At 38.8% G+C, this 72,089-nt stretch overlaps 2 protein-coding genes across 3 annotated transcripts; one reads left to right on the forward strand and one right to left on the reverse strand.

The window, feature by feature from the left end:
• Positions 1 to 897: 897 nt before the first annotated feature.
• Positions 898 to 37,543, reverse strand: xpo7 (exportin 7). Of its 2 annotated transcripts, none has more exons than XM_053644691.1 (28): positions 37,147 to 37,543; positions 27,599 to 27,745; positions 26,845 to 26,938; positions 25,242 to 25,408; positions 24,868 to 24,960; positions 23,885 to 23,989; positions 23,140 to 23,305; positions 22,263 to 22,336; positions 21,235 to 21,354; positions 20,936 to 21,082; positions 19,981 to 20,153; positions 18,447 to 18,637; positions 18,233 to 18,338; positions 17,962 to 18,097; positions 17,340 to 17,413; positions 15,851 to 15,931; positions 14,888 to 14,951; positions 14,630 to 14,738; positions 14,383 to 14,489; positions 13,875 to 13,963; positions 13,623 to 13,730; positions 13,393 to 13,475; positions 9,387 to 9,601; positions 8,940 to 9,078; positions 6,177 to 6,337; positions 4,675 to 4,773; positions 3,903 to 4,030; positions 898 to 3,067 (listed from the first exon to the last, which is right to left on the reverse strand). In XM_053644691.1, the coding sequence occupies exons 1-28, from the start codon at positions 37,162 to 37,164 to the stop codon at positions 2,974 to 2,976; spliced, it is 3,288 nt and encodes a 1,095-aa protein (XP_053500666.1). In that variant the 5' UTR covers positions 37,165 to 37,543; the 3' UTR covers positions 898 to 2,973. The 2 variants fall into 2 exon arrangements, with proteins under 2 accessions (XP_053500666.1, XP_053500667.1); XM_053644692.1 differs by having other exon boundaries at positions 24,895 to 24,960; positions 37,147 to 37,542.
• Positions 37,544 to 48,041: 10,498 nt separating this feature from the next.
• LOC128620666 (docking protein 2) lies at positions 48,042 to 60,311 on the forward strand. Its single transcript, XM_053645901.1, has 5 exons — positions 48,042 to 48,428; positions 50,311 to 50,601; positions 50,767 to 50,857; positions 57,324 to 57,496; positions 57,684 to 60,311. Exons 1-5 carry the CDS (start codon positions 48,366 to 48,368, stop codon positions 58,668 to 58,670), a joined length of 1,605 nt encoding a protein of 534 aa, XP_053501876.1. The 5' UTR covers positions 48,042 to 48,365; the 3' UTR covers positions 58,671 to 60,311.
• The last annotated feature ends 11,778 nt before the right edge of the window (positions 60,312 to 72,089 follow it).

Consider the following 72,089-nt stretch of genomic DNA (forward strand, 5'->3'; position numbering starts at 1 on the left):
AAATTGCTTTATTAAATATGATGTCATATTTAAGTAAATTGTGCATTATTCTGTCAGGAAGTGTTAGCACATCAACATGGAGGAACTAACAAATAAGTGACATTATACTTTTTATTTTAAAAAATAATCAATTTCTGAAGAGGAATTGAATTGGATTTAGTTATCAGTGTCCTGTAGAGTTAATCATAATCATGACTTTTTTTTTTCTTCAAGTTAGCCAAACTTTTGGCAGTCATTGGTTGTAGCTTCCATCTACCTTTCATTTAGTGAAAATATCTATAAAGGTTTTCAACAATTACAGAGCTGACGTTACGCAAAGACAGACTGTGCTGATATACAAAATGAATCCTTGGCAGAGTGGTGTGATACGTTACCACCTCTACATGCAACAGCAATGTATAAAGTGTGTTATCCTGCTTTTACCATAGCAATTTACTACTAAAATGTTTGACTTCTTAATGGATGACATATTGGGCTTTTTAACTTTTTGTATTTACATTAAATGTCATGGAACATTCTTGAGACAAGCCAGTTCCTGCTTATAACCAGTTGTTCCTTCACCAGCCTCTCCTGCATTCTCTCGAAGCGGATAAGACAAATTAAAAAATAAAAAAAAAAAACACAGTTTGCCATCTTACCAAGAAACTTCTCTGTCCTGAAGACTTTCTTGTGCAAGAAAATGGTCAGGTATCCATAAACTTTTGGCTATACAGTGCATGGAATACCGTGATACACAGTAAAACCAATTGGTGCAATAGTTGACTGTGTAGCGTGATAAAACGTTAAGCCATTTTTCACCAATTTAATATCGGCATGTGTCTAGTTGTGTGGATCCGATGTGATCAGACTGTTACAATGCGAACTCTCCATAATAACACACAAATATCTGCACGCTAGTACAAACCATTGACGTTTATTTTGCAGTCACAATGCTTACACTATATGTAGCAGACATCCAAACATTTCAACCAGCTACCTTATCACTCAAATGACTCCACACACACACACACACACATACACACACACACAGTTGTCAAACAGAGACACATTCACATCAGGGAACAAAAAAAAAAGAAAAAGAACGAAACTTAAATGAGTGTTGGACATTGTTAAAGAGATGAGCTAGTTCTTCACAAACAGTTAGCAGCAGCATGTTGAGAAGTAGCACAAGTTGCTAAAATATTCCATTCTGGTTCTGTTTTTGTAAATCTACCATATTTTTGACATTATCATTACCATTATCTCTTTGCCGCGTAAAAAAAACAACTGGAATTCTTCAGAGGGGGAAAAAATTTTAAAGAGGGGTGAGGGGCAAGCTAGAGGCAAACTGGCAAGTGTGATCAGCTCTTGCTTTATCAATGTTTAGTACCAAGTTGCGTTTTTTTTTTTTTTTTTAAGAAGACAGTTGCAACCTGTAAGAGGGCACCAGTCTGTGTTTATTATATATAAAAAAAAAATTAAATAAAAAAAAAAATTTAAAATGATTTTGTGAGAACACAAAGTGCAGGCTGATCTAATTCCTCTACAATCATGATTCATTTTGTATTTTACAGTCCTCAAAAGACCTTAGATAAAGAATCGGATGGCCAAATCTCGCCCTACGTCTCATTCTTGTTTTTAAGACGCCCTTGTTGACTTCCCCTGGGTTGAGTCCCGCTCCAACAGAAACAATAGCTTCTTAGATGGGGGATCAAATTTACTGGAGAGTTCAGAAGGAATTTCAATCTGACTGGATCCCTTTTTTAATAACTGAGTGATGAAATTGTTTATAAGCGTATACAGGAGTAATAAACATTTCAGAAATAATGCGAACATTTGATTGTCCATGTTCAAATTCATTTTTATTCCTCACACAATATCTGAAATTTACCCTGCTAGCTAATAAGGACAAGGATGACAAAGTGGGAATGAAATGGATATTTCTCTAATGGAATTCGGCTGCTCAAGTCAAGTACTGAAAAATATCAACAACACACTTCTGAGTCAGCAGGGGAACTCAACACGGGTGGCTAAAAGCAGTACGCAGACCTTAAATAAAGATGTCACAAACTCAATAGATTGTTTTAAGAACTGTTATTGAAATACATTGCCTTAGCGAACTGATTTGCCACACAAGTGCCCCCTTGTGGCCATGAACAGGCATTGCTGCACGTCAAAAATATTTATTTACAGTCTCCGGCGCGTTTTTGCTCCTTCTTCAGGTTCATTTTGAGGAAAATGTACACCATTTAAAACCTGTAAATCCCCTAATTCTCAACACAAAGACAGATCCAATCCTTCAGTCATTCTGTCTCTCCACACAGACAAGCCACACTTTCAGCACAGCTGCACTAACTACACTGTAAAAAGATCTGGTTTTTACCCAATCACACATTTTTGTATTTTATGTTTTTTGTCCTTAATTTTGTAATCATTATAAACATCATCAAAAATTGTTATGACAAAAAATGTACACTTTGTCTCCTCTTGCGTGTTTCTATACAAGGCAGGCAGAAGCAGAGCAGCTCGCCCCCTTCCCCCTCACTCACACACACACTCTCTCACACACCCCCACACGTTTTCCCACCCCACATAGCTGAAAACACCACACCACACACTCTAAACACGAGCTGATGCCAATCTACTCCATATCATAGCATTTAATACACTACTTTCTCTCTCTCTCTCTCTCTCAGACACACACACACACACACACACACACACACACACACACACCAACCCAACCCTGTTCCGATCCACACACACACACACACACACACACACACACACACCCCCCTCCACATCCCCGATACACACCGTTCCTCACGCTCATGGGTTCTGGAAACTGGCTTTAAAATATGTATATATTTATATGTGTATATATAAAAAGGGAGGAAGGAAGAGTGGAGTGTGTGGGGGGAAGAGAGGAAGGGGCCTGTGGGCTCCAGAGGTGGGGTCTAGTTGAGTGGGCGGAGCCTGCAGCAGAGTGGAATGTCAGCTCATCATGTCGTTGCTGTTGACACCATACGTGGAATTCTTCATGGAGTCGTTCACTTCTCTCCTAAAGACTGAAAGATTCTGCGTGAACCTGTGTGCACAGATACACGAAAACGTGTTAATAATATAATAGTAGCAATAATAATGAGGAGAAGAAGGAGATGAAGAAGGAGGAGAACAAGATGATGAAGGAGAAGATGAAGGAGAAGAAGGTGAAGATGATAAAGGAGAAGAAGAATAACAAGAAGGTGAAGAAGGAGAAGATGAAGAAAGATGACGGAGAAGAACAAAGATCAAGAAGGTGGAGGAGAAGATGAAAGAAGAAGAACGAGAACAAGAAGATGAACAACAAATAAAAAACTAATAATTACTACTACTAATTATTATTAAAAATAATTGAAACAATATTAAATTTTTGAAAAGTACTACTGAACAAAATGAATAAATAATGAATTGGAAAAAAACTAAATTCAACAAGAAACATTTTGCATATATTCACAGAAAGATAAAATTTGATCAATTAAAAAATAAAATGTGAACTCATACAAAATAAATGAAGAAAAGGTAAATCATAGAAGTAATAATAAAGACTATAATTGTCATTAGACTGAAACTGCCATGAATACCAAACAGCTTAACAGCTCATTGGCTAAAAGCAGGTTTTTAAAACATCTGGTAAGAGGGTCAGTGTAATGCTGCAGTTTGACCATTCAGCACTGTTCAGGATGTCAAGTGCTCTATCGCACCGGTTCTTTTTCCACAGAAAAGTAGTTGATCTAGAACAGAACCTAAAAAAGGTTCCTGGAACTGCAGCTTATAAACTATATTCACAACAGTTTCCATGTTTTTTTTTTTGTTGTTTTTTCCTGAATAAGTTCCTGCTTGTTCCATAGTACTGTAGTCCTATTCAGTGAGGGAAGGCTCACCTGTCACGGTTTTTAGTAAGTAAGTTGCGCTCGATACCCTCCATTAGATTTTCAAAGCATAAGTGCATGGCCTGCTGTTTCTCTGGAGGCTGACTGTTCACAATGCTGTTTCTTAAATCTGCAAAATACTAAAAGACACACACACACAAGTTTAGAAGAGATTTTTGTGCATCACAGTGTTTTATTACAGCTTTCCATTTTCAAAGTAGGCATTAAATGACACATTAATGCCATATAACAGTGCAGGGACAGTGTGAGGGTTCGGTTATTGGGTGAAGAAAACTATTAACTTTACGCAATGCAGCATATGGTATAACACGAATCGTGTATATGCTGAAATCTCAAATAGCTATACCTTTTACACATTTTTTTTTTTTTAACTATATGGAGGATCTGCCAAGTTGTTACTATATCCAAACGATAGTATTAGAACCAGCACTGAAAACCAACTTCCTGTATTGTTTCTTGTTTCCAGATGAATGCAAAAGTTGGCTGCCACACACATTATATCTATATTATATCTATATATATATATATCTATATATATATATATATCTATATATATATATATATCTATATATCTATCTATATCTATATCTATATCTATATATATATCTATATATCTATATCTATATATATATATCTATATATATATATATATATATATATATATATATATATATATATATATATATATATATATATGAGACTGATGTATTCACACTTGTATGATCACTTGCAAGTGTCTTAAAACTCCATTTGTTATTCTCACCTTCTCGTTTAGTAAGATGAGACCGAGCAGAGGCCGGGACATGGACCACTGATTCCTGCAGTCTTCAAAAATGATGATATTCAGTACAGTGGAGAGCATCTGCAGAAGACAGAGAGGAAGAAATATTCAAAAACAGGCATTTTAAGCTAAATGTTTGCCAAATTTAAATTAATTCAAGGCATTTAAAAAAAAAAGAACTCTGCCAATGGAGAGTCAATGGGGATACCTCCGCCACCAAGTCTTGTCCTTCTTATTACTAATTTGTATGCCAGGAATACCCAAAAAAATATACTTTAAACATATAGGAAGCTATTGAAGAAAAACAATTTCAGATAATTAACCCTGCTGTGGTTTGACCCTGTTTGGCTCACATAAATTCATCTGCTGGTTACAATGATCATTCCATATAAATCCTACGAACATTCAACCACTCGTTCTTTACATATCACACTAACAAGAACACACAGCTGGACCAATGGCAAAAATCGCAACTAGCCAAAAAAAAAAGGGTCTCGAGTTCCTGAACATGAACGTATAAAGTAGAATCTGTGTATGACAAACAGGAAGGAAGCTACTGAAGGCATTTAACCTTGCAGTGACCTTGAACCCGTTTGGGTCAATTTCAAAATCGAATTCTCACACTACTGAGAATCTCGGACTGATGGACAACCTGAAAAAACATAATGCTTCCAACACTTAGTGGTGGAGGCATAAAAACGGTATTTTCTTCCCCATGATGAAAACTGTCTTGACTTTACTGAGATTAAACTGCTGCTGCTTACGCAGGCATACCTCCTCAGTATTAGAATACAGGGGACGTGACACTATTTTGAATTGCCCTTGTGTGTGCTGAATATTGCACTATGTTGCATTACTGATTTTACAGTTACATTTATATAGCTCTTTTCTAGACACTCATAGCACTTTACATTGAGGGAACTCTCCTCAACCACCACTAGTGAGTAGCATTCACCTGGATGACGTGACGGCAGCCATAGTGTGCCAGAACGCCCACCGCACACCAGCTATTAGTGGAGAGGAGAGAGCGATGTAACCAATTCAGAGATGGGGATTATTAGGGGGCCGTGATAGAGAAGGGCCAATGGGGGAATTTCACCAGGACACTAGGTTATACCCCTACTCTAGAGTCAGGACCTCAGTTTAACGTCTCATCCGAAAGACGGTGCTGTTTATACAACATAACTGTCCCCGTCATAACATACAACACAACTGTCCCCGTCACTATACTGGGGCATTAGGCCCCCAGACAGACCACAGGGTGAGTGCCTCTTGTTGGCCTCACTAATACCACTTCCATCAGCAACTTTAGTTTTCCCCATGAGGTCTCCCATCCAAGTACAGACCAGGCTTAACCCTGCTTAGCTTTAGTGGGAAACCAGGTGAGAACTAGCACATTTCTCATCTAGGACACGTGAGTGAGTCAATAAATAATACATAGAGTAACCAATATTAATAAACAGGATAAAAGGCAGTGCGCTGACCTGCTGGATCATCTCTGGGTGCTGCTGCATGATGTGGAAGAAGCGGTCGCTCTCCTGAGTCATGGGAGCCGCTCTCTTTTTGGTGCTGCGCGACAGCTGCTTGAACAAATACGTCACTATGTGATCGAGACTCGAACAGCAGCCTGTACACACCATTGTATCTGCCAGAGAGTTGAGGAAAAGAAGTTAAAGTCTGATTTAAAAAGAAAAAAAAAAAAACTTCATACAGATCATACTGAGCTCATCTTAATCATAGTGTAGTTTTATAATTTTACTACAGGAGCATCTCATGAATATGTATAACAGAAGACAAAGAACTTAAAATTATTAAAATAGTTCAGCAGGATCAATATGACGTCCTAGGACTACGTCGCTCCAGATTAAACATGTTTCCTTGCACACTATAATATCTGCTTAAACTTTTCTTACTGTTTTTTTTTTTCCATTAGCACAATGTTATATTTTACAAACCGCACTCACTAGGAAGGGAGACCTGTGATTACAGATTTACATTTCGCACCTTATAACAATTTTGATTGGTCAGCATATGTTGAGCACTTTTCTATAAGAGCAGCTCTATACAGATTACAGGTTTATATTAAGGTGCCCGTTATCACTGTTATAGTAACAACTCATACAGGGACTTGTATGGCAAATGCTCAACATAAACATCTTTAAAAATGTGTGCAATCGTTGATGAAGTGATGTTTTCTATGGGATGTTTAGCATTTTTGTAAGGAGTCTCCAGTGTCAGCACTTTGTAACACTGTAACAGATAAAGCTGTAACTTCCGGATAGAGGGCTATGCAGTTTTTCCTCCAACAGGACAAGCTGCATTTTCGTTTTAACTCAGAGAGAGAGAGAGAGAGAGAGAGAGAGAGAGAGAGAGAAGGGAGGAGAAGAGAAGCTGGTGAGGAGAAGAGTGTAGCTGCTATAATGTAAGAGAGAACAGCAACTAACTTTCACAGACATTCCACAAAACTCAATGTAACTATAAATAGATATGAAAAATAAAAACACTTTGGGACCTGTCGTTATGGGAAAATAATGAACTTTGGGGAGGTATCAGTAGCTTCATGCCAGGCCTCATTTCATCATCCTGTTGTTGATTACTTTCCTACAACAGCATGTCCCCAAGTGTTTTATTCCTTACATACCACATAAGTGATTTTCAGCAAATGCCCAAGAATCAGGCCATGTTAAATGTGCTACCTATATCTAAGCAAACAAAAGATTTCTGCTCATACAGACATTTTGATAAACAGTAAAGTACACATTACATAAGAAACAATGGGACTATATAGGAAAGGAAAAAGTAAAATACAGTGCTGTGAAAAGGTATTTGCCCCATCTTGATTTCTTCTGTTTTTGTCTCTCATACACTAAATAGCTTTAGATCTTCAAATGAAATACAACATAAAACAAATGCAAGCTGAGTAAACACATAACCGTTTTTATTTACTTATTGCATTGAAGCAAAAAAAAAAACAAAAAAAAAAAAAACAAAGTTATCCATCACCAATGTCAAAAACTAATTGCCCCCTTAAACTTAAAATCTGGTTGTGCCACCTTTAGCAGCAATAACTGCAAACAAACAATTCCAATAACTGGGGATCAATCTTTCAGGATCAGGATTAGGATTTACTCCTATGCTTTGGATCATTATCTTGCTGCATAATCCAGATGCACTTGAGTTTCAACTTATGGACTGAAGACCAGACATTCCCCTTTAGTATTTTCTGGTAGAGAGCAGAATTAATGTTTCCCTCAATTACTGCACGTTGCCCAGGTCCTGAAGCAGCAAAGCATCCCCACACCATCACACTTCCACCACCATGCTTGACTATGGGTATGATGTTCTTTTTGTGGAATTCAGTGTGTGTTTGTTTTTTATGGCAGATGTAACAGAACCTTTGTCTTCCAAACAGCTCCACTTTCAACTCAGCAATCCACAGAACATTCTCCCAAAAGGTTTAAGCATCATCAAGGTGTGTTTTCAAGGTGTACAGTCTTCCACATATGCCACTTTTGATTTCCACTTTCTGATAGTGGAGTCATGACCAGTGACCTTTATTGATGCAAGAGAGGCCTGTAGTTGCTTTGATGTTGTCCTTGGCTCTTTTCTGACTTCCTGGATGAGTTGTTGCTGTGCTCTTGGAGGAATTTTGGAAGGTCGGCCACTTCTGGGAAGGTACACTACTGTGCTGAGTTTTTCCATTTGGAGATAACGGCTCTCACTGTGGTTCTTTGGTGTCCCAGAGCCTTTGAAATAGGTTTGTAACCCTTTCCAGACTGATGCATTTCATTCACCTTCTTCCTCATCATTTCTGGAATTTCTTTCAATTTTGGTATAGTGCGTTACTGAGTAGGACCTTTTAACCAACTTCATGCTGTTGAAAAAGTTCTATTTAAAGTATTGATTTGATTGAACAGGGTTTGCAGTAATCAGGCCTGGTTGCGTCTAGTCCAGCTGAACCCCATTATAAATGCAGTTTCATAGATTTGAGGAATTAGTACCTATGGGTGCAAATACATTTTCACACAGGCCTAGCTGGTACTGGATAACTTTTTTTTTGCTTCAATAAATAACATTATCATTTAAAAACTGTATTGTGTCTTTACTCAAGTTGCCTTTGTTTTAGCTTAGATTTTGTTTTCATTTCTGAAACAATTTATTATGAGAAATACACAAAAACAGAAGAAATCAGGATGGTGCAAAGACTTTTTCACAGCACTGTATATACAGTATGTTTTTCCTCTCACCAAGAGCTGTGAGTCCTTCTGAAATGGATGACAGAATGTACAGGACAACGTGAGGTTCGAGGCTGGCGATAAAGTTCATATGATCCTGTGTCAGCACCTCCAGCAGAGAGTAATATGACTGACTGAGCTTTGGATAGTCCTGCAAAAATATATGAATACAAAATGCTAGCAAGAAAAACAAGCGCAAAGAAGATCAGGTAAAAACAGCAAACAACTCCAATAGTTTAACTTGATCACCACAGATCAGCTTTGATCTCACTGTTACATTAAATCATAAAATTAAAAGTTCTCAAATGGCAGCAATCTTGCGAAAAATTCATTCTGGAAATGTTACATCACAATAAAGCGAGTGTGTAAAAGACACGCCTCATAATTATTTCAGTTGATTCCCTTCCCATTTTTTGTGCTGACTTTAATACAGCCGTGATTGCCATCAGTAGTTCTCACCAGTAGGTCGCTGTGTGGGATGGACAGCAGCAGTTTAATGAAGGTTTGGAGTGCGTTATCGAGTGCATCGTCGCCGTAGAGACGGAAAACGCCAAAGTTGACGTAGTTTCCACTGAGTACGGCTTTCAGCATGGAGAAGCAGATGGAAATTCCTTTCAGCTTCAGCGCATACACCTGTTCCTTCGGCACTTCACCTAGAGTCAGTATACGGTTGCCTACACACAAGAGAAGAAACATTTATATTTTATTATTCATCAAACTTGTATTCAGTGAATATTAATTATTCAATCATTTTATTCAGACATAACACATGTACACTGCTAACGACGTGATCGTTATGGCGGTTTCTTAACGACCAACACTTGATACTCTTCTGATACAAGCACTTCTGTGTGATCATCAGTAGTGCTTTCAGTTATTAAGAACACAGAATTACAGTAAAGATTAGTTAGAGAGACAGGGAGGGAGGGAGAGAGAGAGAGAGACTTGAGATTCTTTTGATTTTTTAAATTAGAAATGATGAAATAAGTGTAAGTTTGTGTAATTCAGTCACTTGGTCCAAAATGATCTTTCCATCATGTGCAACACAGATGGTTTTGAGATTTTTAATATAAAAAGCCTTTCATCTCTCATTTTGTTTCTTTAACTTAATTTGGTCTCTTTCCACATTGTGCTGCGATCCATCCATCTACTCATCCCACTCATCTCCCCAGCCACCCATCAACTCATCTCCCCATCCATCCATCTACTCATCCCACTCATCTCCCCATCCACCCATCAGCTCATCTCCCCATCCATCCATCTACTCATCCCACTCATCTCCCCATCCACCCATCAACTCATCTCCCCATCCACCCATCAACTCATCTCCCCATCCATCCACTCATCCCCACACATCCATCCACCCATCCCAGTCACTCCCCATCCATCCATCTACTCATCCCACTCATCTCCCCATCCACCCATCAACTCATCTCCCCATCCATCCATCTACTCATCCCACTCATCTCCCCACACATCCATCCATCCATCCCAGTCACTCCCCATCCATCCATCCATCCATCCGTCACTCCCCATCCATCCATCTACTCATCCCACTCATCTCCCCATCCACCCATCAACTCATCTCCCCATCCATCCATCTACTCATCCCACTCATCTCCCCACACATCCATCCATTCATCCCAGTCACTCCCCATCCATCCATCCCAGTCACTCCCCATCCATCCCACTCATCTCCCCACCCATCCATTTATCCCACTCATCTCCCCACACATCCATCCATCCATCCCAGTCACTCCCCATCCATCCATCCATCCATCCGTCACTCCCCATCCATCCATCTACTCATCCCACTCATCTCCCCATCCACCCATCAACTCATCTCCCCATCCATCCATCTACTCATCCCACTCATCTCCCCACACATCCATCCATTCATCCCAGTCACTCCCCATCCATCCATCCCAGTCACTCCCCATCCATCCCACTCATCTCCCCACCCATCCATTTATCCCACTCATCTCCCCATCCATCCATCTACTCATCCCACTCATCTCCCCACACATCCATCCATCCATCCCAGTCACTCCCCATCCATCCATCCATCCGTCACTCCCCATCCATCCATCTACTCATCCCACTCATCTCCCCATCTACTCATCCCACTCATCTCCCCATCCATCCATCTACTCATCCCACTCATCTCCCCACACATCCATCCATTCATCCCAGTCACTCCCCATCCATCCATCCATCCATCCCAGTCACTCCCCATCCATCCCACTCATCTCCCCACTAATCCATTTATCCCACTCATCTCTCCATCCATCTATTCATCCCATTCATCTCCCCATCCATCCATCCATCCATCCCAGTCACTCCCCATCCATCCCACTCATCTCCCCACCCATCCATTTATCCCACTCATCTCCCCATCCATCCATCTACTCATCCCACTCATCTCCCCACACATCCATCCATTCATCCCAGTCACTCCCCATCCATCCATCCATCCATCCGTCACTCCCCATCCATCCCACTCATCTCCCCACTAATCCATTTATCCCACTCATCTCTCCATCCATCTATTCATCCCATTCATCTCCCCATCCATCCATCCATCCATCCCAGTCACTCCCCATCCATCCCACTCATCTCCCCACCCATCCATTTATCCCAGTCACTCCCCATCCATCCATCCATCACTCCCCATCCATCCATCTACTCATCCCACTCATCTCCCCATCCACCCATCAACTCATCTCCCCATCCATCCATCTACTCATCCCACTCATCTCCCCACACATCCATCCATTCATCCCAGTCACTCCCCATCCATCCATCCATCCATCCCAGTCACTCCCCATCCATCCCACTCATCTCCCCACCCATCCATTTATCCCACTCATCTCTCCATCCATCTATTCATCCCATTCATCTCCCCATCCCTCCATTCATCTCCCCATCCATCCATTCATCCCAGTCACTCCCATCCATCCCACTCATCTCCCCATCCCTCTATTCATCCCATTCATCTCCCCATCCATCCATCTGCCCATCCATCCATTCATCCCAGTCACTCCCCATCCATCTCACTCATCTCCCCATCCATCTATTCATCCCATTTATCTCCCCATCCATCCATCTATTCATCCCAGTCACTCCCCATCCATTCCACTCATCTCCCCATCCATTCCACTCATCCCAGTCACTCCCCATCCATCTCACTCATCTCCCCATCCATCTATTCATCCCATTTATCTCCCCATCCATCCATCTATTCATCCCAGTCACTCCCATCCATTCCACTCATCTCCCCATCCATTCCACTCATCTCCCCATCCCTCTATTCATCCCATTCATCTCCCCATCCATCCCACTCCCCATCCCTCCATTCATCTCCCCATCCATCCATTCATCCCAGTCACTCCCATCCATCCCACTCATCTCCCCATCCCTCTATTCATCCCATTCATCTCCCCATCCATCCATTCATCTGCCCATCCATCCATTCATCCCAGTCACTCCCCATCCATCTCACTCATCTCCCCATCCATCTATTCATCCCATTTATCTCCCCATCCACCCATCTATTCATCCCAGTCACTCCCCATCCATTCCACTCATCTCCCCATCCATTCCACTCATCCCAGTCACTCCCCATCCATCTCACTCATCTCCCCATCCATCTATTCATCCCATTTATCTCCCCATCCATCCATCTATTCATCCCAGTCACTCCCCATCCATTCCACTCATCTCCCCATCCATTCCACTCATCTCCCCATCCCTCTATTCATCCCATTCATCTCCCCATCCATCCCACTCATATCCCCATCCATCCATCTATAGGTTTCTCCACATCCATTCATCTCACTCATCCCCCTATCCATCCATAAATTTATCCCACTCATCTCCCCATCATCCATCTACTCCTGCCACTCATCTCCCTATCCATCCATCTATTCATTACGCTCATCTCTCATCCATCCAACTGATCTAGACATCCATTCATCTCACATCTCCCCTTCTATTTATCCATCCATTCTACTCATCTCCCCATCTATAAGCCACACTTATTTCCAATCCATTCATCCAATTCATCCCACTCATCTCCACATCCATTCCACACATCTACCCATCCATCTATCCCCCTCATCCCCCCATATATCCATCCATCCCACTCATATCACCATCCATCCTTCCAACTTGTCCCACCGATCTCCTTATCCATTTAATAATTCCCACATATCTCCGTTTCCATCTATCCAGCCAACTCATCTTCCCATCCATCACCATCAGGTATCCATCCACCTACCTCTTCATCCATCTTTGTGACCTTAATTTGTCACCCTTACCCACCCAATGGATATCACCCATTCATCTTTCCATCCATTTTCAATTAACCCCCTCTTCTGAATATTGAAAAGTGCTCCAGTTGGAAAGCTTCTCAGAGCCTGAGCTCCTACAGACTTAAGCTCTGCTCATGCTCATCCAAACTTACCGTATGTCGTGATCATCTTGCTCGTTTCTCGGAACAGCAGGATGCCATTTGGCGAGGACACGTCGAACTGTAACCTCTGAGACCTGGCAAGAAAATAAGCTCAAAAGATTTTTTTTACGTATACTTAAAGAACATTACAGACATACATCTTTGCCGAATCAAAGAGAAGAAAGAAAGTGACAGAAACAGGATGATCAAATTTCACTTGTAATTCAGAAACACAGCGTTACCTGTTATGTACGAGCTCAGCCATGAGTTTGAGCACAGGTGTTGTGCAGGCTGGAACGTGATACCACAGCTCTATAGCTCGCTGTAGGATTGGGATATACGATGGGTAGCTGTTCCATTTCAGTTAAGAACACAAAAACTTTACTAAACAACAAAGTGAGTAGTGCAGTTTGATTAATCCTGGTGGTGGGGGAAGGGGGGGGGGTCAAAAAAAAAAAACCTCAGGGGGTAAATGAATCAGCCCGAAAGGATACATCCAGTCAAAGAGCATCATAAAGCTGGTTTTGGCATTAAAGGCAAAGGCGATGCCTCTCAAATCCCTCACCAAACCCACCAATGTTCTCTAGAAAGAAAACAAAAACAAACATCTCTCCTTTTATAAAACATTCTTCATCAGTTGATTCACAAAATGCTTCTTAGGACAAAATGAGTTTCTAAGTACAGAAAGATCATTCCTAAGTGCAGGTTCAATACTTGCATTTACTGCTTTTATTTATATGTACCAAGTGTGTAACAAAGACATCATCTGTATCAGTAATCAGAGTTAAGGTTAAAGTGGGCGTGGCCTAAACCTACACAGGTTTAGGTGTTTTTCCTGACTGTTACATTAATGATTATGGGCATTAAAAAAAACCAATGTGACTTTTTTCTTGAAGCACACCTATAGTTTCATCCAGATGAGTACTGTTGTGATAGGTGCCACATGATAAATCAATCATGTGATGCCTTCACAAGCCTTGCGCGTATTTGCCTCCAGCTCACCTTGGCTTCCTGCTCGTTGAAAGTGTTTGTGCTGAACATCTGTGCGACGGCTTCAAACGCGCCAGTCAGAGGAAGCATAAACTGCTCGAACTGGTCCTCATCCTCACCTGCACACATACACACACAAGCAGAGGACACAATACAGAAAGACAGATACGATTAAAAAAAATAATAAATCTGATTCTGAAAGTCAAATATTATTTAAGATTTTTATCTTGGTAACTAATACAGAGAAAGAGAACCATACCTAGATCGACCATGAGCAGGCGTCCTAATGCTGTGTAAAATGTGGTCCTGCATCTCATATCACTCAGATTGGACTGATTGTTCACACCCAGGAAGGAGAAGTGTTCACTCTGTCCAAAAAACACATCTCCACTACATCAACACGTATAAAAAAAAAAACAAAAAAAAAAATACAAACTACGTATCATACAATACATAACAGCATGTGCACTTGCTTTCCAGGGTATCTCTTATTCATTTACAAATCAAAACAACGTACCGTGTGGTTGTTGAGCATGAACTGGACGGCGCTGAGCTTCACCAGTTTCCTCACACTGCTATACGTGCACCACAGAGGTTAAGGAAACTCACAACAACACAAAAACTGAGGGGTTTATGCAACTGGCTGCGAAAGCAAGAACGCTTAACTGACATTTCATTTAGATAATCCTCATAGTTAAAGAATTCACGAAACACAAATCACAAGTCCATAATTTAGCTGGTGTGAAGCAGCAGACAAACAGCAATACACTCACACTCCTACCTCATTCATAGGGACTTGTATGGAGGATGCTCAACCTAATCTAAGCCTAATAATAAACAGACTAAATGAGCATGAATGACAAATGGAGAACAATTTTTGTTAAAAGTTTTCTGTAAGCTGTTTAGCAAGTTAGGAAGGAGTCTCCAGCATCAGTGCTTTGTAACTAGACACGGAAAAGGCATTTATGTATTTATTTATTTATTTATATTATTACCTTCAAGTGAAAGTAATGGAACGACTGTTTATAGCTGCTGTAACATGAGTGATAACACAAACATATTGCTCAGGTGTTCTGCATCTTTAAATGCAACTATAAACTGATAAATTGTGTGTTATTCTGTAATTAATAAATAATTACAACACGTGGCAAACGGGGTACGGTATAAGACAGATAAAACAGTTCAGAACATGCTGATATAGGAAAATAATCAACCTTTTTCCCAGCATTATGAAAAAAGCTTTAGTGTATTTAAAACTGTAAAGTTTGCAAATTTACTGGGTAAACTTTTAATTTAAAAAAAAAAAAAAATCCATTTCTAGCACAAGTAAATGATTAGCAGTGATTTTTTTTTCTCTCTTTTTGAAGTTGTGCTCGACCAAGCGATCAGCCCTTTACTACCTGCGTAGGTGTGTTCAGAGGCGGACTTTAAAAATGCGTGTAAAAACGTGAAAGCCATGAAGCGTGTACAGGAAGGATATCCGATGGAGAGATCGTTGAGAAGCTGTAGTGTTTTGGATGTGATTGGTTCGCACTGTCCCCAGTACTTCAGATTAGTGATTCTAAAACACATTTAAAACAAAAACATCCAAATATAACTTCATACTAGCTGCAGATTCAGTGTTTAATGTCACGGCAGTTAATCAGTAATAAGTGTCTGATCTTAAACATTAGAACATTAGTTCATGTTAGAACATCATGGCTTTCCCTACCATAGAAAGGCTTAGGCGCAGGACCCAAATGTCTTTGGGCGTGCCTTAAGCTGAATGAAATTTAAAAAATAAATAAATAAAATAAATAAAAAAAGGCATTTAGGCGACATATCAGAATGAATGTAAAAACAACGGTGAGAGTTCTATGCACGGACAAAAAAAAATGGAAAAAAAATGGAGAGATGGCTTGATCTCAAAGAGAAAGGTAAACTGGCAAGAGGAATGAGCAATCGGAGTTTGGACGAACGTTTGTGTGATTGGTGTGTGACAGATGCTTGCACAGCTGATTGGATATTTCTCTGCACCGTCAGCTTGGGATGGACTCAGATAAGAAAGTTGCAAACCATCGATAAGTCTCTACAAAGAATAAATGAAGTATAAATGTTTCTTTTTGTTAGGGAGTAATTTTTGTGGATGCGATAGCAACATCACACTAGCGATAGCCAGAGATAGCATAGCAAAAATATACAGCTAAATGTTATAATGATAAACATCTATGGAAATTGCTAACCTAGCTAACTTGCATATATATTCATGTACTGAATTAAGTTACGTTAGCCAGCCTTGCTAGTTAGTTGATGTTAGATAAAGATACCTCAGCTGAACTAACGTTAGTATCTAACGTGGTTTGGTAGCTAATCAAAGTTAAGCAGTGTTCACTCGTAAAGTCTTTTTCATAAACTCGTAAAGTTACATGTGAACACATCTTAGGTAGCTTCTTCACCAAACACTTGCGGGTCGTGCGGCTTTTCCTACGACCGTCCCCGACACAAAGAGTTTTCTCCCCCCCGTTCCTGCAGTGTAGTTTGAGAACCAGTCACACACAGTGATGCAAGTCCTCATCTCATCAGTCATGTAGTGCGACTTGCCTTGTATATGCATCATTTCAAGGTGATGCATATCGTAATGGGTCCACATATACTTTCATTAAATCTCAAACATAGAATGAATATTGTTGCCAGCTTTCCTTCACAAATATGGTAAGGATAATTGTCGAAAACAACATGAAAAAAAAAAAAAAAAAAAAAAAACAACACAAACTTAATTTCCTTTTAATAATTTCAAACCCCCCCCCCCCCCGGAACCTAGACAGCACCCAAGTCCTCTAAAAACCTACGGGAAAACCCCGGAACATCAGACTTTTGGCATATCCATCGCAAATCATTTTTCTGCTGGTCATTACTGAAAAATAGCTGAGTGACTAATGTTTATATTCATTGTGCTGTAACGTCTGTCTTGTGAACATTGTCTCACTCACATTTTGCCGATAAACACACTGAGCACCATCGTCTCATCGTTGAGTCCCAGCACCTCTGAAAGCCGCCGGTACAGCTAAAGAACACACACACACACACACACACGTTAGTCCATGGAGTTGAATGATACATTTCAGGTACTATTATTCCAGTGAATTTTTTTTATTTATAAATTATTTTAGAAAATATTCATTCTTTAACCTCTGGAGGAGTAGGTAGTGTCTCCTGCCTACTTTTAACGTTTGAATATAATTTCCACTAAAACTAAACATCTATCCTGTCAGATGTAACATGTAAGCGTCATTACCACGACCACCTCAATAAGAGCATGTCCTGAATGGATTTATTCCTCTTATACAAAAGTAATTCAGTGTATTAGTAACAATTACGCTTTATATATTTATTAAAGAGCGACACATTGTGCTTGCATCCATTTGTAGATACGTTAAAAGTGGTGCAACAGCTGCAAAAACACCGACACTGGAGACTTCTGGAAACGTTAAACAAAGTAAAGGTGAACGTTCTTAAAACAAGTGACCAATCAGAATAGAGAATTCAGCATCACGGTGGCGTAAAACCAGTCATCGAAGGCAAGTGGTATAAACGCCATTCTGTTGTAATTACCTTGGAGGATTTTTGCACCTGGTCTCCAATGTAAATTTTGCGGAATTGTTCGAAAAAGCTGAGCATGGCGAGCTCCAGTTTCTCATTCCCAGCCTGCGCGAGCCGAGAATCTGTCAGGTTCATCAGCTGCAAAACGCTAAAATCCAGTACAAAAGAACGCGAATAATTAGAGCGTCAACATTTAAAAAAAAAAACTAAAACTAATCACCACCACTGAGCATGTATATGTAACAATAAAGACATATGAAGAAACATATCAGTAAATTCTCACCGGCACACAAGTTCTCCGTCCATGGCGTCCTGCTCGTCTGTGCTGGCGAAGGAAACTCTGCCCCCGATAACGGCTCCGATAATGTACACCAACCACGTTAAACGACCTGAACACACAACAGTAACACGTTTCTTCCGACTACTTCCGATATTCATAGTTTAAGATCACAGCCAGCAGGTGTATGAAGTGTAACATGGGCATCTCCAGGGCTCACCTTCCTGCACGGCAGCGTCAATGGTGCTGGAGTTTGATTGGAGGAGCTCTTGGTAGGACTGAGCTGATTGGTCGAAAAGTTGGACGAGCAGGGCACAAGTTTTCTCGTACTCGCAGCGGCCAATGGTGGAGAGCTGATCCAGCTGCTGCTGCACCAAACCGGCGTCATCCAGAGGGTCCTCCATCCCATCCCTCAACACACACACACACACTTAAACACCGCAACATAGCTGAAGAGATCTTCAACATCACAGAATTAACACTTTCCACCACTCATTAAAGCTATTTACATTAGGTTTTTGTTTTAATTTTACACATCAATATTTATTTAGTGTTTACATGAAAGATTTATTTATTGACAATACATACGGCACTTTTAATCATTTGTCTAGAAAATCTGGTCTTCCATATAACCGTTTCTTTAGATATCTTCAAGACTTTCTTTAACCCTCTGTTAAAACCCTTCATTTTCCTACCTTTCCCACTTTCCCAGGTGCGACAACCCGGGAAGAGCTCAGCCTCATATTTGTTAATAAAGGTCTGATCTCAGTGCTACACTCTCATGTCATATCTTCAAGTCATCATGATGTAAAGAAAAATAAAGTCTAATGGGATGGGAAACTGGGTATTAAATTTAAACAAGAAGATTATTGTACAAGAGAAAGTACTAGAAACTAGGACTTACTCAGTTTAAAGTGTTATACATCGTGTTCATTTAAGCAAAGCCAGGCTTGCGGGCATGTCTCCTAGCGCAGATGCTAGCTGTGAAAGATGGACCGTTCCTCCAGAAAATTTAACACTTGATCTTAGGTCTTGTCAACATCCTGACAATTACTGGACAATGGTTGTTAAAAACTATTCCAGAGGTACATTCCAAAGGCCATGCCTCTAAATTGCAATATAAAATGAATCTTTAATTTTAAATGCTAATCAGTTTGACACTATTACCACCATGCCACCCATAGGATAATTTTGTTGTGCCACTCCACTGTCTGCAGGAGCAGAGTTTAGCTTTCCTTGAGGGGACCTGCGTAAAACATGGCAACCCATCTTGCCATACTTCACAAGCTTTAAAGAACTACCTATCTGAATTATTTCAGTTTTACTGACTGCCTCAGAGGATTGAGATGGTCAGTGTTAATGTTATAGGTATCATTCACTTGTTTTAGATGTGTGGGTCTGTGTGTACAGCATTCATGGTAATAACGACGCTTTTATTCCAAGAATATTTATGGATGTATAATAAAATAGTATGAAATTAACTGTGATGTGTTAAAGAAGGGTGGTTTTTGCTTTCTAAAGGACTGGAGGTGATTGGGTAAGGGATTAAGTTTATATAATAAACCTATTTTATTGTGTAATGTGAGTTTCTGCGATTTGTGTGTGTGTGCGTAAATAAATATAAATATAAATATAAATATATATATATATATATATATATATATATATATATATATATATATATATATATATATATATATAAAATATGTCACCGTTTAAAAAAATTCAAAATGACATTTAATGCATGTTTTTACCTCAGGATGATGTGCACGGACTCCAGACGGGATGTGATGTAAGCTTTGGTCACTTCGGGTGTGAACGTCTCGAGCATGTGAGGCTCTGTGGCTTTAACGTAGGGCACGGACGCGGCTAAACGCTGCCACAGACTCAACAGGTAGTGAACACTGTTGGGCGCAAACTCCCAGTGCTACAAACAGAAACACACACGCACACACACACAAATCAAAAATCAGTCTACACACAGGCAACATACAGCAGTTATGATACCATGATGAGAAAATCTGAAATAGTCACGTATCGCTGAAGTTCCTTAAAGTGATTTCTAAACAGATATATCTGTCTAATCTAAGTTTATCCGAGTTCATGAATGATCATATCAGTAAATATCCATTTAACTAAAACCAATGTTGTAAATTCCAGAGGTGGGCGATATGACAAGAATATCACGGACGGTATTTGAAGACATTTCTACAGACACAAGATCACAATCCCAATAAATAGGAACCAACAAATAGTCAGCAAGTGTTGCATTTAAAAGAATAAACATTATTTTTGACGAATTATGAGTTATGAATTTTAGTATCTACCATCTACAAAAATAAACACATTATAATAATGTTGATCCAATTGGATTTGCATATCTGATTTATGAATTATTCTGTTATTTTATGAAAATGTACAAATAACTGAGTGAGTAACTAAGCTGAGTCAGTGTGTGTGTGTGTGATTATTTAGGAGAGCAATTTCCCCAAATGATGGACTAATCGAAATGTAAAACTACATTCAAATGATACTGGTTACATTTTTAGTAACTTAAACATAGTGTCCATTTTGTTAATATGATCAACATTCAAACTTCTGTTCACGCTATCCTCACGTGACTGGTTTTACTTTTGTCTTGCACTGTTGCATTGTATGTATGTGAGCGTGTGTGTGGCTTCAGATGGCCTCCACCTCTGTGTGTCTCACCTGCAAGCTGGTGACAGTGAAGTTCGCAATAAGTCTGATAACTTCTGGATAATTCTCCACTTTCACCAACTCGCCGAGCTGATAGTTACTCTTCAGTCGGGCCAGCAAGCGGCAAAACTCATGGTAATTATTTGGGTCCGATAAACTCTATCATAACGCACACAAACATGTAAATGTTATAACGAGAAAGAAAGAACAACAAAAAAAAGACATGGAAAGTCGGGAAAACACACACACACACACACACACACACACACACACACATCTGTTATTCCAATTATTCTGTTTCACACACAGACCTGTGGGTTCTCCAATATCCTCTTAACGCCATCGACTAGATGAGAAAGGAATTTTGCTCGCTCAGCGTTGTTGAACAGTGAACGCCGGACCGACGCGATCTGAACTAAGCACGATAAAACCTGAGAAAGACAGAGATGGAGTTAGTTCAGGACAGTGTAGTTAATATCACTGACTGTGTTTACAGTTTATCAGGTCCAACTACAGAACTCACTTTCCAGACGTGCGAGTTTACAGTTACTGACTGCGGCAGGATTGGAGTCGGGAAGTCGATTTGAAACGAAATGGGATATTTAAGTTAAGTTTACACAGAATGGTGCAAAAAACAAAAGACGGGCAGATGAGCCTTGGTGACGAGAGAGGGCTCAGAGGTGAACGGCAAGACTGGTTTGAGCTGACGAGAAGTCTCTGTGACTACAAAAATAACCACTCTTTACAACCGTGGTGAGCAGAAAAGCATGTTAGAACACACAACACAGCAAATCTTTAAGGAGGATTGGCTAGAATATCAGAAGACTACGTTGGATTTCACTCCTATGATTGGATTTCACTCAGAAATCGGATGCGAGAGTGGGCGCAGATTCTCCCAGACTGGAGCGTTGAAGACTGGAAAAATGTCGCACTTGCTGATTTTGTTGCACGGCATCAATACAAAGGCATGCAACAAAAGCAGACGCCACAGATTCCTCCAGTTGATATGAAGGACTGCCCCCTAGTGGTTTCTGTGTTCAATACAGTTCAATACGATACTAAGGTGGAGCCGTGTTAATAAACTGTACAGTGTTTAAACTGCATCATGTCTGTGCCACTGTTATATTGAGGATGCTCCACCACCCAAATAATATCTAGTCAGAGATATGATTGTTCCTTTCCACTGACGGACCCAACAATAAAAAATACAAAGGAGAAACTCTACAGATGAGCTACAGCCACTAACTACAGTGTACGTGTATGTCTACTGTATAAAGTGACCTATATAGATGGTTGGTGGACCTGAAACAGGGAGCTGTGTGTTCTGTCTTTCACTTACCAGGGGAGAGAGGGATGGAGGGATGGAATGGTAGAGATCGAAAAACAGCTGCAGCGTCGACGAGTCCAGAAAGGCTGCAAAATAAATAAATAAATAAATAAGTGTTAAACATATACATTCACAGTGAAATTCTTTTCTTCACATACCCCAGCATGTTAGGAGGTTGGGGTCAGAGTGCAGGGTCAGCCATGATACAGCGCCCCTGGAGCAGAGAGGGTTAAGGGCCTTGCTCAAGGGCCCAACGGTGGCAGCTTGGCAGTGCTGGGGCTTGAACCCCCGACCTTCTGATCAGTAACCCAGAGCCACTGCCCCTTTATATGTTATATATATAAAGAACGATGCAGTGTCTTCTTATCCATTTACAGTTCATTTAACCGTCATTATGGAACATCCGTAAAACAAATTCACCTGCGTCATTTCCATCAGGCGTTTATTTAAAAAAAAAATGAACCTGAAAGTGATATTAATCTTTAACAACACTATCAAACTGGATAGCAGATAACAACTGCAGTACAACATAGTCCAACGTCTTGTTTGTTTTGAACTGAATGGGTCACCTGACTAAAAATACGGCACCGTTTTTAAAAACGTCCATAAACAGCTACAATTACTACAGAAACGATAACATATCAGAGCAAGCGTATTAATATAATCCCGTGATTCGTCTTTGAGCCGGATCCACTGTCAGAGCTGCTGTTATGAAAAACGAATCAACACCTTCTAAACCCATACATCAGAACGGAGAATTCAGTTAAATAGATTTTTTTTTAAAAAAAACTATTAAATCAGACCTCTAATAGGATGCTATTAATTCCAGTATTCTGAAAGACAAAAACTCCTCGATGACGGATAAATATGGAGACGTGGTGGCGGTCACCTGATCTCCAGCTGGTGGGAATCTGGACGGTGCACAGGTCGTCTGAGGACTCGTCTGTGGACGTGCCGATGAAATCGAAGTTGAGGCAGTTGTGCGCAAGCTTCAGGAGCTGCATTAGCAAACCGTGCTGGCCTTCATCGTTCAGGTTCAAGTTCTTTCCTGACGCCTGCAATCACACACGTGTAGGTTTACCACATTTAAACATTATCTGATGGCAGTGAAAACATCAAAACCCCAAAGACAAATATGAAAACCGGGAAAAATAAATTATTCTGATTTGGAAGCACGATAATACAACAACAAAATGAACAATAATAGCAGGACTAAATTATAATTATTTAATAACCTATAATTAAACAACAATTTAACTGACTTAACACAGTGCTGAATCATCCAGTAGTTTTCATTTGTTTGTAAATTGTCCTTGTGTGTAAGAAAGAAGGAATACATTTAGAAAGAAATATTATTTAATTATTATAATTCAGAGATGCTGCCGCAACGTAAAACCTGAAAAACTAGGAATAAATCGCTAACTAAATTCAAAGCAGCTGTATAAACTACAACAACAAACTGATCACATTTATCTTGTTTACTTCCGAGTATAATAAACAAGCCTCATGTCCCATTCTGGAGTACATACGGAACACATCCACACGTTTTTGGATCATTTCTGCAGGAGCGTCATACGGTACAAGTCGTCTTTCGAGCATTGTAAAGCCGTATTTCTGAAATCGTGGATCTTCACCTGTTTGAGGAGATTACAGGAGAGTGTGAAGATGTCAAACAGAGAAGAGTCTCTGAACGATGACGCAATCTTCCTGTGTTTTGTAAGCGGATGCGTCGTATCGGCCTGGATACAAGAAAAGACGGAACGGTGAGAGTAACAACAGCGAGTTTCACACATGAAACATTCTCAATACACAATTAAAGACAAAAAATATATATATACACACATTATTATTTTTTTTTAATATAGGAAGAGTAGCTGGGGTTGTGAGTTTGCATAGCTGCCATATTAAAGGCAAAGCTCAAACATTTTAAACTGGAAATGATTGTTTACTCTGTAGTTTTTGAAATATTATTAATAATGTTAATGTTAATTTTAGTCATTATTGTTTTGTATTGTTTTCTTAATGTTCGAAAATATTGTTATAATTTTAGAACTGTATTTCATATTTGATAAGAAGTTCTTTATTTATGATATATTTTCACTGTTACTTTTCTTATTTAAATGAACATTTAAATGTTTGTGTTTATAAGTCACTGACATTTCATGGTCTACGTTTCTGGTATTATACATCACACACAGAGAGATATATATATATAAAAAAAACACAGTGGATCTTTATGCTAAAATACATTTTATTGTATTAAATGAATAAAGTGAGGCACATCAGAAAGTCCTTGTTATATATTTTAAAAAAAAAGTTAATAAAACACTTTGATAATATTAGAAACTGTAACTAAACGTGGCTGATGTAAACCTTTCATGTCAGTACATACCTAGCAGCTACTAGACCAGTAGTTTAAGATAGGAGACAGGTAATGAGCGATTTGCTATGATGTGTACAAAACTTATCATTTCTTAAAAGTTATTTAAAAACATAAAAAATTTCCCCTTGATTGAAAAGGAATTTGAAAAGCTATGAGAGTCTTACCAGCAAAGCACAGCATAGTTAATGTAGCAGTGCTCACACACAAAAATAGAGATAAAAATAAAACACTTACATCATGGAAGATGGCGGAGGAACTTACTTGGTTAATCTCATTGGTTAACTGGGAAAGAATCGTGACTCCGATGATGCAGTGTTCAACACTGTCCTGAAACCACAAGAAAGAAAAAACACCAACCCAATTAGCTACACAAATATAAAAAGGTGGAAATGGTAAATACGGAAATGTAAAATCACAGCCTTTCTACTGTGTGTGTATTATGTATGAACTAAAATACCAAGGGGCCCAGTCTGGAAGAGAAGACGACGTACAGCAGATTTACTAATCACTACTTTGAGCACCTGAGAACGGGATTAGTATGGACAAATCCTCGGTCATGTCATTTCATCAGCTCTCCAATCCGGCTAACTCGGGGGTCGGATTTATACCTGCAGGAATCTTGTGACGTCCACGATGACATTCCTGAAGACGTAATCCTCCTTCTGACAGTCGAACCAGCCGAGTTTAGTGATTCGGGCGTAGAGCTGAATCAGAGCCTGAGTGACAAACGCGGCGAGCTTCGGCCGCGTCGCCAGGTAGTTCAGCACGTAATTACCTGATGAAAAAACCACAGGGAACCTCGGTCAGAGAGAGAGCTCTTTGGTGTATACCATGTGTTTAAATATAAATATACTACGCATGTGCACATCTGTGTGTTCGCTGTCTGAAGACTTCGGTTCAGAAAATCTTCAATTTGCGTGTCGTCAGAGACGGACATACAGAAAGAGATGCAGGCAGAAAGAAGGCGAGAGAGACAGAGACAGAGACAGACAGTAAGACAGAGTGAAACATACAGAGACTGAGACATGGACAGAGAGAGAAAGGAGAGACTGAGGCAAGTGGAGATAGAAACAGAGACCGTCTTAGCCTGTTTCTTTCTTTGTTTTCTTTATTCTTAGAGTTTACTTTATTCTTAGTGTTTCTGTCTGACTGGATTGTTGAATGCACGTACATTTGCTTCTACTTATTTATTTTGTCTGTACCCAAGCTTTGGCAATACAAATGTTAATATTGGTCATGCCAATAAAGCAACCTTTTGACAGAGCGAGAGTGAGAGAGAGAGAGAGGGCAAAGGCAAGACAGAGAGAGACAGAGAGAGAAAGAGAGAGGCAGACAAAGGGAGAGAGAGATTGAGAGAGAGAGAAAGAAAGAGGGGGGCAAAGGCAAGACAGAGAGAGACACACCGAGAGAAAGAGAGAGGCAGACAAAGAGAGAGAGAGATTGAGAGAGAGAGAGAGAGAGAAAGACGGGGGCAAAGGCAAGACAGAGAGACAGACAGAGAGAAAGAGAGAGGCAGACAAAAAGAGAGAGATTGAGAGAGAGAGACAGACAGGCAGAGATATTGTCAGAGAGAGACAGACAGAGAGAAAGAGAGGCAGACAGAGAGACAGAGATTGAGAGAGAGAGATTGAGAGCGCGCACGAGAGAGACAGGCAGAGATATTGTCAGAGAGAGACAGACAGAAAGAGAGAGGCAGACAGATATTGTCAGAGAGAGACAGACAAAGGGAGAGAGATTCAGGGAGAGAGAGAGAGAGAGAGAGAGAGAGAGAGAGAGAGAGAGAGAGAGAGACACAGACAGATATTGTCAGAGACAGACAGAGAGAAGGAGAGAGGCGGACAAAGAGAGAGAGAGAGAGATAGAGAGAGAGCGTGCACGAGAGAGACAGGCAGAGATATTGTCAGAGAGAGACAGACAGAGAGACGGACAAAAAAAGGAGAGAAAGACAGATACAGACAGAGACAAAGGAGAGGGTGAAGCAGAGAGAGAGAAAGAGAGGAGATACAGGCAGAGAGAGTGAGAGAAAAACAGAGAGGAAAAAAAGATCAAGAGAGTGAAACAGACAGAGGCAGTGCGAGAGAGAGACAAAAAAAGGAGAGACAGACAGAGACCAAGGAGAGGGTGAAGCAGAGACAGAGAGAGAAAGGTGGGAGTAAAGCCAAGACAGAGAGAGACAGAGAGAGAGACAGAGAGAGAATGTGTGTGTCTTACGGATGTCGATTCGCTGTTCCAGTGGCAGAGGGTTGCTTGTGCGAGACACCAACTTGGAGAGGCACGTGGCTGCGAGCAGCTGAGAATAAGACGACTGCAGACGCCCAAACACACAGACATATGCGCACACACACACACACACACACACACGAGAGGAGTGTTAAACACAACAGAAACACAAACCTCTCACTCTTTTCTGAATACAAGCTCATGTGTAGCGTACAGAACTGGAACATACTCCTAAAGGAAATTACCATGCAGCGATAAACCTTAAATAAACCGCATTAACACTCTACATAAAGGAATCAGCGACTCAACAACATACGTACTCACGTTTTAACCTAGAAATAGATCAGGGTGGGTGGGAAAAATAACACACACTCATGTAAAGTTTTTTTTTTCTTTTCACACCTAACTAAGATAGTGATCAGGGTCCCGGCCAAACAATACCGCAACTTCACACAAACTACAAATCCCAACGAATTGCATTGGCTAGCAATTTTTTTTTTAGCCAACTCAGGTTTCCAGGGCACTGGGAAGCACACTTGAGCTTTCACATGCCCCTTGGTCTTGATAATAGATTTACCATTTGTCCACCGTTTGAGACAGAGCCTGTCTGAGGTGTGTTTTAAAGAAACAACAATTAACACCGTGGTAAGAGTGTTCAGTGGATGATGTCTACATTAAAAATAAGATACTATGGAAGCAGTAATCAGAAAGGAATGTGTGTGTGTGTGGGATGGTGAACACTCACGCTGCCTCTCTCCAGCAGCAGCTGGCATTTGCTCAGACACTCTGGACTGTTGGTGAACTCCACGAGCGCTTTCTCGGCCTGCAGTCGCGTGCTCGTGTCCGTCGTCTCGTACAGCTGCTTACACAGGATCTCTAGCTGGGCTAGGCTCTGAAACACACATGATGAATCTCCTTAGATGGACCACTCTTCAAGATAATCAAGTCACACAGATACTCTACTGCTAGAAACACACACACACACACACACACACACACACACACACACACACACACACACAATTATACACAATCAGCATCAGTAAACATCAGGCATCAGGCTGAATTCTCAAATCTGACTGGTTGGCCGATTATTTGTACATAACAGTGTAGTCCATGAACAGTATGTTTTGGTTGCTAAGCAACATAACGGACAATGATTAGGGTATCATATGGACAGAACAATGGGTGAAGTTTTATTTGTTTCCAACCTGGTGTGTTTAGGCAGACTTAAAATTTACGCGTAATATAATGTGATCAAAAGTGTGCGTATGTAGAGGATTTTTACTAGAGGTCCAACGATTGATTGGTTTTGCTGGAACTATCAGCAGAAATCCACACCGATAGTTTCTCCCGCTTGCGTCTGTCGCGGGAGCGGCTGAGAAGGGTCCGCTGTCATTATACAGTACGAGAGCGGCCTCTAGAGGCAAAAAAAAAAAAACATCACCGACAAATTTTGTTCTGTTATTTGAAGTGTTTATTTTTATTTTTAATCGATTTTGGACGTCTCTGTTTTTATTTGCTTTTTGGAGTGTTACTTTTCAGTTCAGGTTGGATGTATAGCGTCTATTTACATAAATATTTATTAATAGTTAATATATATTCATTTCATTTAAAAAAAAAGTACAGTACATTTTCATGGTACAGTCAGTACTGTTCATTTTTGTAATAAAAGTTCAGCAATGTTTTACCCCTCCCCCACTTCATTTTTTCCCTTTATCCTTTTTAAAAATTAATCGGTTGATTAATCGGTAAAATCCACTATCGGTCGACCTCTAGACGTGGCTACGTGGCTAAGCCAAATCTATGCGTTTCATGTAGTATATTTTTGACATTTCATTAATTATATGAATTTTAAACAAATCAAATGTGAAATTAAAATTTCATTATTACTACCATGATCATTATAACCTTAATATATAACTTCCATGTCAATTAAAAGAAAAATTAAAACAAGTCCTCTTTTTAAGTCATTATTCATTAGGGTTTTTTTTTTCCATTCATTAGTGTTAATTTTTTGTTCGGCTCAACCCAATATAACCCGTTTTACTCTTTATATGTGCTGTTATTTGACTATACAAGCAGCGAGATAATTTGATTTAAATATGCCTCACTGTGCACTGTAATAGATGACTCAGCATACTCACTTGCCATTAGCCTACTGGGCATTTCTTTAGAAGAGTTTGTGGTTAGTATCAATTGATTTCAAATCAGCGTTAGTGTAGGCTTTAAAAACGCAGACCAAGCACAAATCCAAATATTGAAAAAAAACATGATACTGTGATACTCATCTTATCTCTAATTTCAGGGGGAATTATATTACCGAATTATGTTCTGCTAGTGTTACGGGACACTCTGTAAATCTCACAAATACTCCTCACATTCTTGTGTATTTTGAAAATTATGTGGACATCATTTAATTAATTTAAATGTTTAAGAGCTGAAAACACAAACCACAGGTTATTATGGCTTAATGATTAGTCATGATTAATGATTGGACAGTTACTTCATAGTTCATTCCCTTTTTTCAAAATACAGATTAAAATGCTTTTCACCCTTTTAGCTTATAATGACAATATAATAAATAGGAAAAAAACAAAACTGTGGAGTTGAAAAGCCTGAGACCGCAAGGAAAAATCTGTTTTTTTTTAGAAGTTTTTTTTTTTTTTTTAGAATTTTTAAATATTTAAAACAGAGAAATTAAAACTTCAATATCTTGACTAGGGCTGCAACTAACGACTATTTTCATAATCGATTAGTCGGCCGATTATTTTTTCGATTAATCGGATGGGGCGGGGCAAACTTTCAGTGCCTTTCTTTTTGTTGTTTATTTAAAATAAAGTCCACAAACTGAGTGTTACAAATATAAACGTCAGACTAAAACTTTACACAACTGTTTGTCCAAAACAGAAAAGAACCCAATACACACACACACACAAACCAGAATATATATTTTTAATTTAGGACTGTAGTTTAATTCAGTGCTTTTTGTGCATCCATAAAAAAATAATGCATAAGTACTTATATATAATATAAACTAACTAAATAATCGTTACTAACACATCACTTCCGTTATAATAAACAGCAGAATTTACACTGCAAGCATGCAAATACAGCATATAATGACAATAAACTGGAATTAAACTAAACCTTTTAAGCAAATCGCACCAGTTTCCGCTGCCCCTTACACACAGTGGAGCAATTTGGATATAAACATGTTTGTGCTCGTGCAGCACTGTTTGATCTCCGCGGTGTTTAATATAAAATGCTCCCTTGCTTTAGAGGACTTTCTTCCTCAGTCACTTGATTTCGCCTCCGTCTGATGGAGACTGAGGTCATGTTGGGAATAAAAGATAACGCTGACAGAAAGTAAACTGAAGAAAGCCAGTCTGTGACTCGGGTGTCTGCTAATGCTAACGTGCGTATGACGTCATGCGCCGTCAACTAGGAAGTGGCTTATACTTCTGGTTAGTAAAAAAAAACAAAAAACGCTAATGTTATATTTGAGATAATATTACCTTTATAAAATCCACACACTTGACACTGGTGCATACTGTAAGTGTACAGTACTTCATTTGGGACACAACTTTAGTATTTGCTCTCCGAAGCGTGTTTTCTGAACAGAAGTGACGTGAGGAGTAAATCTCCCCCGTGCCGCGTGCAGACCGACTAATATTAAAGATTCTGTACAGTTTCTAGGTCTCTATTTAAATGTAAGCAACCACATGATATTGTCCATGATAACAGCTTTGTACAAAAGGTCAGATTTTCCTCATGCCTAGTCTCTTCTATCGAACAATTCGATGGATTTGATCTAAAATTGCACCATACGCTTTTGCACAAACTTCTGGAGTCCATGCCAGCTCAAGTTCACACGGTCATTAAAGCAAAAAGGTGACGTACGAAATACTATGAAACTCTGTAATTCACGTAAATATTTCTAAGATTCTACTTTTCACTCAGGGTGTCGTCAATAATATAACAACTGTTGTGTTAAATAAGAAAATAATGCAAAATAAAAGCATTTTCACTAGTCACTCTCAGACTTTCGGGGTCATGCGGATTCCGCTATAAGTACTGTAAATGTTGGTTAAATGACACCTTTTAGCTGTACTCACATGCAACGCAAGTGAATCAAGAACGGCTTTAACTGAATGCGTGTTGTGATGTCACGTGACATGTCTTGGCCCAAATCAGCAGATAATCTGCTGTAATTTGTAAAAATATTGCGAAGTTTGCTTGATTTTGTGTTACTTCTGCAATCGCCTCATGCTGGAGGGAATGTAAGAGAGCGTTTTGTTTTTTTTCCCGGGGGGGGGGGGGGGGGGGGGGGGGTTAGACACTCTGAAAAGCTCTCGCTCCCATCATAAACCCAAACAAAAACAACCACGTATTGACCGAGTTTAAACACAGAGCAATAAGGTACTTGTTCGTAGGAAATATAAACCGAGGTCCTAGCACAGGTACAGGCATTTGTTTAATTTTTTTTTGGAATTATTACCTACAACATATACTTGATATGTTCACGCTTACGCACTACGCATTTTCGCCGCCGCTGCATCATATATTTTTGCAGATTTTGCTCAACGTATTCGGATCAACATTGGCTTAACATATTCCTTGTATTTATTACTTGTATACACACACACACACAAAGATGTGCAACAAAGATTTCATGAGAAAAATATTTCCTTTAACTTAAATGGTCATTTAAAGGTGCATTAGGTAAGATTAATGGTTAAGTAGGTGGGTATCTACAGCGGCCCAGAGAGTAAACGGTCGATCAACTGCCTGCCAGGGGGCCCATCTAAACGTGAACAAGAAAGTCAGTTTTCAAAATGGGTTTCTCAGCCATTTGTGCTGTTGCCACTGCTTACACGGTTACTGTTCTAAATCCTGTTCTACATTTTTTCCAAGTTATTTGTACATGTAAGAAATGAAAAAGTAAGAAAAAAAAAAAAAAAAAAAAAAAAAGGAGGATTGCTGCTTTAATATCCTGATATTGTGATATTTTTAGACTACGAAGCAATGAACACCCCTAACACACACTCACAGGGTGTGTCCTTCAATACAAGTATAGCTCATTCCCTAAAAAGCTTCTTCATTCTTGCTGCTTAATATTAGTTTTCGATCCGTTTACGGGAACTTGCACACGTTCTAACACACTTAACCAATACAGTGACTTCATATGTGGCTGATGCAAGGGTGTGATATAAAAGCATTTAAGGAAGACCCTCGAATATAGATGTGATGTGTGACGTAGAAGATAAACGCACACACACAGCTGTGTGCACAAGATAAGAGATGCCTGTGTGAATTTAGCACACTTTCAGGGTGTTACACCAAAACTGACACGGATGAACCTGACTTTCATAAACTTGTAATATTCAGCAAAGCGTTAGAACTATCCTGCACCTGTGTTCGGATGCTAACCTACTGCAATGCATCGTGGGATTTCATGACGGTCATGCTGTTAGACTGCAACGTCCCAGAAAGAGAGCTCTATGCAGTGAAAAGGGTGTGGAATAAAGTCTACAGTACAAACTTGAGGTTAAAATGCTGTATACCACAGCGCTGTTGAATTCTTGAATCTGATTGGTCAGAAGGTGTGGATTAACGTTCAACAGCAGCTCTCACAGTTTCTATAGTAACAGCTTATTTATATGGACTTGTACAACCGATGCTCCACATAACCTAAGACTAATAAAAGTAATTAAACATGTTATTATTGAACAATAATAACACCGTTATTTTTAAACTTCTTTAAGAATAACCGGTGCTTCCTTCCTCCCAGCCAATCGCATCTTTGCAAACTGCTGCATCACGTGGAGGGGTAACACCCTCAGAAAAAACGCTACCCACCCTTTTTCAAAAACATGACCTCACAGATGTCCCTGAATTATTAGTGTCACGGTGACTGACAGGGGAATGAGAGCATTACCCCTCCAAACCAGAGAGCACGACTAATTTTGCTGCTTGGCCTAATGGCCACAAATGGCTGTGGCAGTGTAAGGATTCGAACTCGTAATCTACAGACAACAGAGCGAAAGCTTTTCTGTTTACGCCACTCATTAGCCAAATTAAAAAAACTTCAATACCTTTATAACATGACTTAATCATGTGTACAAGTGAATAAAATGAGCTGCTACACTATCTAAGTATCATGCTTTCAGCAAGCAACCAAGCTACAGTAAGAAATTGTGTCAAAATTTCCAGTGTGACCACTGCTTAATTAAATAAACAGCCTCTTTATTGTTTTTTAAAATCAATTTAAGACAGTCCCTCCAGAAGAAATTAATTAGCTTGCAATTTTTCACAATTACCTCAGATTTTCCGCAGATGTGGTCAAAGACGCATCATGTGTCGTCGTCACACTGCGCATTCGGCCGAAGAACTCTCCAATTCACGAGCGTCGAACATGAGTACAGCGAAACGGGCTCGTTTACCAACAAACATCACTGTGAAAGAGCGTGTGAAACTATTTCGTGCGATTGCGATTTCGCCAATTCAAATACTAAAGTTGCATAGCAAATTTTAGTAAAATAAAAAAAGTATCAAACTCAAGCATTTTTGGCCACGACAATCACAAAAAAAAAAAAAAAAAAAAAAAAAAAAAACCTGTGCGAAATCCTGTACGGACTGATAACGGCTCACGGTCCCACGTTCTTACCTTCTATTGCCTCACGAGACTGAGGCTCATGAATTCACAGGTCAAAGTTCAGCTACATGACGTCAGCACAAAGTGAAAGTAATTGCTACGAAAAGGGACATTTCACATGTGCTTTGTGCAGGAAGTTTTTGTAAAGGGTCAAAAATCATGAACGTTAATGAATAATTAATAAATAAACCTAATATATCGATTAGGACACCAAAGGAAAAGAGAAGAAGCAAAATACACAAGACAATATGAAAAGCCAGAATGCAAAAACTTTTAAAAGTAAGAAATTTTTTTTTTATCCATTTCTCAGTGATGATAAAAAACAAAAACTTCCCTATTAGCAGATTTTATTTCTCCATACCTTGTATCTAATATTTCCTTCAGAGAATCTTCTCAGACATTAAATTTTTGGCACCCTATCACACTGTGAACTACAGAAGAGGTTAAAAAGTATAAAAATGCATCCGGGAGACTAGAAATAACTAGAAACGTTGAAGTGTTTCCTATCATTAAATGTTACACGTGGAGCTTGTTATACTGTACTAGATCTATACTAACTCAGAGTGAATAAGCACACGATGAGACGCTCAGGTGTGCGTGGTGAACTCGAACATGCCCGAGTGTGTTGCAGAGACAGTAATGAATAATCCATTACTGCAAAAGGAATATGTCCTCATCTCTCTCACACACACGGGGAGTAACAGGAAACACCACTGTAGCATTAGTTTACTAGACACAGCTTGACTTTTTATTCATTATAGTGCTTAGTTCTGGGAGATACAAGATCATGAACGTTGTGATAAATTGCATCATGCAATAACTTTTCACTGACAGGATTCACATGCCTGGATTGATTCACCGACAATTCAGTGAGTCAGTAAGGCGAATGAATCAGTATGGGTCACTGCCACGCACCGTGTCACTTCTTTCATTCAGTTGTTGATATTCAGCTTCTTGATTATCAAAAAGATTTTAAGTTATATGCTTATCTCTAAGAATTACGTGTTCGGAAATACACTGATGCAAAGGTGCATTTCCAACTGTGTCCTTGAGTCGGTGAATCATTTCTGACATGAACAAGATTCGTTCATCTCTCATTCAACACTCGTCAGTGTGCGAGTTAGTGAATCCTCTAGCCATTACTTTTTCTTTCAATCTGAGAGAGTTTTTTTTGAAACATCTATCAGTTGTGTAAATCAAATTTACAGCTGTGTGTACGCCATGCCTGATCCGTGCCTTGAGTCAGCGAATCATTCCGGTCATGACCGAGATTCGTTCGCCTCTCATTCAGCAGATCAGGTGAACCACTGAGTTGAGCGATTCATTCAGCCAGAGCTGGAGATTTCACAGTATATTCTATGAAAAATATATACCCTCAACAATAGAAACCCTCATCGAATTTGTAATGGTTTTAATGGGAATTGTATTGGTTTTAATGGAAACTGTAACAATCCCTGCGGGTCTCTAATGGTAATTTGTTGTCTTCTCTATGTGGCATGTTTTGTCTAAAGACCAATAATGGTAATGGTTAGCTGATGGATTGTAATGATATTTGTAGTGGAAACCATTAGAATTTCTGTCATCATTTCTATAGTTTTTTTTTCCAGCAGGGCAGTTGAATAATAGAGCAAACTGAATGAATTGGCGAATGAGTCTGAACGAATTATTTAACAGAACGTCCATCAGTATACAACTTTAACACAATATTGTGCTTTTTTTTTTCCCCCAGAACAGAAACATTTTAGAAAAATTACTGTGAGGAAAAACAGACTTCACACACAGACAAACTGTGTTGATTCCCAATGACAAAATTCGGCACATTACAATTACTGTGTTTTTTTTATTTTATTTATTATTATTTATGTATTTATTTACTTGGCATAATTACTTCTTTTTTTTTATTAAAGCCAGTTAACAATAACACTTATTAAAATAAATAAATAGATACATAAGAGGATAAAAGGATAAGAGATATATAACAGGATTACAGATGATAAAGTTTCAGTACTGGCTAGCTAAAAAAAAAAAATTTTAAAAATACTCAGAGCATACTGATACTGTGGAGGAAACGTTTAAATTTCGTTTTAACTTTATAGATCAGCTCTAATAAAAAAAATAATAATAATAATAATTAAACGCTTTAGTAGTTTTTGTGAAATTGGACTACTTTGGAACAGTCTCTGATCACCCACTTGTTAATATTGGCAGAAGTAATGCTAATCATGCTAAAATCCATTTGACAATACAGTCCATGGAAGCAAGCTAGCAAGCTAAACCCTTACATTGACAGAAAAGAAATACGAGCCAAATTAAAGTACTTTACATGTTTTATCTTAATATTATAAGCGCACTCTGTGGACATATGAATAAAGCCAGGTTAGCTAGCTGCTAAGCTATTTAATAAGTACCAAGATAGCAAGCTAGCTAACCGGTTTCGTTTTGTTTTCAAAGGGATAATACAGTTTAATTGAACGTAATGAATTGCCGCGACGAATACACGCGTGTCATATGATCTCTTCACAAAAAAAACCTTGTGTTAAAATTCCAGTTTAAATTTTATTTAATTCGCAGGTGTGTTATTTTGTAGGTTCACAAAGTCGCGCGGGAGAATTTGGCTACACAGCTAATGCTAACTACACAGCTAATGCTAACTACACTACAATGCTAAGCATAAAGCTAAAAGCTACCTAGCATTAAGGTGAAGTTTGCTAGCAATGCATGCAAGATGTACACAGACTGAAGCAGCTGATATTAGAGAAATAAAATATATTTGTTTTCTTTTTTAAAAAAAATTGCTAAAAAAAAAATAATAATCAGGAATATATCATGGAAAATTAGACGTTTATGCAAATGCAGGGCGTTCCCTTAAACGCGTTATATTAAATAACGTTGCCTGAATTAAAAACATCTATACATCTTTAACCAAAGATAATAAATTATTTAAAAAATGCACATATTTTTAACTGAAATATTAATCTGGAAAATATACACAACGTTTAATGTGCATATTATCACATTACACTATTGCAATGTATTTCATAGTGGCTTGTTTACAGTGAGTCAGACAGCAAAAAAGATCCCATCTAATAAATAAACAACCAATTAATTTCAACTTTAAGAAGTCAATTATGTTATACAATAATAATAGTATCTCTACATGCAAAGGTTTAATTCTGCGAGTGCTAAACGTCCAATAATTGTCCATCTAATCTGAATATTTTGAGAAAAGTTGTCGTATACAGAGGTTAATGATGTGCTAAAATTATTGCATTGCATGCAGGATGCCAATAACAAACGCTATTAGAGTCTCACAAAGCGTATTGTAAATAAAAACTGTTTTTATACTTTTTAAAATAAATAAAGCAAGCGTTGCATTTCTTAAGATCTAGGAACACACACACACACAGAGGCAAATCAACATGATGACAGGCCACAAGTCAACAACACACTGATAATCGCATCCAACAAACCACGCCGCTCTGTCCGCCATCGTTTTACGTAACCTTCTTAAATCGCCCATTTAAAAACATATCATAAACGCAAGGCCGGAACAAAGCCGTACATATCCCCTGATCATGCTCAGCAAAGATTAAATTCCCTGCTTCCACAATAACAAAATATAAAGCTTTGCTTACCTGCACATGATCCGCCATTTTGCTCCATTCATGCTCCTCTCACTCCCCCTGTGTGCATATGGCTACGTACAACACGACACGTACGCTCCTGGCGTAGAGCATGGAGAATCTGGGGGAGCGTCCCGGCCTGCGTAATTATAGCGCGTAACTCCTGCGCAGACTCCTTTGATTCTACCAGAATCGGCAACGTCGCCGCCATCTTGGAGAGGGCAACAATCCATCCATCCATCCATTCATCCATCCATCCATTCATTCATCCATCCATCCATTCATCCATCCATCCATCTTCTATACCGCTTATCCTTTGTTGTGGAAACTTTCCAGTCTAAAATCTTTCCAGTCTAAGTTAAAAAACTTCATACACAAAGGGTTTGTAGATGTAAAAAAAAAAAAAAAAATCAAACTTTATTGAAACAAAAAAGTGAGACAGTCTGCAGAAAGTCTGAATTTTACTCACACACACACACACACACACACACACACACACACACACACACACCTTTATATACTTTTCTGAAACAGTAAACTTATCTGTAGGTGCTCTCAGTTGGACTTTTTTTTTAAAGGTTTTATCAGGTCACAGTTTTTATCTGCCCCAAAATTCACCCTTATACCTTAATGATTTTCTGGCTTTAGTTCCTGCCTGATTCTCTTCTTCTGGAAGTCTTCTCTGTTATTTTGACACTGGTTTGCAAGCTTAAAGGGCTTTGATTGGAAACACAGTTTTGGTGAATGTGTAATTGCTAATTTATTGCCGTAGAGTAAAGCTGCTGTAGGCAAAATACAAGGTTCTTAACTCAGTTTACACAGGAAATGCAGAGATACAGAAAAACACCTGCTGGCCAGTAAAACATAGAAGTCTTCTAGCTCTTAACACACTTAAAATATAACTTGATTAAAAAGTGTTCTACGTTTTTAGATTATGCTTCTTAATATTGATTATACATATAGATTATGCTTGTTAACACATATAGAGTGTCAGATTATACTTTTAAATTATGCTTCTAAGTAAGTAAGTAAGTCAGTTCTACATATTGATTATACTTTATTAACATATTCAAATGTGAGTTACAAATATTGATTACACTTTATCAATATATTGTATACCTTCAGGGTCACGGGGAACCTGGAGCCTATCCCAGGGAGCATCGGGCACAAGGCGGTGTACACCCTGGACAGGGGACCAATCCATTGCAGGGCACAATCACATACACCTTCACACACCCATTCATACACTACGGACACTTTGGACATGGGCAACAATCCGAGTTCATTTAGTCATCCATGTTCAATCAGCACTTCATCCTGGTCAGCAGGAGTGGTCCCACTACTCCAAAAGTGGTGGGACAAATTTTTGGTCTGAGAGAAGGGGTACATCTGTCATGTGTCTATAAAAACATACAGACTAATTGTGTATCTTGCTTCTTTTAGCATTATATGGAGCCAGGGTCTGACTTCTGAGCTGTAGTCACTTACTGCTTTTATCACAGGAGAAACAACACCACAGCTCTGTTTATATAAAACACCCAACTGAACACTGTGCTTCCATATTTAGATAAAGTCTATTCACGCATTCCAACTGTACACCTGTACCAACATGATAGATCAGGCTGGTTCTTCAAATCTGGCCCTCGAGGTCCACTGTCCCACAGAGTTTACTTCAAACCTCAAATTCACAATTTTTACACTGGAACGCTACTATAGAGGACTAATTTCTGTCAAAATTTCAGTTTTGTATCTTGTCCCCAACCAGAGCTATTCAACCCGAAACTGAGGGAAATTTCTAGAAAATTCACTTTCTCACCCATTAAAAAAGGTAGGAGAAATCTCAAACCTGAAATGTTCTGCATGCACACTATACTTGCCTAGGTACCCCTTAAAAAAATTAACTCAAACCCTTCCCATTATAAATTGACCCTAAAAGTGGAACTGTGAGCAATCTTGAGCATTACATTTGGACTTAAGTTCTAAGTCAAAGGAACGAGAATGCAAAAGAGAATGCAAAAAGGTTATATGTGTACCTTGTAATGTGCTCTAGAGATCAGTTTTTGTTCCAAGGAGCTAGGTCCATCCCAAGCCGAGATATTGAGGTTTGTGTAAACAGCTGTTTAACCAAAATTTGTTGTGTCATGACACAGAGATGGCTGTTGTAGTTAAACAAAGTGAAGAAGAAAAAAAACAAAAAACTGATGGTTTTGCAATGACATTACGTAGAGGTAATCACTCAAAAAAATTTTTTTAAGTGGTCAAGCAACCAACATTGCAATTATTGGACCACTTGAGATGGAAAGACCCGTAACTGTTTTGCTAAACATTTTTCCAACAAGCCTTGCTTACTTTATATGAAGAAGGTCATTTGAGGAATGTTCCTATAATCAATTCAGATTACAGAATATGTGCATATGTCACTTGAAATACTGAAACGTTAGTGATACTGATTTAACATACGATTATTAGCCAGTTATCTCTCATAGGAGATCGCTTTTAGGAGAAATGTCCCACCCCCCAGATGAACTGGAAGTTTTGATTGGTTTTTCAACCGAGTCAGACCTGTCTGTTATTGCCTGAAGTGTTGGGTCACTGCCTCAGTAGTTTGAAAAGTGCAAGATCAAATGCCAGCTCGCCCTCGTTGCTCTGGCAGTCCTACTGGTCAGGGTCATGGTGGGTTCTGGGAAAACTGGGCGTGAGGCTGGTATAGAGACAGTGGTGTGTCAATAGTGACTCAAAGGTTCTGGGTTACTGATCAGAAGGTTGGGGGTTCAATCTGCCTCAAGCTGTTGGCCCTTGAGCAAGGCCCTTAATCCTGTATCATGGCTGACCTTCTGCTCTGGCCCCAACGTCCTAACAATGCAAATAAAGAATTTTTGTGAAGAAAGAATTTATCTGTACTATAATGTACTGTATATGTGACAGATAAAGATACACAAAAAAGAAAAGGTAGCATCAAGTAGGTCACCCTAATAACAAGGTAAAAAGGCTTCTTCCTGGTGTAGTGAAATTAGTGGTTTAACAGTTTAGAACATCTATATTTTCTCTAATCAGAAGTATGTATTCATTTTCAGCTTCAGTAAGCACTTAATCCTGGTGCTCTGAGGTCAGTTGAGAACCAATCAACACTGCTGTCTTGGAAAGCAATTTTTATCTGCGTAGTAGACTTCATTCATCCACGACATTATCAGCTTATCACTGTTTCCATATTGAATTTGGCAACTGGCACCATGAGAAGTAAAAAAACAACAACCTCAAATTCTTCAGAAACTAGTGAGGGCTGGACCTCGGTGCCTCATAGCTAGTTACTTCTGGGATGTCTCTATCAACTTTGCACATCTGGATCCTGATGTTTTAGCCCATTCGTTTTGGCAGCGGTGCTCAAGCTCAAGTTGGATAGAGACAGTTGGTAAACATACATTTTTAAGTCTTGCCACAGATTCACAAATCAGATCGAGGGCTTTGACTGGACCATTCTAACATCTTCAGGTTCTTGGATCACTCAAGTGTAGCTTTGGCAGTACTCCTATAATCATTGTCCTTGTTGGATGGTGAACCTCTGCACCAGTCTCAAGTCTGTTGCAGACTTGAGCAGGTTTTCTGCTAGGATTTCCCTGTACCACTGTCCTAGTCCCTGTTCAAAAAGCATTCCCCACAACATGATGCTTCCACCACCATGCCTCTTGGCAAACTCATAAGGCTTTTTTTTTTGTCTTCTCACCAATCTCTGAGCTCTCTTTGTTTTGTGAAGAACTTCTCTCTTCTGAAGTGTGGATCTTATGGCTCTTACAGAATTACACTTGGCTGATTGGTTCCATCCATCCATCCATCCATCCATCCATCCATCTTCTACCACTTATTCCTTTTCAGGGTCACGGGGAACCTGGAGCCTATCCCAGGAAGCATCGGCAGGGTAGACCCTGGACAGGGTGCCAATCCATAGCAGGGCGCGATCACACTCACACACCCATTCATACACTACAGACACTTTAGACACGCCAATCAGCCTACCATGCATGTCTTTGGACTGGGGGAGGAAACCGGAGTACCCGGAGGAAACCCCCGCAGCACGGGGAGAACATGCAAACTCCGCACACACATGGCCCCGGCGGGACTCGAACCCCGGACCCTGGAGGTATGAGGCGAACGTGCTAACCACTAATTGGTTCCTTCTCTGACTAATGTCCTCTGTACCTGCTTACTGACTTTTTATAGCATTACAATTGTTTCCTATTCCTTGCATTTTATTTTTCAGTAATGGACTTAACGCTGTACTGCATGATGTTCAATTGGAATATTTTTTATAAAAAAAACAAACCCTAATTGATACTTTTCCAAAATATCGTCCTGGTTTTTATTTATTTATTTATTAATGTATTTATTTATATAGCGCTTTAGTCTTCATGCTGCTGTTTGTTTAAGTATGTGAGCTAACAAAGTCTGGGTTCTTCCAGGAACAGGTGTATTTATATTGAGATCACAAGCACTTTTTTTTTTTTTTTTCGCTTTTTTTGCTTTTAATTTATTTATTCATTTTCATATGATTCATTTTCATGTGATTCATTTTCATGTGATTCATTTACATGTGATTCGTTAACATGTGATTCATTTACAAGCACTTTAACAGTTTAACTGCACACAGGTCTACTCCTTTCAACTATTCATGTGACTTTCGATGCGAACTGGTTGCACCAGAACAAATTTAGGGGTTCTTAGCAACATGGCTGAATACTTATGTATGTAAGCACAACTTTTTTGTTTTTCATTTGAAACTAAATCACAAACTTTATAGCTTTTTCCCCTACTTCAATATTATGGGCTAATCCATCCATCCATCCTTCATTCCTTTCTTCTATCCTTCCTTTCACTAGACATCATTAATCCAGTTGAAGATGTATCCAGGCTAACTGAGGCATTACATTTTGTACACTAGATTTCTCTCTCAGCTCTGTAATGCCTCCATCAGACACAGGAGAGCGGTGTTTCTCCACGGCTGAACAGTAATTTCAGAGCTGCATGATTTATTTAATCACCCACACAGAGCACCGTTTCCTCGGAGATTATTTCTCAGAGCTCTCTGATCAATTTGCATGCAATTTTCACCGCGCGAATTCCCTAAAGCACCAGTAATCTAACAGCACCATTTCCAATTAGAGACCCAATCTGTTTTATTTTGCTGTATTTTATTTCATTTTCCTGCTATATATGTACATTTCATTTCTCTTTGTGCTTCTCTCGCTTACATTTTAATATCTGTCTCCATTTTTGTGACTATGGCACATTATAATGAAAACCTAATCTCGATGTGTTTTGTGAGATTGAACTAAATGAAATGGAATATACAACTAATTTTCAAAAACAGACCGCTGGGGTCTTTAACTATGTTTCTTGTTGCCTCAGTATACTGAATATTCACATTCAACCATAAAGGTCCTATATTTTTAAGAGTGTAGCTCAATTTTTTTTTCCATCACACCAAATACCTGCAGTAGAGTCATGTGTAAAAAAATAATTACACCCCATTTGGACAAGCAGACGTTTGATATTCTTTGAAACAGTGCCTTTGATGTCTATCAAATGACATATAAAATTGACATTTTGTAGTAATTTTCACAATTTAAATGAACAAAAAAACAGATCAGTCACATGGACATCTTACATTTATCACAGCGTAAAATCCATAAAATTCTAATCAGGTGGTGAAGATTGGGTGCCAGTGATTAAAACCTGTTTAGGGAGTGCAGGTAGAACCTGTCTTATTTATACCCCTCTCATATCTAGTGTCTGAGTTCCCTTTGTTATTGAGGTGTGTGGTGTCATCATGCCGAGATCTACAGAGTTCTGTGAGGCTTTCAGAAAAAAGGTTGTGGATGCCTAGGAGTCTGGCAAGAGATTTAAAAAGATCTCCAAATTATCTGAAATACATTATTTCACTGTAAGGAAAATGTGCTAAAATGGCGCAAATTCCAAACGACTGGCCTGACCATCCCAGCAAATTCAGCCCAAGAGCCAACCGTCTGAGGCCAAAAGAAGTCTCCAAGAACCCCAAAATTTCATCATAGTATCTGCTAGTAAGTCTTGCAACTGTTGGTGTTAAAGTGCATGATTATACAATCTGACCTGCATGGGAGGCATGCCAGGAAAAAGCCTTTGCTGTCTCAAAAGAACATTAGAGCAAGACTACAGTTTGCCAATGATCATATAGGCAAAGACCAGGCCTTTTGGAATAATGTCCTCCAGATGGATGAATCAAAGATAGAGTTGTTTGGCCACAGCAACAGCAGACATGTTTGGCACTGACCAAAGACAGCTTTTCAAGAGAAGCAAAGTGCACGGTGGTGGAAATGTTATGGTTTGGGGTTGCTTCGCTGCCTCAGGGACTGGACAGCTTGCATTCATTGATTTAACTATGAATTCTGCATCATATCAAAGAGTGCTTGAAGATAATGTGAGGCCATCTGTCCGAAAGTTGAAGTTGAACCAAAAGTGGACCTTTCAACAGGATAATGATCCTAAGCACTCTAGCAAATCCACCAAGGAATGGCTCAAAAAGAATAAATGGAGGGTTATGGAATGACCTAGTCAAAACCTAGGTTTGAATCCCATTGAAATGTTGTGGGGGGGATTTGAAACGGGCAGTACATGCAAGAAAACCCTCAAACATCTTGCAACTGAAAGAATATTTCATGGAAGAGTGGTCAAAAACTGCAGCAAGCCGATGTCAGAGACTGGTGGACAATTATGCAAAACATCCACAAGAAGTTATTTCTGCTAAAGGGGGCAATACTAGCTTCTGAGGCCAAGGATGTACTTACTTTTTCCACAGAAGAATATAACTTTTATTGATATTTCTGTTGAATACATGATTGAGAAAGCTATTTTTCTTTGTGGTTTTGTTCAAGTATATCAACTTTATTAATAGGCACTGTTTCAAAGATGATCATATGTTTGCTTGTCTTATATATATATATATAAGCCAACAGTTGCCATGGGGTTTACTTATTTTATCACAATACTGTAACTCCTAAAGGTCTATAAGGAACCTGGAAAAGACAAAAAATATTTGTCTTTTCCAGGTCAATAGACTGCCATAAAAGCTATGTACATACCATTTTTCAGCTGAAAGAGTACTAAAAGAAAGTGAAAGATAACATAAAACCTTTAAGGTCCATGGAAAGATACATGAACCTTTGTCTTTGTGAGGAGAATACCACTGCATGTCAAAACATCTACTTTGAAAGTAGATGTCTCATTTTTCCATCATGAGTTTGGTTATTCTCACACCTTCTTTCGTCAAGTCATAGGCAAGGAAATTCTGGTATTAAATTTGTGCCAAAATATTGAATGCAACATTTCAAGAAATATACAATGAGAACAAAAATATACAATGAGAAAGAAGAAAAACACTGAAACTAAAAACAGTGACCTCAGCGGCAAAAATGTAACCTGGTCTTCAAATAAACAGCATTCTTTGTTACAGAAAAAGCCTCATTTTCACTAATCATAGTTTATGAATGCGCTGCCAGAGTTTCCGTTTTCACTTTTAAACTTTTCATTTATGCTCCGCAAGTTTACGTTCGCCATTCTGGCACAAACCTCTCTTGTGGGCGGGGCTTATCAGAGATTTACTTTCACTGGCTAGTGAGATTTGTATCAACAGCTCGAGTGTCCAGCTGAGGAGGAGGAGGAGGAGGAGGAGCAGGATGATGATGCTCCTGAGAGCTCATCTAAAAATAAATAAATAAATAAATAGTCGTATGAGACTGTCCAAACCTCAAATACTACTTACGAACTAATATACTGACTGACTAAGCAAGTAATTTCCACTACAAAGTACAAACACTATAACTATACAGAGAACCGCATCCAGAACGCTCTCCAAAATCTGTCTCTACTTCCTGGTCAGGGAGCTGTCCATCCAAATCTCGTAACGTAAACTACAGTGGAGTTTAAAATAAAAGTTTGAGAGCGCTAATGAAAACTCTGGCAGTGTATTCATAAACCATGAGTAGCAAAAATGAAGCTTAGAAACAAAGAACGCTGTTTATTCGAAGACCAGGTCAAATGTTTGCCACTGAGTTCAGTGTTTTTAGTTTCAGAGTGTTTTTCTTCTTTTTCATTGTAGATTTCTGTTTGTTTTTTTTGTTTTGTTTTTTGTTTTTGAAAAGTTACGTTCAATACTTCTGGCACAAATTTAATTCCATAGAAAATGAGCAAATCTAACTTGCTGTATAGTTGATAAAGCATGCCGTATGTCCTTAAACATATTTACTGAGGTGCTGTTTGAACGTAATCCGCATCAATAATGCCTAATTGAGACTTCATTACCTCAGAAAACTAAATGTAAAAAGCACCCACTGGATATCATCTAAAGCATGCAGTTTGCTCAGCACTGAACTGGAGGCTATATGCTTCTTTTCCTTGTGCAAAATTAAAGAATGTCTTGGTTGAGTGACTGCATTTGAGCTACAGGGGGAATTGTGTGCATTATATTTTAGTTCCTTTAAATGTGCTAGCCTGTAGAAATTAGGTCTGAGTCTTGTCAAAGGCTCTCGCAAAAAGTGTAAGGTTCTCAGCGAATACACAAGGCTGTGGTTTTTATTTCTATCTATAAGCCAAAGGAAAAGGAAGCTGTGCACTGAAAATAAGCCCTATTGTAGCAAGCAAATCAGTCACAGATCATGTTAAACCACAGATCTGCAAGCATGTGACAGATAATGATCACTAAAAGTCTTTAAAACCGTTCATCAAGCTAAAAAAAAATAAAAAAATAAGCCCAGCTACTTTAGCTATGCCACATGTACAGATATAAATAAGCGAACATTTGGAAGTCAGGCAAGAGGGGGGTGATGGTGGTGGGGGAATATGAAGTTAAAAAAAAGGGGACAATTTGATATATGACGTTAGATTCATAATAAATAAAGCAGATTTATTTATTTATTTATTTATTTATTTATTTATTTAAAATTGCAGCCCAGGATCCTGAAAGAGCTCTTTGCTGTAAGGCCTTTGCCAGTATACGCAAATTAAACCAGACTGTAAACTTTAAACAGAATGTCTAATTCATTATTGCACACATACAGTAAAAACATCATGCATTATTTAAAATGTATTCATGCGTATTGGATTTTAAAGGGATTTTTCTTCACGTTTGAACAGATTTGAAAGCTAATTAAAATTTTAGGTTTTTTTTTTCCTTCCCAATTTGGTATTTGGCCCGTTCCTTCCTAATGTGTAGTGCTTACCAGATGACAGCTACCAACCAGGGGTGAAGGTAAACATGTGCTCTCTCCAAGATGAAACCAACCACCACATGTTTTCAAACTGCTTCTGATCACACTTGATGGAAAGTGCCATCTGCCCTCTTCGGCATATATGAGCTCACAGATGCCCATAATTGGTTAGTGTCAGTCTGATTGAGAGAGTAATGCCATCCCTCACAACCAGAGAGAGCACAGTGAATTCTGTTCTCTTTGACTCCATGTCACCTATTGGATGTAGGGATTGTAACTCGCGTTCTCCCAACAATATCATGAATGATTTTGAGTTTGCTTATCAACTGCGTGATTTGCTTAAAACAATTCTGTTACTTTTCTCTATTGAGTTTAGGTATTTATTTCCTGTTGTGGCTTTGCGGTGCTGTTTTAACTTTTGCGCACATATGTTGCACTTCAGATCAAGATCAGACTACACTTTATTGAAACCAAGGGTGAATTAGTCATCTTTTCTGAATTGTCTTCAAAAGAGGTTTGCTTCTCCAACATATTTATGTGTAAATAACACGAGTACTTTAAAAAATGGCGCAATGAGATAACAATACAGCTTCATGTCTTCAAAAAAACCTCTCACTGAGTCCTTTATAGCTTCAGGACATCTCAAAATGTGTCACATGTCTTTTTCTGTGACGTATCGGCTTCTAATCGCATGTGAGTTTCCTCAGAAGTTCGCCAAATCAGTTGACCTGAGTTTTCAAACTTAAAGGATTAAAATCCACCCTGAATGACTCGAAATTATTAACAATATCAATCATTAAAATTAAAACGTGATCTTCAGTGGATACTGACCTGATGGTCTATTTTCACGTTGGTTTCCTACATTACCCACAATGCCTTTTGACAACCTACTGATAGTGGTGCCAATAGGAATTCATCTCTACTTAAGAGTGTGATGCAGCAGCGCTTTAGTCCTTTAGTCTTTTAGGTCTGTAGACTCTGTTCAAATATACAACAGCTAACGTTTTGCAGAAATGACCAACAAATTAGGAAGAAATTACCACCAGAATTACTAAATACATCACAAATATTTGAATATAAACATTTCATTTGTTTCATTAATATTAACATGATTGTGTGAAAAGGGTTTTCATTACAGGGAGTCATGCCCTGCCTGCCTCTTTCTACAATCATCTGTGATGCGAGGAATCTAGCTTCTATTTACATATTTCTGCGCTGTAAATGTACTCCTCTCCCAGGGCTACTCATGTCCACTCGGAAGGCACACATACTTTCGGAGGGGAGATGGAGTTGGTTGTGGGGGAAGGAAAACACTTGTCAGCGTTTTTATTCAGTACTGTAATTCATCTTGCATCCAGCAGAGAGTGCTAAACACGATAAGTCTATTATATGGGCCAAAGAACATCTGCACAAACACCTGCACATGACGAAGTTCTGCAAGGAGTGAGATGTCAGGGCTTTTCGTATTGTACCACTGTTTTCATACTAATCTGCACTGAGATAGAGAGAAAAAGAAACGTTTGGATGAAGTATATGCATATCACCCCAATTTTAGCTCTGTTTTGCAAGCATGAAGAGCAACGGTTCATGTTTTATGCACACACACACACACACACACACACACACACTCTCTCTCTCTCTCTCTCTCTCTCTCTCTCTCTCTCTCTCTCTCACACACACACACACACACACACACACCCACTCATCTAACTATAGACATATATTCTCACAGGAAGTGACTTTAACAAGGTCACACACAAACACACACACCATAGCCACAAACTTCTGCAACCCAGTACATCAGAAAAAAAAGAGGAACAAGACAAGAGGCATGAAGACACAGAAGCCAAATGAAGACACTGCAGGAGAGAAGAAGAGAAAGACAGACAAAGTGAGAGAGAGGAAAGCATAAATAGAAAAGGAAAGACAGATACGTTCGAGAGATAAAAGCGAGAGACAGAAAGAGACAGGAAGACACAGAGACTGCTGGGCTGATGAATGATGGAGGGAGACGTCAGAAAGAAAGGGATGCTCTACCAACAGCAACAGCGCTTTGGGAAGGTGAGACACAACCTGATAAATAAGCTAACGATAGTAAAAGCTATTTTAGGTTAGCGTGTTTGTTGCAGAGTGTAACAATGTGTTCGCGATAATGTCTGTTTGTGTTACACTGGGTTACAGGGTTTTAGTGGGTTAGTGGGTCTTTTATAGTCTTTGTGTGTTTTAAATCATGTTAGACTAGTATAATCTTGTAAATGTGGGACTTTAGAGTGTGTTACTAGTAAGTGACAAGTGACCATTAACTTCCTGTGTAAGTGTGTAAGAGCCACTATTTCAGGGACAGAAAAGCGAAAAGTGGCACTGGACGTACAAATAAGTTAGGATTGTTCTGATGAGTTTTGATTAGATCCTATACAACATTTGTGGGAGCAATTCAAAGATCAGATCTCATAAATCAGATCTCCTCCATTTATTTCTGAATCCATCCAGTTTGCAAATATTTCTTCTTGGCTCAGTAATGAATGGTATGTGTATGCGTGGTGCCACACCAACGTAAAAATGGTGTCGGAAGTGCAAAACAAACTAGGGTAGTGTTTCAAATCACATACTTATGCATTATTTTAGACAGTTATTCAGTAACACTAACCAGTTTTTCTATTTCGGTGAGTGCTTGAATTTTAAAAACCTCTCATGGAGCCTTAAAACCATACCAAAAGGTCTGTCATGTGCACTGGATCTTCTAAATTTGTCAAAACTTTTAAATATAAATTTGACACACAGCTCACGACAACAATCACGACGACAGCGCAACGTTTTTACGAGAGATAGAGATTGTTTAAGAATGGCTAAACATTTTACAGTTCGACTTGGAAACCTGACCTACCGTCTAGTAGATGCCACTTTTAATCCTGTAGAAATACATAAAGTAATTCTGCAACATTAAATGTAACTATTAAAGGATAAAAACAATGGCATGTCATTCTTTAATTAATAAAAAAAAAAATTGTGATCGGTGGCTGTGAGACATTTCCGGTCCTTCCTTAATAAGATAGCAATTTAAAAGTAATAAAGTAATAAATAAAGTACTAAAATGTGTAAATATTTCATTAATTCAGTGTAAAGGCTGCATTCATCGACTCTACTATAAAAGAAAAGCAGTGCCAAAATCTTTTATAACAGCATTTCCTGCACTGTTTAATGATTTCTTTGGATTTATTGATCTGATTTTCACACGTTCATCTTTCCAGAGTTTAACAAGACAATTTTTACTTAGTATATAGTCATCTATGCTTTAATCTGCTGATATGTTGCCCCCTTATTGTTCCAGTATTCTATCATTTCATTCATTTCTATGATTTCAATCATTCTGATTGAGTAATTATTCTACATGATCAGTTTTTTTTTGAAGAATATTTATTATTCTTTCTTCTTGTAAAAATGAAAAAGCAGAAGAAGAAGTATAGTCATGGAAAACATGACTCATAAGTGTCTGTCGCTGTGTGTAAACAGCCTGAGGACATGTCCGGTGTAAAATGTGTGAACATTCATAGTTTCTAAAAAAAAAAAAAAGACACTCTGAGCCAGTGGGAATAAACACTGCTAAGTAGACGCATATCAGATAGTATTGACTTTTGGTGAGAATGAATCCAAGAAGGACAGGAATATGTGACAGTTTTGACCTTGTTGGAGGGACTGGTCCCCAAAAGAAACTCTGCTTTTATAGGGAAAACTACAGGTTTAATTTCAAAAATAAATAAATAAACAATTCAAAAAAGGTTCCTTTTGATTACTTAGGGTCAGGTTTAAGTGTAGTGATAGAACAAATTTTTGCTGCATTATTAATTATGTCTAAGGATACATAATTAATACAAAGATAGTAAGACAAGTGTGTGTGTTTGTGTGTGTGTGTGTGTGTGTGTGTGTGTGTGTGTGTGTGTGTTAGAAATGGAAGAAGGTATGGGCCGAGGCTGTAGCCGACAGCACGCACAGCGTCTCCCGTCTGGAGTTCTTCGAGTTCAGCAAGTCCTCGATGAAGGACAGTAAAAAACGGGCCGAGGGTAGGAAGGTGATCGTGATGAGGGATTGTGTCAAGATAACAGAGGGAGAGGCTGAGGGATGTCCAAAAGAATGCAGCACCTTCCTGCTTGAAACTGCAGATAAGACCCACATGTTCGCCGCTCCGACCTCAGAGCTGCAAAGCTGGATCGTGGAGCTGTGCAAGCTGGCATTCCCTGTACGTACACTCTTTTCAAAATATTAAAAAAAAAAACAAAACACATTTTCTGTTCAATACCACAGTGGTTGTCCTACAGGCTTCTAACCCAGATAGTCATATTAGTGTGTATTATTATTATTATTATTATTATTATTATTATTATTGTCTTCTTGCCTTTTCCAGTTGAATCAGACTGAGTGTAGATCACAGAAGCAGGATCATCATCAACCTATAGAGATGGAGGAGAACACACTGTACGGCACCAGTGAGAGTGGTAAGACACACACACACACACACACACACACACGTTTTTGTCCTTGTAAAAAATTTCCACTGACATCATTTTTAATGCAGCTTTTTAATGCTATGATATATTGAAATTTCAGTAACCAAAAGCAAACATTTTGTCTCATGAAGTTTTCAAATAAAAGTTTTTTATTTAAAGCAGTTTTCCTCTTCCTTTGACCAGCCAAATGTCCCCACAAGGTCAAAACAGAGCCAGAGACAAGGACCCCACAAGACAGTTCTTGCCAGGTCTTAAAATCCAGCAGAGTGTACATAAATGCCATCGTTGTTTTTTTTTCATCGTTATCAGCTTTTGCAAAATACTGAATTTGTTCATATATATATATTTCCAGTGTGCGACTTTTCACTCTTTAAATAAGAAGTTGATTACATATTAAAAGCAGGACTGTTGACAAATATTCATACTTTCGCGCTGACTTTTTACCGAAACTTGCAGTACGGAAAAACACAGGCCCCTTGAAACAATATCTTGATGCTTTTCAAATGTACAGGAAGAAAAAGCGAACACAAAACAAAGTCATTCCTATCATCACTTGTTATAGCAGCTATAAACAGACTATCCCTCTCAGACCAGCCTCTATTTTTCCTCTCCTGAAGATAATTAGACAAAGAATACACAGCTTGTCATGTTACCGAGAAACAACAAATCCCTCTGTCCTGAATTCTTCAAGTTACAGCTTTAACTCAGACTGTTACGATGCACTAACACTGGAGACTCCTTTCAAACATGCTAAATAAACGTCTACTTACATTCAACTTAACCATATTAACAATTACAATCCATTTAAGAGGGGCATCTGACATAGAAGTTGTGTAATTTTACATAGAAAATTACTCAACACCTTCTGGCCAATCAGATTTAAGAATTCGTTTAATGTGGTTAATAACTGATGGAATATTAAGAGCACTTAGTGGTGCACTGAAGATTCTCTTTCATAGACTCCTGTGGATAATACTGGCATTTGTGAACTTGTGTTTCATCATTTTCACTTCCACATCCTCAGGCCTGAGATGTTGGGCCACAGGTGTCCGAGCTTTATTCCATTAAACTGGGTGGTGTGTTTTCTCTGTTCCCAGCTGGGTGTGTCTTCCGCGTATCTCAAACGAAATAGAAAACTAGATCTGACTTTCTCTTCCTTATGGGGTCAACACACTCTACGACGTGAGAACTTAGTCTTTGGATGCCCTGAAGCATTTAAGCTCATGTGTGATGAGTGAATTAAAATTGAACCAGCTCCTTATCAGTCCTGCAAGAATGGAAAGACGTGTTTGTTTGAAACAGGCTCTTTGTATGCAGTGACGTGAAAATGTGTGGAGAGGAAGTGAAGCCATTCTGTGGGTTCGACTACAAGTTAGGGAGACAGACGGAAAGAGAGAAAGAGACACTGATGCACCATGAGAAAGAGGAAGAAGGAAAAAGACGGTGGCGAAACTCAGTGAGTTTGTTGTGCGCTGTACCCAGATAATAGACCATAAAAGTTGTCATGGTGGCTCTGCGGGTTGCTTTGCAGCCTCACAGCTCCAGGGTTCGACCCTGATCGCAGGTAATTGTCTGAGTGGTGTTTCACGTGTCCTCCAAATGAGTGTCCTTTATGTTCTCTGGCTTCCTCTTGTGAACTGGCAACGTGAAATTTCCCTGTTGTGAATGAGTGTGTGAAAGTGCCTCCCGCCCAGTGTTCCCGGAATAGGCTTCAAATCCACCTCAACCCTGACCAGGATGAAACACTTACTGAAGATAAATGAATGATGAATGAAGCAAACTTTTAATAAATGGAGCATCAAACTCTGGACCCTTTTTGCTTTCTATACTGTAGCAAAGAGGACAAAGGCATCAGAGTTCACCTCAGGTGTACAAATAGGAGCAAAAATATTCCTCTGGATGATGTTCTGGCGGTTCAATGATATGATGCACCTTGCTCTGATCTTTCACCTCCATTTCCTTCAACCTGCTTGGGTACTAGATCAGAGGTATTCAATCTGATGTAGCTGCAGGTTTTAATTCCAACCAGTCAGGAGCCACACCTGATTCCACCTGTTTAATCTGTTCATCTTTGCCCTCAATCGATTATCAGGCATGACTCCTGCTTGGTTGGGACAAAAGCCTGCAGTCACACCAGTTTGATTGATGGCCCCTTCACTAGGGAGTCAAGTAGAAAGTGTATAATGCAGGAGTGAGGATCAATGTAGAGTAAAACACTTTTACTTTTGCAGCAGGGATGAAAAATAGTATTTCTGTCTAGTCAGACTTGCTAAGGAAAGTGAATAGCCTGTTTATCGCTGCACTACGACGTGTTAATTGGACTCAGTAGTGGGTGTCTGTTTTCACTTGAAAAGTATTTCAGTTGAAAAGTAGCTTTACAGCACAAATGAATTTCACGCCTTAAAGTACCTTCCTTAAGTTGTGTGTTCTTCACAGACTGGTGAAGAAGATTTATTGTGATAAACAGTACAAAGTGTGAAAATGTTAAAGTGGTGCGCTTTCACATTTGCAGCGTTTAGTCTGTTTGAATTGAATGCTGGTGCTTGGAAACGTTCGAATCCTGGTGCTTAAAGAAATTCCTTTAAGGTTCTAAACCAGTGGTCACCAACCCTGTTCCTGGAGATCTACCTTCCTGAAGACTTTAGCTCCAACCCTAATCATGCCCAACTGACCATCTACTGTATATATTGCCTTAAGAAGTTCTTGAGCAGCTAAAACAGGTGTGTTAGATTTTGGTTGGAGATGAAAAATGCAGAAAGGTAGATCTCAAAGAAGAATGTTGGTGACCACCGCTGTAGGTTAAAAAGCTGCCACTGTTCGACCCTTGAGCGAGGCTTTTAACCTTCAGATTCAGTATGTTTACATGGACAACAATAATCCGATATTAACCCGACTAAGACGATACGCTGAGTAAGAAACTTGCATATAAACAGTGATTATTGTTGACCTTAATCCGATTAAGGTCATACTCGAAGTAAACACAAATCGAATTAAGACGTGTGGAGTATTCCTGTTTTAGTCGCATTATCGACGTGCGTTACAGACCTGTACACACCTTAATCACACTATTAACCGCGTGTGGGAGTTTTCAACGCATTTTGCGACAGGACACGTACACACACGGCAGTGCTCAACCGTTTGACGGCAAACAAGAGAGCACAGCTGCGTCCCAAACCGTGTACTTACCTACTATATAGTAGGCGTAGTAAATGTATTTCGGTTACTATATAGTAGGTAAATAACTAGTTTAGGATGCAGCCCACGGCTTCAAGCAGTCGTCTATTTGCACATATAGCACGACAAATAATTAACTGCACTTGAAGCTTTCGTGAAATTAAAAATGAACACTGTGTATAGTATCATAACGAAGACGAACTGTATGTCGATACGTGAAATTCTGGAGGGAACGTCGGACAGTGTGGCGTGGTGACGTAATAACGTGTGCCGTTAATCGATCTCTGTTCTATAACATGTAAAACAGGAACACGTAAGGAATATTTTAAAAGCGACTCATGTAAACACCTTAATCAGAATACTGTCTTATTTACAATAAAGTCAATAATTAGATTATTCTGTCCATGTAAATGTAGTCAGTGTTGTATCAAGTCTGACACTGTGCCCTGATCCCAACCACCGTCAGCTGTCCACAAACTTTTGACCATATAGTGTATTTACAGTTATTAAAATGTAAGTGAATGATTCCGTCTATAACCATTTCCATCAAGTCTATTTTTACAAACACTCACTTCCACTTCCACTGCTTCATGATGCCTGCACTCTTCATAAAGGATATAATGTTTTGTAAATGCATAAAATGTTACTTTGTGTTACCATGACGCCAAATATGACTTCTTTCTATAGTTCCGTTTTCATATACCCTACATTCTAATTGGATATGCAAATGACGATGAAGCCATGAATATGCAAATATGTCTATCACATCATCTGTTGACTTCTAGCAACTTTCTGATCACACTTAATATACTTTATAATGCGTCTCATTACACAAAATTTGTGAAATTAAGCACCAGGGCTTCACCTAGGTAACTATAAATGTGGATCAATCTAGAGTAGATAAAGTTGAAAGGAACTACAGTGCAAACCTGACTAATTATCTGAATGCCTTTGAAACAAAAGACATGTATAGTTGCCACTTCCTTCCTTGTCGGTTTGAGCACGTATGCTACTCAAGCAGAAAATAGCATGCACAACCACAGAACAGACTTTATTTAGAGTCAGTTCAATCACATGCTCAAAACCAAACATCCAGCACAAGAGACATCTTGTATCAGACGTCTGCTTCGGGTGAGGCTGAAAAGCAATTACAGCTCAAGTCTCACATTGCTGTCTTTAATATGCAAAATGACTTTAGTCGATTACTTACGCTCTGTTGTTCAAACGTCTGTCTTAAATGGACCCGTGGTTTCCTCAGAGCTGTCTCATAGCAACAGTGTTTTGTACTGTACCCTTGATGACCTGAGATCATTGAGAGGGTTCTTAATTATTGATTTAACAATTGGTGCTGATGAACATTTTTCCAGTCACAATTCCACTCTCACACAGAACACACCAATAACGCTGTACACATATCCGAAAGTCTCAGGCTATTTCACTGGGTAGCAAAAAAGGATACAAATATCTTCTATTATTTTAGAATATATTTGTAACCCTTTCTATAAACGTCATTCATATCGTGTTATTTATAATGCATTCCTAATAAGTAGTATGTTATACACAGCTATAATTAACTGTGGTCATTCATTACACTGATTAGCCATCTTTATAAGCATTATGAATTGCATTATAAGCAGTGTTCATAACACATTATCTAACTCATTCAGAAGAAACCAGGCCTATATTTGTATAGCACATCATTAGTTTATGAGGAAATCAAGCTACACTACAAAAAAATATCTTGAATATAGCCACATTTATCTAATATATCTTATGATGAGATTATTATAAATCAAATAAAATATTTATCAGCCTGTTTGTAGATGCTTTAACTCATTTGCTTCTTTGTAGAAATAAATGCTAAAAATGTATTTCATGCTCGAAAAAAAGCTGTCGAGAAACAAGTTTAATGATCCTATATTTGGTATATTCTATCTTATAATAAGACAAGAAAAGATAAGATAAGATGGGGGGGTCGACTACCCCATGGTACCCCCACACACACCCCCCCCCCCTGCACCCGCCATGGTTCTTCTGAATGTTGACAGTTGCACAATGTGGAAAGCTCACGGCCATTTGTGTCAAATTGTGCACACAGGACATATGTGTGTAAAGTGAGTTTGACAAGAGTTTTGCTGTAATAAAAGACAGCATCAGAGAAAAGCTGTCTTAAAAATGGACAGAGGGGGGAAAAAAAACCTGTTGCTGAGCATCAGAGGATGAAATTAAAGAGCCGTGCAAAGGTGGAGAAAAATGCTTCCACTGAAAGAGCAAGCACCTGATTGAAGTGAAATCTTTTGCAGCGTAATCGCATCTCTCTCTCTCTCTCTCTCTCTCTCTCTCTCTCTGGGTGCAAAGGATTGTGAGCAAAAAGCAAGACAGGTGCAGACTCTGCCACAGCCTGATTATCTTTTCAGCTGTGTTTGGCACAAGAGCTGTGTATAACGGCTTGTCCGGATCTGCTGTCTGCAGGAATAACAGCATGGCAAAACACCTGGGAAGAGAAGAAGAAAAAAACATTAATAAGGCACATGTGTTTCATACAGACTGACAAGAAAAGAGAAAGGAAAGGTCAAGTTAGGAAAGGAAATTAGAGGAAGGGAAAAGAAAGGAAGGGACAGGGTAGAAAAATGAATTAAAGGAAAGGAAACTAGAAAGATAAGGAAAAGAAAGGAACGGGCAGGTTAGGAAGGGACATTGGAGGAAAGAAAGGGGAAAGGAAAAGAAGGACTAGGGTAGAAAAGGAAAGTAAAGGAAACAGGAAAAGAAAGGAAAGGAAAGGGCAGGGTAGGAAAGGAAATTAAAGGAACATCATGGGAACAGGAAAAAGGAAAGGAAACCAAAGGAAAGGAAAGAACAGGAAAGAAATGGGCAGGGTAGGAAAGGAAATTAAAGGAAACATGAAAGGAAAGGAAAGGAAAAGAAAGGCCAGGGTAAGAAAGCAAATTAAAAGAAAGTAAAGGAAACAGGACAAAGGAAAGGAAAAGAAAGGAAAGGAATGGGCAGTGTAGGAAAGGAAATTAAAGGAAACATGAAAAGGAAGAAAAAGGAAGAACAGATAATACATTTTTGCTTGTACACTTTGGAGCACAAATGCTGGTCCTTTTCATTCTCTTAAGTGGAGTTTGGACCTTCAATTCTGAATGACAATGTTTATTATTATTATTATTATTATTATTATTATTATTACACATCCAGCAGTTATATGTTATATATGTCATTAATAAGTTCAGTGTATTTTGTTAATTAACGAATGTTCTATTTTCTTTATTTTGTGTAGTGCGGGATTTCCTGGTAATTGCCGTTCCTACAGAGGCAGCATTACGGTGTGAGCTGTATGGAGAATACTTTCTCACACCACAACACGACTCTTTACTCCTAAAGAACCACAAAACAAAGCAGGTTCTCCTCACATGGCCATATCGCTTCGTCAGGAAATTTGGTCAAGACATGGTAAGTTAGTATAGAATTTCTCTTTCATGTTTAGGTTTTGTTTGGGTAAAAATGGCAGAGCACTCCTTGTTAAATGTGTTCATCTCTTTCAGTATTTTTTTTTTCATGTTTCTGCATTGCTGGCATTTTCTACAGGAAGAAACGAGATATTCCCCTGAAATGCTCCATTTCTTTTCTTGCTCCCTAGCTGGCTTTTAATTTCGAAGCAGGTCGCAGGTGCGAGTCCGGTGAAGGCTACTTTGAGTTTGCCACGAGTCATAGTGATCGCCTCTTCACAATCATCAGCGATGCTCTCAAGAAACTTCCAAAGGCGGAAACATCCGGAACAAGACCCAAAGATCAGCAATCCCACACACCTCCGGCGCAGATAAAGCATCCGAAGAAAAAACTGACCACAAGCTTTTCGTTAAACTCCATAAACTTGAGTGATAATCCCAGCAAAGACAGCAAAGTGAAGAGCATCAAAAGCATTCCTCCTCTCTCAAGCAATGTCCAAGATCCAGTTTATGCTATGATTAGCAAATCAAACTTACACCCAAAGAGCACCAATGATTACAAGAACCAACAACTTGAGCCATTTCCTGAATTTGACACCCTCCCTGAGGACATTTTCGGTGTCATAGAAGACAAAGATCAGACGAACCCAGAGCGATTAGCCATTCATACTGAATTTAAGGACGACAAAGCTGAAGCAGTTTACTCAGAAGTGGCAAATTATGCTGATTATGTGAGCAAGAATGAGGCTGTTGACAACATAGTAGATTTCTACAAACCTCATTCGCACAATCTAACTGTGTGCTCTGACCTCAACGACTCTCAAGCTGTAGGTTTCAACAAGAACTATAAGAACCAACAATCTGGTCCACCATCTAATTTTCTGAAGCTTTCTAAGGACATACCCTGCATGAAGGAAGAAGAGCAGCTGGATATGTCTATGGAGCGATTAGCTATCCAGCGTACACCTAATGTCCATGGAGCTGAAATATACTCAGAAGTAACGAATTATTATGATGATTATGGGGACAATAAGGAGTCTGTGGACAATGTAGAAGATCAAGATTATATCTACCCACCTTGTGCATCTGATACACACTTCCAAATGGACCCCTCCAACCTTGAGGACTCTCAAGATGAGGGATTTTGGACCTACGATAATTTACCCAAAAGGTTATAGTATACTCTGCGATTGTTTTTTTGTTGGCTCTTATTTATTCAAAAAAGTGATAGAACTGCCCCTCTCAGCATAAGAGATCCACTGAACCCCCTTACTGTAAGGGAGTGAGGACAACAGAAGAACTTTTCTATTGGTCTATGTGACAGATTCACTCATCAACGTGTCAAGAATATGGCTCCAGAACATTAAAGTTCCACTAAAGAACACTGAAAACTAATTTGCTATAGCATGCTATCACCTCTAGAACTTTGAGATGGTTGGCTCCAGATCCCTGATGATCAAATTAGCAATCAGAGTTCTGATGAGTGCTATTTATCATCAATTATTGACTTCATAACTCTTGTCATTGGTTACACTGATGATGTTTGAGGATTATTTCCATTATTTAGTTTTAATGATCATCTCTAAAGCCACGATGATCACCACCAGAGGCCTGGTCTTTTCATGGTGACAGAGTGCTAGATTTGTGACAACGAATTCCTTGGTTAAGAGTGGAATACAGTCTCGGTTAAGAATCTTGCCCGCACAGCCCTGATGATCATCTCCAAGTCTTTGATGATTGCCTACATGCCTGGATTCTCAATGATGGGCTGGAGTGTTAATGGTAGGATTAATGATGATCGCTCCAAAGCTCTGATGATTGGCTCCAGAACACTGACAAGCTGTTTCAGAGCACCAATAAATGACTCTAGAACCCTGAGCACTGATTACAGACTTTTGATAATCACTTTGTGAGCCCTAATGATGGGAACCTTGACAATCAATTACAGAGTATTAAAGATAATCAGGTTTTGATGATGACTTTCAATGCTCATTTCCAGACCCATAGTGATTGACATCAGAAAATTGATTACCGATTACACTGATCATCAATCAGAACACTTATAATCAAAACTAAGGGGCTCAGGATCATCTCCAGAGTTTTGAAGATCATCTCCAGAGCCATGATGATTCATTTCAGAGTGTTGGTAATTTGCTTGAGAGATAAGACAGGCATTGGAGCAATAATAATTGAGCTGAAAACAGGAGATATCAAGGACGCATTACTCACACAATCTTGAGTACAAATTCAAATTAATGTAAAATTATGCACAACAATTTCAAAACAATTTGGAATTCATATATATGGTTTATCATCACCATTTCGCTTCTCACCATATAACACACCTTTGGCTCATTGTTTCATCTTTATCATATTCCAACTAATGTACATATGTGAGGGGCTTGTTTCAGATAGTTTGTTAAGTTCCTATGTTCCACAACTAGTTTAAACAATAAAAATATATAAGTTATCTTGTAAGCTATCTATCTAAGACTAATGGATGGATTTGGATGTGAATCTCTAAAATAAAAAGATCAACCGTGCCATTTTTAAACGATCTAAGAATTTCATTTCATAATATTACCATGCACTTTGTTGTGCAACCTGTAGAGGGCAATATCTGTCCCCTGATGCTTTATGGAGCAATAAGTTCTGAAGTAATTCTGAATACTGAATGGTGCATTTAGGGCCTAAATTACCACAGAATGATGCATTAGACACGATTCAGCAGAGACACAGATCACACAAACTGGCTGTTATTTTTGTGAGTTGCTCATAAATGGCACTTTCCTATAGTAATAAAATATATAAAAGGTATGATTTGGTCACTCATGTATATATAAAACATACATCAATTGTATTTGAACAAGGCTGAGGTTGGTATATTAGTATAGGCTGCTGCATATCACAAAAATAAATCAAATTATTATAATGCAGGCTTTTATGGTAACACCTTGCATATTTACTCAATATTGTTTGCAAGATATAAAAATCATAGGCTAAATACAGTAAGTATGAAAGAGATACAGCAGGTTTACATTTATATAGGATTGTTCCAGTGACCAATCTGAGTGTTTAAATGCCCTTGACACCAGTTATGCTGGGTCTGGAGACTACATCATATATCGAGTTGACTTTATTGTTACTCTAACGCAGGGGTGGGCAATCTTATCCGGAAAGGTTTTCATTCCAACCAAGCAGAAGCCACACCTGAATCTATTGAAAGCCAAGATCAACTGATTAAACAGGTGGACTCAGGTGTGCCTCCTGCTCGGTTGTAATGAAAACCTGCACCCACACTGGCCCTTTCCGGATAAGATTGCCCACCCCTGCTCTAAAGTGTACTATTTCCTAGTTTAACTGTTGTAAGATGCCAAAACCCAAATCGAGAAGTGGGTTTAAAGCATTTTTACTTACTAGCAACTGTATTGCACGTAAATTAAGTGAAGCCCTTGTCATAGACTTCAGTAATCTGAGCTTTTCTTGTCAATCTCAAGATTGACTCATGGCACAGAATGCAGTTTTTTTATTGGGATAATACTGATACACAAACAACTCCACTGGCAAATACTGTGAAATTTGGCAATGGCCTAGAGTGGAGAAGAGTCACCTGTAAGAAACTGGCCACAGGGTATGTTATTTTCTCTAGCGCTCCACCTGGAAGAACAGTGAATGGATGAGGACAGCTGGTGTTGTCCTTGAAAGCTCCACTGGGGGCTTGGAAAAGAAGACATCATTCCAACATATTTCAAAGGACTCTATGTTCCTTATTGAAGCGACTGCCTAATGGGCACTGATTGTTAGTTCTATAACCTCTTTAGGTAGTGAGTTGATCTCTAGATGTAGGTCAAGTTCATGTACAAAAAAGTAAGCAGAACTGCACTGAAAAGAAATTAAATGTAACAAATGCAGGGAGATGCACACGAGTAAAGATAAGCTTTATTAAATGAACAACTAACAAACAAACAAAGGGAAGGAAACAAGGACTATAACGGCTGTGGCTCAGGTGGTAGAGCGGGTCGTCCATTAATTGTAGGGTTGGAGGTTCGATTCCCGGCCCGCGTGACTCCACATGCCGAAGTGTCCTTGGGCAAGACACTGAACCCCAAGTTGCTCCCAATGGCAAGTTAGCACCTTGCATGGCAGCTCTGCTACCATTGGTGTGTGAGTGTGTGTGTGAATGAGACACACTGTAAAGTGCTTTGGATAAAAGCACTATATAAGTGCACAATTTACCATTTATAACAAGGCAAGACAAGAGAAGGCTAGGAAAACTTAACATAAATGCAAGCTACTCATGATACGAACCCAGCAACATAACAATAGCTATGTATCCACGTATGTATCCAATAGCATTGATGTATTTTTATATAAATTTTAGGATATCGCATAAAAAAATGCTGGATGGAAACACCAGTTGCAAATAAAATCTCCAAAATGCACATTAAAAACGTGTGTGCGCAATTGAGGTAGGTAATTTTTTTATTCGATAAGAAGACATGCACATAAACTACAAGGGAAACACATTTACCGAATAAATTCCTCGATGTGCATCAAAAAAGTCATGTGACTTTGCCTCAATAAATCATGTAATTGGATAATTGGCTCAGAAAAGTAAAAATGGAGGAGAGCGAGATGTGCCATTTTCCCCAGGAAGTACTGAGTTTGTTCTCTTGAACAGATGGGGTGGAAACGGTGCTATATTTCGCAACTTGGATGGAAACATAGCTAATAATGCTTAGTTGCTGGGGGGGGGGGGGGGGGGAATTGAATAAATAGTAGTGGTTGATGAGATCCCCCCCCCCATATTATGTACTATGTACTTTGAGTTTCTAGGAAAAGAAAGCGCTATTTAAATGTGAATAATAATAATAATAATAATAATAATAATAATAATAATAATAATAATAATAATAATAATAATTGTTATTATTATTATTATTAAATACGATAAGAAGGCGCCCTCTGGAGGTCGGTGGTAGAATTGTTCATGGTGAATGTGACAAAACAGTTATAGTTCTATAACTTTAAAGGTTATTATACTACTGTTCTGTTTAAATTTTTTATCTGATTGGTCAGAAGGTGATAAATTTATATAAAAGCAGCTCTGACAGTAGTACCAGCGAATCACAGGTTTATATTAATGCATTTATGTGACTTGTTTTGTGGACAGTCAACGTAATATAAGCTCTGTAACAGTCAGTAAAGTTTCTGCCACAGGATAGTCTTCTGGTTTAAAAAAAAAAAGTACAAACTTTTTATTTTATTTTATTAAGTTTAAGAGAAAGAAAAAAAAAGGGAAGGATGGTGAGGGATTGTTTATAGTTGGTGTAAGTGATAACAGGGGCTAACTTGTTTTGTGGGTACTCCTTAACATTGAATGCAAATGGATAGAACAAATATGATGTCATTCATTAATAAATTGTAATTGTTGTCACCTTGGGTAACAGTAACTCCTCTTCAGGTTAGGCCACACCAACTCAATTCATTTCAATTTTATTTGTATAATACTTTTAACAATGGAAATTGTCACAAAGCAGCTTTACAGAAATATCTCACTTCAGGATATATATTTTAAATGTATGAATTTATCCTTAATGAGCAAGCCAGAGGAGACGATGGTGAGGAAAAACTTTCTGAGTCTATATGAGGAAGAAACCTTGAGAGGAACCAGACTCAAAAGGGAACCCTTCATCATTTGGGTAACAACGGATAGCGTCATTATAATTAAATCCCTTCTATACACTAAAGTCAAAAAGTGCAACCAAGAAATTCATTACAGCTTTAACGTGAAGTCTATTTTGTCAAAGTTATCAGCTGTTCACTGATGGAGATTTGAGTGCAAAACTGTTATCATCATAGCATACCTGTTCATATGAACTGTGGTCCAAAGCCATCTTCATAATTTTTTAAGTGATACTATCCTAAGTAATCTCAATGATTATAATGACCTACAACTTGTCCATGTGGGCCATCCTCAGCAGCAGCGGGGTGATTTCTAATTGATGTGAACTCCAATCAGTAGTAGTGCATCTTTTCCTAGAAGAGCACACCCTTAAATGTTTAATTCCTAGATAGCACGCAGTTGCATTCACTTTAATGGTTTAATGCAGTTGCATTCACCATTTCAACCATTGGCGAAATTGTACAACAGAAGTGACTGAAGTGATAAATAAACTTTGTAAATAGAGATTTATTCTGATGGTTTATGAAACTGTATATGTACAAATAATATTCCTGAATCAAGCAATGTTTGTGGTTTGGAGGAAATCGTGGTAATTTCATTTTGTTCCCTTTAACTGTTTTGCCCGTTGTCTCCGATGTTGAGTGTATGTGTTATGATTGCGAATATGAATATGAATAAATGTCTCATCTTCTGATGAACCTGAAAGCAAGGATCACTCATCCATATTCATTAAAAGATATTTCTCAGGGAATGAAAAATAACTGAAATATGAAAGAAATCAAAATAAACTGGATAATGGTTTCCATTATTTCTGCCTACTCTTTTTTTTTTTTTTTGCTCATTATACAAGTTTACACACGGGTTATTCTGCTGAGCTTTTCTACTGAACTTCAGCTTTTCTGCTTTTTTTCTGGTTCTTCTAAGGCATTAGGTGTTTACCGGCATTTATTTATTTCCCATGGTTTTTCCTTTCTTTAATCACAGTCTTCATCTCATGAAATTTTTTCACTAACTGGATTAACTTAAGCATTTTTAGAAGATTGAAAAAAAAAAGCATGACCAGCACCTGCTCATAACCGATTCTCTAGTTTTCTCAATCGCTGCATTTATTTTTCTCTGCATTCTGCCATCCATTCTCTTTCTGCCTCATCAGGCTCTGTAACCATGCCTTCTGTAACTATGCCTCTAAAGCACTGATATTTATCTTCTTGGCTTTCAGATTCATCATGCTCCCTCATCCAGTTCTCTTCTGTTCTCCTTTACACAGTATAGAGAATCCTAGAGATCGGTGATCTTTATCAGCAGTGTGGGGTTCTGCAGTGCCTATTAATAAAGTTGATATATTTGTATAAACAAAGCAAAAGGAAAATGAACTTTTTCAATCATTTATTCAACAGAAATATCAATAGATGTGATATTCTTCTGTGGAAAAAGTACACCCTTGGCCTCAGAAACTGGTATTGCCCCCTTTAGCAGAAATACCTTCTTGCAGTTCTTTCAGTTGCAAGATGTTTGAGGGTTTTCGTGCATGTACTGCCTGTTTCAAATCCCCACACAACAATGGGATTCAAATCTGGGCTTTGACTAGCCCATTCCATAAGCCTATATTTTATCTTTTTGAGCCATTCCTTGGTGGATGTACTAGTGTGCTTAGGATCTTTATCCCTTTGAAAGGTCCACATTTGGTTCAACTTCAACTTTCGGACAGATGGCCTCACATTATCTTCAAGCACTCTTTGATATGATGCAGAATTCATAGTTGAATCAATGAAAGCAAGCTGTCCAGTTCCTCAGCAAATGAGTTGACCCCAAACATAACATTTCCACCACTCAGCAAACCCCTAGCCAGTTCAGGTATTTCATGTGTTCCAGCTCAAGCACATCTGGTGCAACTAATGAAGCCACTGATTAGTTGCATCAGGTGTGCTTGAGACAACACCTGTTTTGCATATTTATTCTTTTGTGAGGGATTCTATTCAGGGGGTTGAATAATTTTGATATCAACTGTGTGTGTGTGTATATATATATATAAATATATGTGTGTGTGTGTGTTAAAGATGCACAAGGCTATTTTTCCCGCTATCGGCCGCTAGTTTAAAAACATCCGATGATCAGAGCCGATTATATCCTGTCAATCAAAAGAGGGCGGGAAAACACATCAATTTCGTGCTGTGTGTAAAGATGTCTCTTGTGTGGAATGATGAATAAACTCTCTGCACTGCTAAAATTTTACATCGGAAGTGAGTAGCAGTGAAGCGGGAGTTTCGGCGCCGAGTCTAAATTTTTTTCCTGCGCTATTCGCCCTGCGCACACTGAATTAAAGCACCACTACACTGCTGAAAGATTTAAATGAAGATGAGTGACAAAAAAGTAGTATATATTGCATAGAAAAATATATTTGTAGAGTAGTATGTTTCATATCCAGTTAATGTTAATATGAGTTAATATCATCAAAAAAAATTTAATATTAGGCCTATATATTACCAGTTTGATGTTGAATGATGAAGTAGAAATGCTTGTGTTTGTGGAGAGTGAATGTGAAGACTAACAGGAGGTTTTTTAAAGTTCAGTCAATGTTAATATGAATTAATAACATTCAATAAGTTAAGAAATCTTACTTTAATCTTCAGAATTTAGTTCATGTGTTAATGTTAATTAGAGTACTGTGTTTTCTGTTTATGAGACCAGTTATTGTGAAACAACTTGTTGAAATTGAGAGAATAAACTTTTTATTTTCATTTCTTTCAGAATTGTGGAATTAATTATTATCAGTTTAAAAGAAGGCATAAAAGGCAGAACTATTGGTATCCATTATCGGTATCGGCCGATATCTCTCTGTATAATTGGTTATTGGTATCGGCTGAGAAATTAGTATCAGTGCATATATACTTTTTTATGTAATTTAATTAAAAAAGTGGAACTGTCATATATTATAGATTCAATGCGCATAAAGTGAAATATTTCAAGCCTTTTTTTGTTTAATCTGGATGATTACGGTTTACAGCTCATGAAAATCATAAATCCAGTATCTCAAAATATTAGAATAAAGAATTTATAATACAGAAATCTCAACCTTCTGAAAAGTATGATAATTTATGCACGCAATACTTTGTCAGGGTTCCTTTTGCACGAATTACTGCACCAATGCGGTGTGCATCAATGGTCCTTGAATCTTTTAATTATATTGTGCACTGTAGAAGGTGAAACACCCCAAAATCCCAACGATTTGTCTTTGGGGACTGTTGTTCTCAAAGTGTTGGATTATTTGCTGACACATCTGTTGGCAGATCGGCGAGCCTCGACCCATCCTTGCTCTTGAAGGACTAGGCCTTTTTTGGAGGCTCCTTATATACTATGATTAGATGATTACCTCACCTGTTTCACATCACCTTCTTATTTCAACTTGTCACATCGCTCTTAGTCCTAAATTGCCAAAGTCCCAACTTTTTTGGAATGTGTTAGATGAATCAATTTCAAAATAAACGTTTATCTTCAAAAGCCTACGCAGTTGATTCGGTAAAACATCAAATACCTTGTCTTTATATGTTTTCTGTTTAAATACAAGTCAAAGTACATTTACAAATCACAGTGAGCCTGCAGTGGGCACAGGCTCACCAAAACTGGACAAACATCGCCTGAAAACATCAACCTCGATTTCTGCTGAGGCACACAGATCAGAGATCAAAGGTTAGAAATAGGCACCAACAGCATGAATCCATGGACCCAACCTGCCTTGTGTCAACAGTCCAGGCTGGTGGAGGTCGTGTAATGGTGTGGGGAATGTTTTCTTGGCACACTTTATCCAATAGAACACCTTTGGGATGTCATAGAATGGAAGAATACCAGCATGAAAGTGCACCTGAAAAATCTGCAGGAATTGCACCTGAAAAATCTGCAGGAATTGCATGATGCAATCAAATCAACATGGACCAGAATATTTCTAAAATCTTGTGCAATCCGTATCACAAAGAATTTAAGCTCTTTTGAGAGCAAAGGGAGGCCCTACCCAGTATTACTATAGTGTTCCTAATAAAGTGCCCAGAGAAGCCAAACGAACTAGAAAATGCCGTATTTTAAAACGGCTTAAAAGGTTAAACCCAAGTGTGTGCATTAGCCGCTTCACATTGTGTAGCTGTCGTGCTCATGTGTGGCTGTCTGTACATGACCTTCAAAGCTGCCAACACACACATGTCTGACCCTTCTCACCCTCCGTTTAATCTTAGGCTTGCCTTCCTCTCTTCCTGTCTTGTCGTTTGTGTGTGTGTGTGTGTGTGAGTGAGAGAGAAAGAGAGAGCGAGCGAGAGACAGAGAGAGAGAGAGAGAGAGACCCTAATTAATAGATGTAATCTGTAGCGGCTTCTCCTATGACTGAACACAAAGGCTTTCATCGCTGCCAGATCCTAAGAGAGCTTTAATGAGCTCTCTCTCTCACACACACACACACACACACACACACACACACACACACACACACACACACAACTCTCTTGCTCTGTCTCTCTTTCCCTCATACTTTAATATGCAGGCTTTCTCTTTGTTTTGTCATAACTTTGTTGTTGTTGTTTTTTTTTTTTCCAAAGTGGAGGATGACATTTTAGAATTTGAAAAATTCTTGCATGGGATTCAATTTTGATATTTTCAACAATAAATGAGAACTCTCTCTCTATCTCTTTATCATTAGAAGCAGATTGCGCTACGCTTTTGCTGCCTCCAGAACAATAAAAAACATGTTGCTATGTCGAGTACACAGAAAAGTTAAGTTATGATCACGAAGAAAACAACTTTTGATATGTAGAGATCAGAATATTAAGTCATATATATATATATATATATATATATATATATATATATATATATATATATATATAGTTTGGTGTTCTCCCCTTGCTTCGGGGCTTTCCTCCAGGAAACTCTCTCTCTCTCTCTCTCTCTCTCTCTGTGTATATATATATATATATATATATATATATATATATATATATATATATATATATATATATACACAGAGAGAGAGAGGAGCAGGGGAGCATAAAAAATAGACAGGGGAGCATAAAAAGCAGATGACACAGCAGTACAAAGTAGCATCAAAACAATTAAATTACATGCAGTAGTATGTGTCATATATAATAAATATGATCAGTATATCACACAGAGACTGGACTTAGTCCTTAGTGGCAGTAAAGTGGTAATAATGCCCTTAGAATTTACTGTAACATGCCCAATGTGACAGAGTCATGTGAAGAGATCATCCATGAGTGTCCTTGAGCTGTCAGTGAGGTGACCAGTGTGTGGGAGGTAGTGGAGGCGTGAAGTGAAAGAGTGGAAGAAGGAGTAATGACTGGATTACAGTTTACTCAGGATTCTGATGGCCTGCAGGTAGGAAATGTTCTTCAGCCTGCTGCTTCTGGATTGAATGCTGTGGTACCGTCTGCCTGATGGCAGTCTGGTAAACAGTCTGGATGTGCTGGATGATTGCAGTCTGTGCGGATTTTGTAAGCCTTCCTCAGACATCATGTATGAAAATAAGTAAGGTGTGTGTGTGTGTGTGTGTGTGAATTAACATGTCTCAGACCTCAGCTTTGGATGTGTGATCACTCCTTTCCTTCTGTACTCAGTGATAGAATTATTACATCAATGACCAAAATTTGAACACCTCCCAAGCTATAGATGATCTTATCTCAAAGGATTATGAGTCTGGAAGGAAGTGACCCACACCCTGTCATGGTGGATGGCCAACAAGCTAGAATGAAACCTATAAAACATATGTAAATTTATAGCTCCACAGTGTAGAGGTGTATACGTTCTTAAAATGTGATTCAACAGGACCATAAATTCAACGTTTATCTATATCATCATTATTTCAAAGGAGGCACAGAAGTGCATAGACTTCACAGACAGTGTGTGTCGAGCATCGCTGCTCCAAATACATGAAGCCAAAACAGGATTAGTCATCATATCCAACATCCAATTCCAACTAGATTGGCTGAGGAAGAAGATGGCTGACCTCTCATAATCCAGCCATATGTTCTTCATTTCCTAATTCTCCTCTAAGCACAAGACCAAGAATTAGAGTTTATACATTGGATAACCTGGAATTAAAGCTCTAAAGCCTGGGACTCACCAAAGGTTTTTCATATTTGGTATCCATATTTGAAGGATATTCACAACTGACAAATTTAACATGAGAACCGAATACTTATTTGGCCTTGGTTTGATTTGGTGTAGTACCAAGCCTTGCTGTGGTCTTTTAGCCAGCCATTTAATTGTTCTGAATTTTTTTCTTCCATTTTTTTTTGTATGTTATTGTTTTCCTTGGAATCTTTCTTTTTAGCTTGGGTATGAACAGTATGTCTAATTACTATGGATGTCACTCAATACAAACATTATTCGGATCCAGCAGTTGTAAATGGATGCAAATATTGTTACAAATAGGAGGTGAACAATTAGGTGTTTTTTTCCCCCCAAGGCATCTAATTGGGATGAAAGGTGTGCATTTGGACTGGCTTGCCACAAGACATAACAACAAAGTAACATGAGTGGGAAGCTTTTTATTTTCAAGCCTGCATGATCACGAGCTCACAGATATGAAGCTTGCTATCATTTCCACCTCCTTCTAAGGTTTTACCTCAGGGTTTTAATGTCTTCCAGTTGAGGCCACACCCACTTTTGGTTTAATTCCGAGCACGGATACAGATGTTAATATTTACAGCACTAAACAAATACAGACAGTGGCATTGCATTACACCCCTACTTACTACTATACAGTTATTTACTTGTACTATACTTTTTAAATTTTCTCTTGATTTTACACTATACCATTATAAAAGATTTTCAATACACAGACAGAAAAAAAAGCTAGCGCTGTAATGATAGAGATTCAGAGCATGCGATGGCTTGAAATATTTTGTACCAATATTAATTCTGTGTTCACACTGTCAGTGAAGCAATGGGGCAAGTGCCATTTCTTTTGCGTTAGGCGAGTGGAGGTGGGTGCAAGTGCAGTATTTATTGAGAGGGAGGCAGACAAATAAACAGCTAGGGCAAGGATAATCCAAAACACTCGAACTAGGAAACAGAACAAGGTCAAAAACCAGGAAGTCAAAAACATGGAACAATGGCTCAGGAAAAGAAAGGTGTGGAAACACTGAACAATACTTGGTGTAGGACAAAGACACACGAGGCTTTAAATATACCAAAAATTAAAAGGAAAACAGGTGTGAATGGTAAATGGTCTGCACTTATATAGCGGTTCTACAAAGCGCTTTACACTGCTTCTCATTCACACATACATGCCTTTCAAGGCAAGCTTGCCATCGGGAGCAACTCGGGGTTCAGTGTCTTGCCCAAGGACACTTCAGCATGTGGAGGCATGTGGGCCGAGAATTGAACTGCAAACCCTACGATTAGTGGACAACCCGCTCTATCACCTGAGACACAGCCGCCCCACGATGAGGACATGTGATAGAAACAACCAATGACAATAGAAGGGCAGAGACAGGACATGAATCAAAATAAAAACACACATAACAATGTAAACACACATGAAAATGCGGAAGCGCGTGCCGAAGCATTGTGGGATGTTATGCGAGCTGAGCAGGGAAAACCCTGACAATTTCAAACATGAGAGTTGATCATTTTGGGCAAAACAACCATCAGCAATGCAAAGTAGCTGGGGTGAGTAATGCAACAAAGTTGAGCCGAGTTTAACTTTAGGAGAAATAAGAAGTGAAGTGATTTCACGACCACGAGTGGGAGTCAAGATTGATGGCATGTTTTTTGTTCAGCTCTCGACTACGGATCATCAGTATGGTTCTACATATTCCTCCTTATTCTTGAACCAGGCAGTGATACTTGCTGTGCTGCTGCAGGCTTAAAGTATTTGATTCACCCAAAATAGAACAAACCCCAGTGTTTTGTGACTGCAACATTAGGTTTTGTGCCACTGGAAAAGGATAGCACAGGACAGTTTTCTGATAACATAATAAGCTGGATTTCTTTTAGTTTATTAACATCAAGACAGAGAAAAAAAATGGAAGCTTGCGATGGAACAATTGTTTATAGTTGCTATAATGTAAGTGATAACAGGAACTAACTTTTATTTTAGTCCAGAATGCAGCTGCTAGAGTCCTAACTAGAACCAGAAAGTATGACCACATCACCCCAATCTTATCCACACTGCATTGGCTCCCATTCAAATTTTGCATTGATTATAAAATACTACTATTGACCTATAAAGCACTGAACGATCTCACGCCACAGTACCTGAGTGAACTTTTGGTCTTCTATGATCTGCCATGCCTACATTAGATCAAAAGGTGCAGGCTATTTGTTGGTACCTCGAATAGTGAAGGCTACAGCAGGGGGAAGAGCAAAGCCCCACAGTTATGGAACAGCCTTCCAATTAGTGTTCGGGACTCAGACACAGTCTTATCCATCACGGGATAGTAAACACACTTAACAATCCCTCCCTCTCTTTAACTCCCTCTCCCTCTCTCCTTCTGTCGAGCCACACATGATTTTATGGAGATGCCAGTGATTCTGACCCTTTCTGCTCTCTGGACCTGCCTAATCCATCCTGATGCTCTACCTCTGGATGAAGCTCTCATCAACTGGAGGCTACATTCTGCTACTGAGAACAACCCCAAGCAGTGCAGCCTGGAGATTGCTGAGGATGGTGCCAATTGAACTACCATGGAAATGGTTTTGGACCTCAATTCCACATGGACATTCTCGCTGTGGTTGCTGTGTCTACGGTTGCTACTATGGCTTTAGGACTGAAATTACCACATGCAGTTTTGCACTCGGGTCTCCTTTAGTGAACAGTGGACTTGTTCAACAAACAGATTTCATATAAAAACCATAATGAACTTTCTTTTACTTTCACACTATCCGTTGTTACCCAGATGAGGAC

This window comes from Ictalurus furcatus, chromosome 16 (genome assembly GCF_023375685.1).
Source record: "Ictalurus furcatus strain D&B chromosome 16, Billie_1.0, whole genome shotgun sequence".
Classification (NCBI taxonomy): Eukaryota; Metazoa; Chordata; class Actinopteri; order Siluriformes; family Ictaluridae; genus Ictalurus; species Ictalurus furcatus.

Excerpts from the sequence above, each read along its gene's own strand:
- LOC128620666 (XM_053645901.1), top strand. The coding sequence starts at position 48,366 with ATGATGGAGGGAGACGTCAGAAAGAAAGGGATGCTCTACCAACAGCAA. Across the intron at positions 48,429-50,310 it reads AGCAACAGCGCTTTGGGAAG|AAATGGAAGAAGGTATGGGC; the intron begins GTGAGACACAAC and ends TGTGTGTGTTAG. Across the intron at positions 57,497-57,683 it reads GGAAATTTGGTCAAGACATG|CTGGCTTTTAATTTCGAAGC; the intron begins GTAAGTTAGTAT and ends CTTGCTCCCTAG.
- xpo7 (XM_053644691.1), bottom strand. Across the intron at positions 23,306-23,884 it reads CCTGTAATCTCCTCAAACAG|GCGTCAGGAAAGAACTTGAA; the intron begins GTGAAGATCCAC and ends GTGTGATTGCAG. Across the intron at positions 3,068-3,902 it reads CTTACTAAAAACCGTGACAG|GTTCACGCAGAATCTTTCAG; the intron begins GTGAGCCTTCCC and ends CTGTGCACACAG.